General features: G+C 46.0%; 1 protein-coding gene and 2 long non-coding RNA genes across 8 annotated transcripts; 2 read left to right on the plus strand and 1 right to left on the minus strand.

Annotated features, from left to right (window-relative positions):
- Positions 1-6,216: 6,216 nt before the first annotated feature.
- On the minus strand, positions 6,217-53,965 carry LOC101403262 (uncharacterized). Of its 6 annotated transcripts, none has more exons than XM_087424501.1 (9): positions 53,501-53,964; positions 50,660-51,197; positions 50,345-50,577; positions 34,349-34,466; positions 26,990-27,306; positions 26,016-26,231; positions 25,539-25,641; positions 24,970-25,039; positions 13,459-17,102 (listed from the first exon to the last, which is right to left on the minus strand). In XM_087424501.1, exons 3-8 carry the CDS (start codon positions 50,501-50,503, stop codon positions 24,990-24,992), a joined length of 963 nt encoding a protein of 320 aa, XP_087280627.1. In that variant the 5' UTR covers positions 50,504-50,577; positions 50,660-51,197; positions 53,501-53,964; the 3' UTR covers positions 13,459-17,102; positions 24,970-24,989. The 6 variants fall into 6 exon arrangements, 5 of the variants coding, with proteins under 5 accessions (XP_087280627.1, XP_087280626.1, XP_087280628.1 ...); XM_087424502.1 differs by lacking the exon at positions 13,459-17,102 and adding an exon at positions 20,018-20,832; XM_087424503.1 differs by lacking the exon at positions 13,459-17,102 and adding an exon at positions 21,319-24,845.
- Positions 19,976-21,256, plus strand: LOC147912378 (uncharacterized). The gene is made up of 2 exons (XR_015550037.1): positions 19,976-20,040; positions 21,074-21,256. It is a non-coding gene; the product is annotated as an uncharacterized LOC147912378 (long non-coding RNA).
- A 13,793-nt stretch (positions 53,966-67,758) lies between the features above and the next one.
- Positions 67,759-70,093, plus strand: LOC147912379 (uncharacterized). Its single transcript, XR_015550006.1, has 3 exons — positions 67,759-67,969; positions 68,314-68,495; positions 70,045-70,093. It is a non-coding gene; the product is annotated as an uncharacterized LOC147912379 (long non-coding RNA).
- Positions 70,094-71,608: the final 1,515 nt, after the last annotated feature.

The raw sequence follows: 71,608 nt of genomic DNA on the forward strand, positions 1-71,608 counted from the left end.
TGCCGGGGCAGGGTCAGGGGTGGGTGGGGGTGTGGAGGGCGCTAGTGCCCAGGTGGAAAGAAACCGAAACTGAGGGCAGGAAACAGTGTAGCTAGAGCCCCGTGAGGCGCCCCCATCCAGAGGATGAAATGGGGAAATTAATGTCTTGACAGCCACTGATTCACCATCGCTTCCAATTGTAAAAAGGCACAGTGGGAAGGGACCTTATCAGTCACCTGGTTTAGCCACCTGTTGATTCTTAGAATCTGATGGTCCGGCCAAGAGATGATTCATTCTTTTTTTGATACATCCGGTAATAAGAAAGAGACTTTGACCCAAAACAATCACAGATCCCAGTTTTTGCACAACAGCCTCTGGAATGTTTGGAGTAAATGATTTCTTTAAAGTAGGCAGCTTTAAATAAATAAATAAATAAATAAATAAAATTATAAAAAAAGAAAAAAAGGGCCGGCCCCATGGCTTAGCGGTTAAGTGCTCGCGCTCCGCTGCTGGTGGCCCGGGTTCGGATCCTGGGCGCGCACCACTTCTTTCGGCCATGCTGAGGCCAAGTCCCACATACAGCAACTAGAAGGATGTGCAGCTATGACATACAACTATCTACTGGGGCTTTGGGGGAAAAAATAAATAAATAAAATTATAAAGTAGGCAGCTTTAAGATTTTTCATTTGTAAAGATAGTATTTTTGGCAAACGCCAATGAATTTTTGTTATTATTTTATTCTATCTAAGGTAGAGAAATATTTTCTAAATTGTATTTATGCTTTGGTTTTGAAACATTATTTATGTCAAAACTTGTGTATGTGGTATTTAGAGTGTAACTTGAAATATCTCATGGTTTTAATTATTTTTTACTACAAATAGTTTTAAAAAGTTCATATGTTTGTCTTGTTTGGTGACCTGGAACTAGTTGAAATGTAGGTGCTTTATAAACCCTCTTAACTACTGATATTATCTTGCTTTTGTGAAGCATGAAATTGTTCAGTTTATTGACTGATTATGTCACTGGGGAGAAATGAATTTTCACTGTGTTTTACTGCACCTAGTCAGTGAGTTCCACATTAAAATAAATATTTATGCTTTAATGAGAAAAGAGATGGCCTGATGATTTCCCTGTGGGAGTGACAGTAAACAACTCGGGGCTGTGACTCCATCAAAACACTGGACTGACTTTAGGACAAGATAGGCACTTCACCTCCCTGTGCCCGAATTTCCTCAGATGCAAAATAGATTAAGAAAATTGACTTTAACCAAAGTAGAGTGAGAAACAGTATTTGCCTCATGCTTTGAGACTTAGAGAAATGCTGATATATTTAAAAATCCCACGGTATTTACTTATTTATTGAGACTTCTCCATATTGGGGAAAAGGATGCAGAGACTATGGGATGTCTGAAGGCACATGGTAGCCTAGCAGAGGTGGGCCTCTTGTGTGGCAGTGAAAGCAGTATATTTTCTACAGGTCACCTGCTCCACCATAACTCTCAGGAGGAGGAGGAGTCAAGCGTCTCAGGGCCTTGGTCTTCCAGGCGCACGTCTGCTGGCACACTATGAAGAATTCACTATAAATGGCCCTTGAAGTCTAAGCTGGGGGATCTTCCTGCAGAGAGGTTTTATTCCCTTTGCATTCAAAAACGCTGCCCAGGTTACTTTCCTATTATAACCTCCTTTTCAGTACATTAGGCCTCCTCTTAGATGAAGCAAAAAAGATGATAAATACTTTGCCTCATTCATGTTTGCAGGAACAAGTTAGGTTTGTTTGTTTTTGTCTTTTGAGGAGGAGGGGTGTATTTGGTGGTTGTCTGTCACTCTCCCTTTCCAATCGGTCCAGAGAGGCACGTAGGGAGACAGCAGAGGTGGAGGCATCACTGCTAATCCATATCTCCCGTCCTCTAGGCAGGGTCCAGGGGTGTGGGACAAGGAAATTAGACAAGCCTAGCAGTTTAATACAGTCTCACCTCATTCCACGTGGCATTTACAGAGAGGAGGCAGGACCAAACTTCTGTACAGTCAGGTCCATATGGTGGGTCAAGGAGGATGTGAAATTTCAGCACCAGGGAGGGATTCTTTTAGGAGGAGGCATCATTGCACAATATAGAACCACAAGTGTTTACACTATTGGTAGAAAGAATAATAATCATAACAACAGACTCTCAAGGTTCACAAAGCACCTTCACATCATATCTCATGTAACCTTCACATGTAGTCCTAACCATGTAAGGAAGATACTGTTCTCCTTGTATTACAAACGAGGACTCTAGGGGGTGAATTTTAATCAGAATATTTTAAACTATCCTTGGTCTAACATGGTGAATATATTGTGTTATTTTTCTAGGAGAAAGGCGATGTCTATTTTTTTGAAGAACTTGATCGCTACAGAAGTCAAGTGGATTCTCCCAGTATGACTTTGGTGTAAGTGAAAAAATGGCAATGAATTCCTAGTCTTTTCAAACATGTCTGCTATAATTTAGGGAATCTCTCTTGAATACATTTTATTCTAAGTTGGTGACTTGAATTGTCTCCTGAAGGAAGTATGTCTGACCTGCACCATGTTCTCCTTATCATCTCTGTAAAATCAGTTCTGAACTGTGACTATCTGCTTTGCTAATTTCCAGCTGAGAAGTGTGGGGACTTATGCTTGATGACAGTGATTCAGAGTCTTTGGATTCAAATGTGCCGTACGTGTGTGGAAGTTTGCTAGACCTGCTATAACAAAATACCGCAAACAGCGGCTTAAACAACAGAAGTTTATCATCTCACGGTTCTGGATGTTAGTATAAAATCAAGGTGTTGGCAGTGCTGGTGCCTTCTGGTGGCTATGAGGGAAGGATCTGTTCCAGGCCTTTCTCCTTGGTTTGTAGATGGCTGTCTTCATGTTCACGTGGTGTTCTCCCTGTGTGCATGTCTCTGTGTCCACATTTCCGCTTTTTATTGGACACCAGTCATATTGGGTTAGGGCCCACCCTAATGACTTCACTTTAACTTGATTGCTCTGTAAATACCCTCTCTCCAATAATTCTGAGGTACTGGGGTTAGGATTCCAACAAATGAATTTTGGGAGGACACAACTCAACCCATAACACATTCTCTATCTGTATATATACACACTATATAAATACTATAGAGTATGGTTCAGTATTTGATATATTTCTATTAAAGGCATTTTAATACATGGATCTAAATAATCATTGAACCATCATTGCATAACATTTCTAGAAAGTAGTGTTTTTGTCCTGTGTTACTTATGGCCTCATAAAGGTAACTAGCTTGTCTCGCACCAGAAATAATAGAACCACCTCTTATCCTCCCTTCTCCCCACCCCTATTCTCGGATTCACAGAAGTGGTATTCTATTCTGCTCTTCATTTCTCTTGTTGATGGAATCCAAATAAAGCACGGAGTTTAGTGAATAATAATGTATCAATATTGTTCATTAGTTGTGACAATGAACCAACTCTAGTTGGACCATCATCACGTAAGGATTAACAACAGGGGAAACTGGTGGGGTTATATGGGAATTCTGTACCGTCTTTGCAACTTTTCCATAAATCTCAAACTATTCTAAAATAAAAAATTTATGTAAATATTAAAAAACTTTTCATAATATAAAATAGTGTTTGGTATATATTAACCAGTTCATCAATGTTGTATTTAGAATCATCATATAATTGTATTGTTTTTATGCCATTGCTTACACATCTTTTTGTACAGAAGAACAGATTAGATGTGGCCTCAAGAGGACAGTGTTGGGTCATAGAAAGATTTCACAATCCGCCCAAGTTGACAATGGACTTACTTATTTTTCTTCTTACTTTTTAACCACAAGGCCTCTGTTTACTCATCATCCCTTTTAAAAAAAAATCAACGAAAATGTATGCCTCTTCTGCTCTCCTGATTAGTCAGAGATCTGCTTTAACTTACTATTTTTCCTTAACTTACTATTTTTGTGCAGTTTGGCTCTACATAGATCTAACAGACAGAATGAGCTGCAGTTTTCAGAGCACCAAAGGCTCGTGGAAGTTGTGTGGGAGCCGGGGGAGCGTCATGGGGCACATATTCTGTGTTTGTGATTCTCACGTGATGGAGAGAGTGCTGTAGAGTTGAACTCCCCATGGAAAACTAAAAACAGTTTGTAGATTGATGAGGATGCTCATGAAATAAAGATGGCTTTTGATCTTTCAAGGTGGAGACTCTGCTCTATAGTGGTTTATTGGGGGTCAGGGGAAAGGCAAGCAAACCATTGTTCTAGCTTCTGGAACAAATTTCTGGATTAATCAGAATAGAAACTCAACACTTAAAAAATTATCCCTCCAAAGGTAGTCTCCTGTGATTGACATTTTATTTTTAGGAGGCCCCTGGCGTTGGGATTTACAGAGTGCTACTCAAGCACATCAGAGCCATATGAACATTAATTTGCAAAATGCTCGCCTTGGACCTAGAGGCAGCTGAAGACAATTGTTCATGTATTGATGGGCTCAGAAATTCTGAAACACATCATGCTGTCATTAGATGGATGACATTTTCTGCTGATACTGGAGTCCGAGGGCTCTACCCATACTAGGTGAGAATCTCTCATAAACATTAAAAAATAGTTATTTGGATGACAGTGTGTTCCACGTAGCAGCAACCTATAGATTTCTTATTTTTTGCTCAAAGAATAAATCTGTAAAAGCTCCTCTGCTGAATTGGGATCTATGAGCCTTTTAATAGGATTTTTGAAAGGGAGTGGAAAATTTACAGCACCTGGTAAATAGCCTGACATGAAGTTAAGATCAATGGTGTCGTGTTCAGCCACACCATCCAAGTTGAACCTCTGGGCAGGAGTCTTTCTCATTCTCATCTAATAGTGCCAGGAACCAAAAATTCTCCTTCTTAGGTGTAGTGTTCTCTTAATTAGTGGTGGTATAACAAAGTTCCATCGGCCATCTAGGTATTTAATAAATATTATGATGATATGATATGTACCTCAGTCCTTGGGAGAATGATTGGTCCCCTAACCTGGTCCCTTATCCAGTGGTTCTTATCTCAGGGAGAAGCATCACTCCATCCCATCTGTGCAAGTCAGAATCCTGGCAGTTGCCTTGGACTCCTCTCTCTTTTCTCATCTTTGCCCATAATAGATGCAGCACCAGGTCCTGATTTTACTTCTTAACTGTTTCTTGAAACCATCCACTTTTCTCCGTGGTCATCACTCTAACCCAAGCCCTCATGATATCTGCTTAGACCACTGCAGAAGCCACCTCACCACAGGCAGTGTGATCTTTCAGACACGTCTATGAGACCTCCAGTGATTTCCCGCTGGTGTTAGGATAACAACTAAAGGCACTTTCATGGACGATAAGTCCCTGCATTGTCTGCTCCCTGTCTCTCTCTCCAGCCTCACCTGAAAACGTTCTCTTTGCTCCCTGTGTTCCAGCCTCCTGGCCTCCGCTGCATCACACGGAAATTAGTGCCTGTAATTTCCTCCACCTGGAGTCTCTTCCTTGCTGTTTCTGATTACCTTCTCCTCATCCTTTATCCATCAGCTCCAGTGTGATTTCCTCATGACTGCCTTTCCTGATCTCCTGGCCTAGATGTCTCCTCTCTTCTCTGCTGTAATAGACCCATGCTCCACTCCTTCATTGTGCTTTCACCGACTTATCATTAGAAACTCAGCTTTGCTGTTTTTTGATCAGTATATGTCTCCACTACAGAACATAAACTCTGTGAGCAGGGCCCTGCCCACATATGCTCATCATCAACTCCCCAGCACTCGGCACAGTGCTTGGAAAGAGTAGCTGCTCAAGACATTTGTTGAGTGAATGGTGACTATTTTTTATTGATGTTTAGGCAGCGGAAGAACCGCCCGCTGGATACATTCAACTCAAAAAATTTTTTCCAGTGATGAAGTATTGTTGGAAAGAAGGTAAGAGAGTCAGTGCAGTTGTTAAGGTAAAGCAGTGGTTAGAATTACCTTAATTTCAAACACTTGGCTTTTTCACTTTGTGTATTATACTCAACCAACATTTATCCTAGGACAGCTTCCTTCTAACTTCTCACTTCGCTTCTGAACTGTCAGTTGGTGTGCGCTTAGAAATATCAACCACTTTAGTGTTAATCTAATAAGCAAAGTGTAATTAAAGGGCAAATAAGCTACAAAAAGCATAAATCAATGACATTCTTATTCTATTTTGAATTATCAATGATAAGTAAGAATTATCCCTAATTATTTTTCTAGAGAAAGTTAAGCATTAACTTAACTTAGTTGGTTTATCGTAGAAGTTTTGTTCCCAGATAAATTGATTTCCATAACGATGAAAAAGCTAACAGATAACATCAAACATGCCAGTGATTTTAAACTACGTATTTCCTGTGGGTGTGGTGTGCTTTCAACTTGCATATCTAGAAATCCAAAAAGATTTCAGTGAGGGAAGTATTATTATCCTAGTACATTAGCAGCTTTTGTTTCATTTTATGTGATCATTTATTATGTAAAGACTGAGCTAAATACTGTGGCATTTACTCCTTTTATTGCATAATTGGATACAGATCAATTCTAGAAGATACCCTTCTTTAAGCTTTTGAGGTGTGTAAGCTCCAGATTTTATATATATATATTATATTGATATAAAAATTCATCATGTAGAATTTATTCAACAAACAAAAAACATAATATCTATCTTTTTTTCCCCCTAGGTCTTAGATCCAGCTAAACATGGGTTTCTTTCTAAGGAAGAACTGATCAAGTACATGACTGAAGAAGGTGAGAGTGATTTATTACTTATGACAGTGACTTATTTAAGTGATTAATAATTTAACAATTATGCAGGGCCGGCCCCGTGGCTTAGCGGTTAAGTGCGCGCGCTCTGATGCTGGCGGCCCGGGTTCGGATCCCGGGAGCGCCCCGAGGCACCACTTCTCTGTCCAACGCGAGGCCGAGTCCCACGTACAGCAACTAGAAGGATGTGAACCTATGACATACAGCTGTCTACTGGGGCTTTGGGGGGAAAAAACTGAATAAATAAAATCTTTAAAAAAAAAAAAACAATTATGCAAAAATTCTAGGGGATACTTTAAAGTCAATCATTCTGGTTAAAAAGAGTTATTTATTATTCCTATTATTTCGGTTCGGGCATGGTTTCTGTTTTGCAGGGGTAAGAGGACAAAGGGTAGGGTGAGGGGAGATGGACACTGCCCTCAGCACACCGCCTGCCTCCTGACACGGGCCGGTGTGACACTGGAGCCAGTGAAGACGTCAGTGTCCATCCACATTGCATATTGGGAAGATCTAATTCTAATTTTGAAGACGACATACAAGTTAAAATGCAAATTCTAATTTTATTCCTGCACCCTAGTGAATTACCTTGTGCACCCTGCAGGGCACACATCTCACTTTCAAGATGAGGAAAAAGTCTTTTGGAAAAACAATGTAAAATGTAGAATACTCTAAGAATCATTACAGTATTTTTAAAGCAATACACAGCTACTAAAGAGAAATTGGAAAACACCAGTAAGCAAAAAAGAAGAGAAAGTCCAAGAATATGTACCTCTATGTAACTTCTTCAGAATGTCACTATGGAACCCATTGGTTGGGGTTCTTGACGGTAAGGACAGACGCAAGCCTGCTTAACTGAAGCAGAAGGGGATTCACCGGAAGTGACCTTGTCTGAGGACGGGATGTGCATAGAGCCCACAGGAGCCGGGGGCCAGGTTTGGGGCAGACAGGAACCATTCGAGAGGGCCACCCGGGGGCACAGAAGCACAGAGCAAGACAGAGCAACCATCTCATAACTGGCCCAGCCTCTCAAGGGCGCGGCTATAGGAGCTGCCTCACGCTGGCTCAGGTCAGAGTCCTGGGAGAGACAGTGGGGGCTGAGAAGGCCCAGCTCCTAGGTATCCATTGTGGAAGGCAGGAATCATCCAACCCACAGCTACACCCAACTAGGGGAGAAAACACTCCAGTAAGAAGTCAGGGTGCTCTTGGGCAGAAGAAAGAAAGAAACACAACAAATATTTATTAGAGGCTTGTATTACACATGTTGTTATGTAATCTGCACTTTAAATTAATTCATCATGAACTCTCTTTCCCTGTTAATGTATTTCACCTAAAATATAAATTTAAATCACTGAATAGTATCTAATTGATGGGATGTACCTGAATTTACTTAACTAATTCCTTATTCCTGGTCTTTTAAATAATTCTTAATTTTTCTATATTGTAATAAAATGTGCTGAACACCCAGGGAGGTAAATCTTAATTTAATTATTTGCTTAGAATACATTCCTAGACGTGGAACTGTTGGGTCAACTTTAAAGAGCTGGGGATCTACTTTTCAGCTTATTGTTAATCTGTTTTTAGGCTGTCACAGAGAAAGACTGTCCCCATATCTCAAACCCTCATCACCAGATTTTTGTTTTTAATTTTGCCAATTTATAGGCAAAAAATAGTATCTCATTGATTTTTAAAAATTTGCATACCATTGATTACTTGAGCTTTCTAAAGGCCCATGACAATGTGTACTGAAGGATTCAACTAGATGAGCTCCAGGAGGCACCAAACTTGAGCCTCACAAATTATTTCCTGTCAGACAGACATGAAAACCCTCTGGCTGCTGTGAAATAGAGCCCACAAAGCACAATATGACAGACACCTCTTGAGTCTGAATTCAAGAGGTGCACTTTCGTTCTGAACATTTCTCACTTGGAGGAGGCGATGAGTGAGAATGAGCCACTGTCCCACAGAACAGTTAGCAGGAAATGCCACAAATATTACAGCAACGAAGTAGGAACTGGGGAAATAAACAGGCAAATAAGTAGTGAAGAATGCTCACCAAAGGCAGAACGAGGGGCCAACTGGCCATCTGCTCTAGTACCAGCGTCTTGGGATGTGAACATATCTCCTAACGCAGTTCATTTGCTCATTCACTCAACGTTTCTTGAATCACCACTGTGAGCCAGACACTGTTCTGGGCACCGGAGATGCCAAAATGAATATGAGACACAGTCCTTGTCCTCGAGAGCTTTCAGTCTTATGGGAGAGACAAGGAGACAGTCACACCAAGCAACAGTTGTTCAGCAATGGAAGCAAAGTGCTCTGGGATCATTGCAGAGAGCAGCCAGCTCTGCCTGTGGGATTCACAGGGGACTTCATAGAGGAAGTGACAGGATGAACCACAAAGGGATTTTGTGCTCATATGGGCAGTATGGCTGCCATTACTAGGTGGGAGGGAACATTCCAGAATGAGATGGCTTGAGGCTTATGCTAAAATAGTTTTATAACATGACTTAGAGGAAAGAATGGACTTGCTTTTGGATTCCAGCTGTTCCAGGTAGAGGATATGTAACCAGAGAAGAGTCATTTGATGTCAGCACCTCTGTTGTCCAGCTCTAAAATGGCAGGAATCATATCTACCCTGTAGGGTTACTCTCAGCATTAGGGGCACCTGCCCAGGACTCGATTAGTGGTATCTATCGTTACAAAGCACTCAGTAAATATCTGTTGAATGATGAATATAAATATTTTCTCCATATAGTAAATCTTTTAAAATTACATAATGAGGTTGGGTCCAGATACTTGTAGGATTTCTGGGAATAAGGAAGGCTGTTTTCCTATACAAGTGAGCTCAAGGACTTCACGGAAAGGGCATACATGTCATTTTAACTTCATTCATTCAATAAACATTTACTTAGTGATACTGTGTGCTAGAAACTGCTCTAGTAAACAAACAAAGCTCCTGCCATTAAGGAACTTGAATTCTATGTGGGGAGACAGGCAATAAATCAACAGACATATATGTCATGTAGGAAAAAGCATTGTGAAGACAAAACAAGATGAGGAGTAAGAGGGTGATGGGTGCTGTGCTAATGAGAGTGAAACGAGAAGTCCTCTCTTGGGGGTGACATTTGAACAGTGACCTGAAAGAAGTGAGGGAGCATGGGGAAGAGCATGCTCTGCAGAGAGGACATCAAGTACCAAGCATTGGCACCTGAAGGGACAGCAAGGAGGCCACCAAGGCTGTGGTGGCCTGAGTGAAGAGAGAGAAGCAGGAGTTGGGGATGGAGAGGCAGGCGGGGCCCAGAACATGAAGGGCTGGGGGGGTCAGGAAAAGGACTTGGGATATTTGCTAAATGTGCAGAGAAGCCATTGAATGGGGTGGAACCAGTTAGTGGCCTGTCACATGGGAGACGGCGTCTCAGTCCAGGGTGATCATGGGGGATGAGGTGAGAAGTGGTTGGATTTGGGATCCACTTGGAAGGTAGAACCAAAAGGATTTCTTGATGGATTGGAGAAAAAGAGAAACATCACGTTTCTTCACATGAGTGGAGAAAAAGAGAAACATCAAGGAAAACCACAAGGTTTTGGCCAGAGCCATTAGGCGGCATTAGTTAGGATAAGGTTTAGGGGGGTGATGGAGAATGTGGTGGAGGACATAAATGTTTGAGTATTTCCTTTATTTACCAATTTTCAAAATAATGCTTTGGTTTCTTAGCATTCTCTAATAGTGACTAATCAGTTTTTGTTTGTTTGCATTTTAGTATCATAATAAACTTACGAATATTTGGTACTTTTCAATCCATTGTAGTTATTATTCTCATGATGCTCACAGCCTCCCATCTTTGGTTGGTGGAGGCCTCTTCCGGTTGGCTTCTGAGAGCTTCCTGGGTATATGGTATAAGATGTTTTAGGTTCATCTTGTACAATATTTAGTTTCTAATGACATGTTGTCAATCTTTGGTGACCTGAAATCAGGGCCAGCTGTGGGCCTTTTCTAATGTTGGGTTATTAGGCAACAAGCAGAGGAAGAAAAGTTTTGTTTGTGTTAGCGATTTGCAGGTCCTGTTACCCGCTTTTCCACCACAGTTCTAGGCAGTAGTGCACAGACACAAAACTCACTGGTCAAGTGGGGATCAAAGAAGTCTCTAGGACAGTGTATGAGCAGCCTAACAGCTCCTGATTCTAGAAGTTAGATTGGAGAATGCAGCTGGAACCTGAGGCTAAAGGGTGGGCCTTCTGTTTCTCAAATCCAGACAGGCTTCATCTGTGGAGAAAGCAGTGTATGTGGAACCTCTGAATCCATTGTTATAATCAGTGTAACAAGTGACTTTTACATCCCAGTGGCAGGAGGATCTCTTGGTTGACATAATTTCCCATTTTTTGGTAGAACAAAAAATGCAGGAGAGGCAGGTCCAGAATGGATTTTTCAGAAAAGTGGTCAAGAGTGGTGAAGGGAAAGCTCAACACACATCCTTCTCTCTGACCAATCTGCTTCGTCTTCCTCGTAAGGGAAGGACCAGGTAAGCAGTTGGAGAGAGCTCGGATTGTTTATTCTAGTCGCCCACGGTGTAAGGAGAGGAGGATCGCAGGTGGTCCTCTCTGCAGTTAGGAGGGGAGACCAGAGTGAGGATCGTTGTGAACCACTGCTTGGCTCAGAACTCCCTGGTCCCAGGAGCTGGACCCACCCAGGAAAAGGTGGGGACAGGAGGAGTGGCTGTGTGTGGAGTGGGCTGCCACTGGAGGCTGGCAAGACGGTGATTGACAAAGAAGTCACATTCTTGGTCTAAAATCCGTAAACATGGACCTAAGGAGGGAAGGTGGGTTCAGGGCGAGAACAGAGTGAAAAGAGACAGGAGAGGCAGTAGACTGAATACACAGAGCCAGAGACAGTGACCGATTGGCTCAAGGTGTCTTTTGGGGACACTGGAAATAAGAGGGGTGCTTGCTTTGATGGAGAAGGTGGGGACACAAGAGAGAGCCTGTGGGTGGAGCACGACCAAGCTGAAGTTACTTTGGAACTAACTTTGCAAGGCACTGATCACCAGGTTAGGTGATTTTAAAAAAGGACTTGCTACTAAGAAATTTCAGCATGGGCTGGCCCCGTGGCGTAGCGGTTAAGCGTGCGCACTCCACTGCTGGCGGCCCGGGTTCGGATCCCGGGTGCGCACCGATGCACCGCTTCTCCGGCCATGCTGAGGCCGTGTCCCACATACAGCAACTAGAAGGATGTGCAGCTATGACATACAACTATCTACTGGGGCTTTGGGGAAAAAATAAATAAATAAATAAATAAAATAAATTTCAGCAAAAAAAGAATTGAATAAATGGACCCCCATTACTCATTAACATATGGCCAACCTTGCTTTATCTCTTCCGCCTCCACAAACGTTTCCCCTCATCTCCACCCTGACCCCTGCTGGATTATTTCACAACAAATTCCAGACATCCCATCATTTCATCTGTAAGGGCTTTGTGATTATCTTTAACAGATAAGGACCCCCTTCCCTTTTTTCCACACAAACATGAAAGCATTATCCCAACTAAAAAAAATTAACAATGATTCTTTCATATCATCTAATACACAACCATTGTTCAAATTTCCATGATTGTCTCCCAAATGTCTTTTTGGTTTATTCCAATCAGCATCCCAATAAGGTCCATACATTGCATTTGGTTGATGTGTCTTGTAATCTCTAACACCCTGCCCCCCCTTTTGTTCTTGCCATTTATTTGTTGAAAAGCCTGGTCATTGGTTCTGTAGAATTTTCCACATTTTGGATTTGTCTGATTGCATTCCAGTGGTGACATGTCCACTGGAATTGTTTGTCCACTGCATTCCAGTGTTTGACATGTCCCTCTATTCCCTGTATTTCCTGTAGACCAATGGTCCTATCTAGAGGCTGGATCAAATTCAAGATGTTTTATGTTTGTTGTTGCTTTCCTGAAAATCACCTCCATTGGAGGTGGTGTATTCTTATTGCCTTCCCTCGGGACGCAAATAATGTCTGAGTTGTCTCCCTGTTACTCACTTGCTCGGGTTCAGTTGCTCTCAGCCAATATAAAGTTCCCCATCCACCTCTCTCTAATACTTTCCTATAAACATTATTTTACTAGGAGTTGCAAAAAGGTGATTTGAAAAAATTCTATCATTCCTTCTGTGTTTATGTGCTGGAATTCCTCTATTAAGGATAATTTTCCTTCGTGGACTATTTGGGGTTTTTGAAATATAGTTTGTACAGCAAAGGTACAGCAGTTTTCTTGGTTCTTCTTAATTTTTCAAAAGAAATGTTTCTCGATTTCTTTTAAAAACATGCATTTTATTTTTATGGTTGTGTATGTCACAGGTGGGGCTTTCAATTGCCTGTGCCCTCTCAGAAGTGTAAGCTCCCAGGTGGCCTGTGTGGTACCAAAGCTGCACTGGGCACCATTCTTCTTACCTTGTTATTTCCTGGTGATTCACAGTGTTTGCATCAGCAGTGACACTATTTCTGCTATTTCTGTCACAGTGAATCGATCTTTTTTCATGTGGGTGGAAGTGAAGTGTTCGAACTTGACTTGATTTAATAAAGCTGTTGCAAACTGATAACACAGGTTCCAAACATCACAAGGTTATAAGGAAAAGATGATTTACAATAACCATTTATGTAAATGATAACAGTACAGCAAGAATTCAGAGTAATTCTGGACGTAATTCTTCCCCAACTAAACCCATTACATAATCAACTAATATACACGTATATTTTAGTATATTTTGATTTTTAATATACTTAAATTATATATTTAAAATAATGTACATTTTAAAATAAGAAAACTACTCACACAACTTGGATTTGCAACGTGTTATTTCTATATTTCTTCCCTTTTAAATTTGGTCATCAACAACATATTCATTGTCACTGAATTTGGAGTTGTAAGCCAGGTAGAAATTTAGTTAATTTCTGCAGTAATCAGAGTTAACCAGATAATTTCAAAATTCTCTTGATCTAGGGATTGGGAATTCATATGGTATAGGAAATAGAACTATTTTCAAAGAGTTGTAATCTAACTCCAAAGACAGGTTGCATTTCTAAATCCCTGATGGACATTATCTAACATGGCTGAGATCATGGGCTGGGTCCTGAGAGCAAGGAAGCAATTGTGAGGTTGAGTGAGCTGGCATCAGCGCTGACTGCATGGGGAAGTGGAAACCATGGGTCCAAAATGTAGACACTAGGCGCAATCAATAATGGCTGAAAACTGTGCTGGGAGGAAGGTGACCGGGGAGTTATTCCACCAACCGGGTATGGACACCGTGAAACGTACAGGGCACCATGCTGAGGAAGGTCAGCGTAGGGAGTTTCACTGGCTTTGTGTGCTTGCATGTTGCAGAAGTGGAGGTGGAGCCAAAGGTCAAGATGTGGAAAAAGGAATGTGTGCGAGTTCGGGTAACACACTTTATGGTGCCAAGTGGGGGCCCGGCTGTTCCCTGGCCTGGGCTCTCTGAGGCTGCACACCGCCCCCCATCACGGACCTCCTTTAATACAGGCTGCTCTGGATCTTCACAGTTCTTCCTCAAGTTCCCACCCCACCCTGGGCCTTCTGTCCTGATGGGAGGACATGGCCTCTCATTTGACAGAGAACACAGACACCCGTAGGCTTGCACGCTCTCCAGTCTCCCTTGTCAAAGACCAAATGGCACCTTTAAGATTGGGGCCCGGAGTGCAGCTGCAGGGCCCTCACAGAGCAGGGATTGTCCCACAGACTGTCAACTCCTTGGATTTGGCACCGGATTCTGCCTCCACACTGCCCTCTCCTGGTGCTCAGTCCCCCTGAGTTCCCAGGCCTCCGGAGTCTGTCTGCAGCCCTTCAGGCCGGGCTCCTAATGCAGCCATTGTCAGAGCTACACTCAAATTCACAACACTCTTCATCACCAACCCCACCCCAGCCCAGACTCCCTCTATGTGCAGTTGTGCAGTGTGCAGTCCTCTTCATCTCCAAACTTACCTAGGTTTTCACCAGTCCTTCCCTCCTACCCTCCACCCTCGGAAGTCCCTACACCCTCTTCAAAGCCACCCACCTCCTATGCTGTTGCTCCCACTCCTGGCTGCCTCACGACTGACCTTCCTCTACTAGATGTTCCCTTTGTCCCTTTATCTTGATCTTTACCCGTGTGTTTCTCTCTCTCAGGCCATAATCTTATTCAGGTCTACACCTCTTTTAAAAAATACCTCCCTTTCCTTAGATGCGTCCCCCTTTATCTGTGGGCTCTTTCCATCCCTTCACCCCCCGCATTTGGAGAGAGTTCTGCACTCTCTGAGCTCCCATCTGTACCTCCCCTCCCTCTCTCAGGCTGCCCTTTGCCTTCTTCATTCCACTGGAAGTGCTGAGAGGTCACCACCGACATCCCAGTTGCCAATTCCGGTAGCCTCGGTCCAGTCCTTAACCTACTTGAGTTCACTGCAGCATTTGACCTTGTTGGTTACCCTTCCTCGCTGAAATTCTTCCTGCGATTCAAAGACATACTCTTTCCAGATTCTCCCCTTTCTGATGACAACTTCTTACCTCTGACAGGCACCGCTCTCTATTCCCACCTTCAATATGAGTGTCCCCAGGATTCCAGCCTTGGCTCTTCTTCCTTGAATCCTCTCTCCACATGGCCTCATTCATCCCCATGATCCCATCTACCCCTTACAAGCTGAGGACGCCCAGATCTAAACCTCAGGATCCAACATTTCTCTGAGACATCCATCAGCTGAATGTCCTACAAGGCCCTATTCCTTGTCCTGCAAAACCTACTCCTCCTCTCCCTCAAATCTCTCATTTGCCCAACCTAGACCACATGCTTCAGTCACTGAGGACCTGCCTCCGTGTCTCAGGGGTCTGTCCCTTCCACTCTACTCCTATAAACAACATGGTTCCAGCCCTCATCATCTTCTCCCTCGACAACTGCAGTAGTCTCCTAACTCTCTGCCTCTAGGCTCTAACTGGTCTCACCCATTCTTTATCTGCTTCTAGAAGTATCTTTCTAAATAGATCTGGTCATGGCACAGGTCTCAGTATGGGTTTTGCCAAAAGCAGACCTGAGACAAGGATTCTGCTGTAGTTGATCTATTTGGGAGGTGATCCCAGGAAACAGCACTGTGGCGGTAAGGAAGTGAGATGGGAAGGGAAGCTGGCCAGTGAGGGGTGTGCCATCAAGCCAGCTCCCAGTGAGGGTCACTGGAGCTGAGTCCTGCTGGGGAACCAGCAGAGTCACGGTGGAATATGCCCCACATTTGTCCCACCTGAGGGGTGAGAAAGCTGGGGTGTCTACTCCACCTCTCATCAGGCATTGGTTGGGATGGGGGAGAGGTGTCAGCTCTGCAGCAGTTCATGCTCCTCCTGCAGTGCTTGGAGGCAGGGGGCCTGTGACGGCCTCAGACGTGGAAGTCAGGCTGCTGTTAAAATGGGAAGGCCCAGGGGCTGTGGGAGGGGCACAGATAATGTCTGCCTCCTCACCCTCCTGCTTGAAAACCTCCACAGCTCATAGTCAGAGACTATCTTATATTTTTAACACTTCCTTTATAAGGGTTATTATTTGATTTATAAGCAAATTAATTTTATCAATGGATAAAGACATTTATGGAGAAACTGGACTTCAAGGCCATCCATCTCAATATTCTGGGAAAAAATCATGAAACTTAGTAGGTATTATGCTTGCTCCATCACTTCCTAACAAGTCATGTTAACAACTTAAAATTTAAATTTTAGGGCCGGCCCCGTGGCTTAGCGGTTAAGTGCGCGCGCTCCACTGCTGGCGGCCCGGGTTCGGATCCCGGGCGCGCACCGACGCACCGCTTCTCCGGCCATGCTGAGGCCACGTCCCACATACAGCAACTAGAAGGCTGTGCAACTATGACATACAACTATCTACTGGGACTTTGGGGGGGAGGGACTTATAAATTTTAATGTATGTACAGCCTCTACTCTCTTTGTTCAGCAAAAGGATGACTTTTTCTTGCCTTTAAAACTTCCGACTGCAGGGGCTCTCAGTTGGGCTTCAGAGAGGGTAAGATATTGGTGTTATATTTGTTTTCTTCAGCTGTAGGCTGCATCTTATAAACATCATACAGTTGGACATGACCCAATAGATATATATGATTTAGGTCAAAATTTCAAAGTAATGAACCCAAGATAGGAATCTATGACTTTGGTTCTTAATAAAGAATTTCCTTTGATATCCTTAAGTCTCTGTCATTACTAGCGAAAACTCACCCGTGGCTGAAGAGACGTGGTTCTGCTGACAGTGTCTGGCTTGAACGTCCACAGTTAAGGCTGCCACATCCATAGGTAGATTAGAATTGACCTCTCGATGACCTCTGCCCTTGGTCTTTGACCTGGGAATAATAAGAATTTAAAACAGCTGTTGTTATTAGAACTCAACACTGGAAATGCTCATTAAAGAGCCAGTTTGATTTGGTAAACAAAAGGGAGTGTAAGCAGAATAAAATCTTTACTATCTATAAAATTGCAAAAAATTCCAATTTTTAAATATAACTCTATTTTTGCCACAGTGCAATTTGTGTATATATGAATGAAATATTTATCCCTCTTTCCACTTCTTAAGTTGTTTCCATTGATTTGATGGATTTATCCTTTAATCTGGATTCCAACAAGTGTGAAAGAACATCTTGGTCCTTCAAAGAAAAGAAGCCATTGAAATTTGATTTTTTTTTAGCTCGGCATCCTACAGGTTTGAGGAATAAATTATCATGTAATGATACAATGATTTTGAAATCTAATTGTTAATTAGAGGGGTGTAAGGGATGATTGGTGGTTCATCCCCATGGTCAGGGGTATTGTACACATGGACGTGTAAACATGATTCAGGAAGCTGCTTCAGCCCCGTGACATCCCTGAGAACCACAGTGCAGGAGAATCTAGGCACACAGCCATCTGCCTCGATCTCCTGGGTTATATGTAGAACCAGGTGTCTTAAGAGTGGCTTCAGAGCAGCTAACTTTTATCTATTTCTCCTCTTCCTTCTCTCCAGCTTATCTCAAACAGTCTTGACTATCATATTTTAAAGACCAATTATAGTTGATACCAGCTCAGTACAAGGCTGACATAAGGGAAGCCATATTGTAGAGGATGATATCCTCTCTTGTGATGAGGATATGATGTATTTTAAGGTGCAAAATAATCGATGATGTCATACTTTTCCATGTACAACTTGATGAATTTGGACATAAGTATACACTCATGAGACTGTTACCACCATAAGGGCCATAAACATATCCATCACCTCCCAAAGTTTTCTCCCGCCCCCTTTATTATTATTATTATTCTGTGGTGAGAACTCTTAACATAATATCTACTCTATTAGCAAATGGGAGTATGCAATACAGTCTTGTTAGCTGTAGGCACTATGCTGTATCCTAGATCTCCAGAACTTAATTATCTTGATAACTGAAACTTTGTATCCTTTGACCATCAGCTCCCTATTTCTCCATCCCCCCAGCCCCTGGCAGCCACCACTCTAATCTCTGCTTCTGTGAGTTTGACTATTTTAGATTCCACATATAAGTGAGATCATACAGTATTTGTCTTTCTCTGCCACATTTCACTTAGCATAATGTCTTCTAGGTCCATCCATGTTGTCAAAAATGGCAGGAATTCCTTTTTTTCCAAGGCTGAATAATATTCCATTTCTTTATCCATTCATCCATCAATGATATTTAGGTTACTTCTGTATCTTAGCTATTGTGAATTAGCTGCAATGAACATAGGAGTGCAGGTATCTCTTTGAGACCCTGATTTCAATTCCTTTGGATATATACCTGAAATGGGATTGCTGGACCATACACTATTTTTAATTTTGGGAGGAACCTCCATATCGTTTTCCATAATGGCTGTATTAGTTTACATTCCCACAAGGATTCCTTTTCTCTACATCCTCACCATTTGTTATCTTTAGTTTTTTTGATAATTGCCATCCTAACAGATGTGAAGTGATAGCTCATTGTGGCTTTGATCTGCATTCCCTGATGATTAGTGATGCTGAGCACCTTTTCATATACCTGTTGGCCATTTGTCTGTCTTCTTTGGAAAAGTGTCTATTCTGGTCCTTTGCCCCTTTTTTAATTGAATGATTTGGTTTTTTGCTATTGAGCCAACACAAAAAATAAAATAAAATTTCCAGGCATTATGGGTGCTTCCCAGGTGATGCAGATGGTGTTGTATTTACAGTGGTACCAAAAGATCATGTTCTGTGCTTTTCCTTCAGCTTCGACCAGCAGTAGCTACGGCATGGCAGATCATCAGGATCTTCTGGGTTTGGGGGTTTTACAACACAAATAAGATGAGCGATAAGGAATTTTTTATTATTCCAAGGAAATTATTAAGATCATAGTCCATGAATCCAGGATTGATAGGTGGAGGAAGTTAAGATGAGGTTACAGTGATCTGGCATTACTTCTGATCTTGAGGGACAGGTATCTACTGTATGAGTGTTTGAACAAGAATATTGGAGATCAGGAATTTGTGGTGGGTGAATATGTTTTCTGAATTATTTATTTTTGAACATGACCATTTGCATTATATGAACATCTGGGATATGGGAGTAACTTGCTAACGGGGTGGTTGATAATGTCACTACTGATTTAACTTCTAAAGGAGCTATGAACACCAGGTGGTCAATGGATTAAGCAAATGAGTAGTCAGAAAACACAGAAATGGTAAGATTCAGCATTTAGTAAAGGACTGGGGACCGACTGTCCTGAGAGGGAGTGCCAGGACTTGTGCGGTTGAGAGTGACAAGGACAAGAAGAGAATAGAAACACTGAGGGCGTGTTAACAGGATGGAGAAGGAGAAATGATCTCGAGTAGCCTTGAGTTTTGACCTTGAGCTTTCTGTTCTTGATGCAAATCTGCCTGATGACGTCCCAGGACACAGGTCAGATCTATCCCCAGAGGATACAGGGAGGGTAGAAGTACAAAACAGCCAGGATAATTGTCCTAAAAAGGCAGGCTTCCTTTATCATTTGACCTAATTTCATGATTTATTTTTATAGGGTAAGAGGAAAAGGAGGATGATAGTCACGTCTTCACAGAGGAAGCAGTGTGACTGTGGGAACCAGTCCAAACCAAAGCCTGTTTTAAGCATCTTCATCCCTTTAACGAAGTCCAGTGACATATTCAAGAGGCCAGTTACTAGAACTCCATCCCATCCTGCCAATGAGAGGTCTCTGGGAGGACACCTTGGACCAGCCCCACCAGGTCTGCTGGCCTGAGAGACCGCAAGGACTCCGGGCCTGCAGCAGTGCAGGACAACTGGTAAGTCCTTTCAATCTCCCCAAAGCCTTGCAGAGACTTGCACCTAGTCACACAGGTGAATCCCTTCCAGGTGTGCTCACAGGTGGTCTGCACTCCAGGTCCCATGCCCACTCCTGCCGGTCTTCAGATTTGGCAGAGATGAATCTAGGAGCCGGTCTGGGCATTCCACAGCTCCACTGCCAACAACTTCTGGTGACTGGGGAAGGTATCAGGAAGGAGGAAAGGGCAGTGAAGAGCACAGGAGAGAGACTGGTGATAGCACTGATGGCAGACAGACTTGCTAGCGAGGCAGAGAAAGTGAGGGGCCAAGAAGGCCGTCCTAACAGCACATGAAATGGAGCAGGCACCTCAGTGAGGTCTCTTGGCAGCGTCCCTAATGTTTCCTTGCTTTGAGCTCTTGAAACTTTAAAATATAGCATTACTTTTCTTTTATTAAACTCTGCTGCGTGACATAGAAAATATAGACAGGGGTTTCTGAGGTGAGAGGTTGGGTTTCAGGTGAGGAGAGCAAAGAGATCTTCCTTTTTCATGCAGTTCTCTCATTTTCCTTTGCCATGTACGTTATTTATTTGTATTTTAAAGACAGCACAGAGTTATCAAAGTCATAGGATGATTTCAGTTTTTGCCCTCACAGTCACAGTAAAACCTAGTTAGAATGGATTATTCTTGGGGCCAGCCCAGTGGCGTAGTGGTTGGGTTCACATGCTCTATTTTGGTGGCCTGGGGTTTGCTGGTTTGGATCCTGAGTGCAGACCTATGCATGGCTCATCAAGCCATGCTGTGGTGGGCATCCTGTATACAAAATAGAGGAAGATAGGCACAGATGTTAGCTCAAGGTCAATCGTCCTCACAAAAAAAAAAAAAAGATTATTTTTGTGTAATATTCCAATAGATAGCAAAATATTACTTTAAAAGTGCTTTTATATCTGTTTTCAAATAAGGTATCTACTTCTAGATCTCCATTTTTCTGTTTTTTGTTGCATGTTAATTCAGAGTTGCATCTCAAGAAATACCAGATTTCCCTGTTTTTTAGATCTACATGTGTTGGAAATTTGATTCATGAAGATGGACATGCCAGTTGGGGGATCATGCTATTATCAAGAGAGACCTTTTCAGCATCAATAATCTGACAATAACCCTCTGTTTGTTGGGATTTAATTGTCTATTTGAGTGACCAAGCTTTCGGTATTATTAAAATCCTCTTCATGATGACTTACCTTTGTCTGATGGATTTATCAGTTTCTCAGAGTGATGTGTTAAACAATATAGTATCTTTAGTATTTATATTTTCCCTAAAAAATGAGTTATTTTTTCAGTTGAACCTTCTTTCCTGTCTCCTACCATGTGGTAATCATCTGGAATTTTACTTAGAATGTGTTTTAATGTCTTGTTTTAAAACTAATACAATTTCGATACACTGATTTTTTTCTTTTCCTCATGATTCCTGTTATGTTTGTCTGGGTTCACATTTCTTCTTCCCGATGTACATTCCTTACTGCTTCTTTCACTGGAGGCCTGTGGGGGGTCAACTTCAGAGTCTGTCTAGAGTCAGAAAACATCTTTATCTCTTTCTTTCACAGAGAGTTTGGCTAGGTCTTTAATTTTGGTTCTGAGTATTTTTTTTTGCCCTTCCTTGTGAAGTTATTTAATGTTTCTGATCCTCCATGCCTTTAGCTATAAAATGGGAATAAAGCCCTCAAGGATGGTGACTATCACTGAGATAATGCAGCAGAGCTTGCCAATCCCATTGCTTCGCAGATATTAAGTAGTCAACAATGGCAGCTATTATCATTTTTTTTGGTGTGTGAGGAAGATCCTCCCTGAGCTAACACGCATGCTAATCCTCCTCTTTTTGCTGAGGAGGACTGGCCCTGGGCTAACATCTGTGCCCATCTTCCTCCACTGTATGTGGGACGCTGCCACAGCATGGCCTGACAAGTGGTGCCTCAGTGCGTGCCCACGATCCGAACCCAGGCCGCCGAAGCGGAACGCACGCACTTAACCACTACGCCACGGGGCCAGCCCCTATCATCATTTTTATAATCTTCAGAGAGGGCATTCTCAGAGAATGACTGCTTAAGACTGAGGCGGCAAAACTCACACCAAAGAAAATGGATCGGGTGGCCTCAGTGTAACTTCAGTTCTTAGCCTTGGTATCTTCAGCTGTGGTCGACTGCACAGTGTGCAGAGATGACAGTCTATTCCCGCAGATCCCAGGCAGGATGGCACAGCCGGCCTCATTCTGGGGGGCTTTGGGCTGCTTCTTGGGGAGCCTCTGCTAGAACTGTCTGGTTGGATTCAGTGCAGAAAAAAATGAAAAAACGACGGCCTTGCCTTTCCCTCAGATATCCTCCCTGAGTTTTATTCATCTTTACGTCCAAAGCAGACACTGTCTGTAGCCTTGGTATTCCTCTGGGAATTCCTCGGGCTTCCCTCTGCTCCGCAGCAATGGAGGTGAGGAGACCCCTGTCTAGAATTCAGAAGATTCCTTACAGCACTTCTTCTACCCCATGCCCCGTGGTTAGAGTCAATGGAAAACTACAAGAAACCAATCCAGGCAGGACCACTGATGGCCCAGACCCTTCAGGAATGTGGGGTATGGTCCCCCAACCAGGCAAAGCAGAACGACCAGCTGAGGTGCTTGCTGAGGGCAGAGGAGATACGAAGTGGGTAACAGAAGAAGGTAGTTATAAATACCAGCTATGAAAAGGTGACCAACTACAGAAACAGGCATTTGATGGTTACGAGTATTTATTCTGTTGTGAATAAGTCTGAGTGCATGATGTGTGTGTTTGTGTGTATGCTAAATTTATATCAAAGTAAAAAAGACTGGTGAAATAGTCTCTTGCTGCAAATGTGGGCCTCTTCTTGCTCTCAGTTCATTTCTGGCCATTAGAAGCCCAAAGATGCAATCAAGTGTTCTCCTTGGCCATGTGATAATATTGCCACAGGTAGGGTCAGCTCTCAGAAGCCTCACAGGCCTGCAGGAAAAACCCTTAGGACACCTGTGCCTACGTCTTGGCCCTGGACTAGCCCTGGGACCTGGCACTTCTCTCTTTGGAGAGAAAGTAGAGCCTTCCCAGTCTTTCCGTTACCAAATCACTTTCCTGGATGGCTGTGCTATGTCAGGAAGGGCCTGGGCTGCCAGGAACCAGGCTTTATCCTCAGCTGCCGGCTGTCCTCAGAAGGCCTCCCTGACAGAGTCCAGCCTGCTGTGTGTCTGGGTGACACTTGCAACCATCAGAAAGGAGGGGATAACTCACAACTGCCAAGAAGTTCACCTGGCCCATGTCTTACAGGGTGTCTCCAGGAATGATGTTCAGAAGGCCATGTGCTAACCCTCAAGCTCCTGGTCATGGGGTGGATTCGCAGGGTGAGCTCAGGGCAGTGTCTTCACCACCGAGATGAGAAGCATTTCAGAGTTTTAATTGGTGAGGCTATATCCATGCATATCCATGGATCATCAGTTTGGGGGCAGACCCCCCCAACACCCCTCTTATGCCTCACCTTTCAAAGCTCCCAACAGGAATGGTTCACACCCCCACAACATAACCACAGAGCAAGACTGGGGAACAGAACACAGCCATCCCAGGGGCTACACGCTTTATGGGCTTGGGCCCAGCTGCCCCTTTAAGACGAGTCGGTACCACCACCACTGAGTGTGTAAACTGGTGGATTGTCCAAGACGACGGACCTCACAATCACACAGGCCCAGAAGTCACCCTGGACAGCAAAGGAGAGTGTGGGGGTCGCTCACAGGCCAGAATTATGGTCCCTTATGCTGGCAAACCAGAGCTCACCCATGATCCATCAGGCCCAGCCAGGGTAGAGTGGCCATAATAGAGACTCGGGGCCTTCTGGGGATTTTCTGTCCAAAAAAGAATTGTATAAGGAAGTGCAGGGATGCTGGAAATCCTAGTTCACAGGGAGCAGTCATGTTTCTGGAATGAAGCCCAGCTGTAGCCTTAAAAGCTGCGTCACAAATCTTTCCCTCTGATACAAAACAAGCAGGAAAAGGAATTTGGAGTCATGGACGAGAATCCCAGAAGGATTCAAATCTAGGTCAGGGGTGAACACGGAGCCCCTAGAGGGGCCTCAGGAGGGAAAGTCCTGCCTGCCTTTAGTCCATTTGCAAATGACTTTCCTCAGGCCTTGTCCTCTCCACATGCACGTTTTGATCCTTTTACATTGTTTTCCCCACTTAGAGCTGATGCAGTTCCAGAGATTAACTAGAAAACTACAAGTTCCTAAAATTTGGTCAACAGAAACCTCAACAAGAGGAGCATAAAATATTCCCTCTTCCTCCAAAGCTGCAGAAAAGCAGCCAATATCCCGGGGCAGGATTCAGGTGAGACTCTCGTGACTGACTGGAGTGACTGCTCTAGGGGTCCAGTGGGGAGTCCCAGAATGCACACACATCTGTCTTAGGTCCAGCCGTTCACACCCAAGGATGAGCAGCCTGTTTGTCCATCTGAGCCGTGGGAATCCCCTGCCGTGCCCATCCCCGGGGCAGGTAGGGTGCCCTCCCCTTGGAGACATGGTGAAGACAGAATGAGCAGCAGGGGCCTGGCTTCCTGAGGACCTTAGGCTGAGGGCTAAACCCACCCCACAACCCAACAGCCTGGAAGAAGCTACGTCCAGCAGGATGGATGTGCATGGAAGCCAGAGACCTGCTGATGGCACCAGCTCAGCAACTCCTCCTGGAACAGCCCAGCCAACACCACTGTGTCCCATGACCAGGGCCTCCTGCCCACAAATGGCACCCCGCTGGCCCATGGGCTGAACAGATCCCTCTGCTTGTTAATCTGGACAAGATAGACGGGAATGTTTCAGAGAAAGTTCAAGTGAGAAACTCTCAAAACCACAGCCTGCCCAGTCTCCCTCCCCCCAACCCCTCCTCTCTTTCCAGACCCCCAGCCTCTACTCTACCTTGGTCATCAGGTCTCTGCTCAAGGACTTGTCTTGGCTATAGAGCTCCTTAAGTTTTCCAGAGCTCTCCCTGAGGGCAGGGGGAAGAAGGAAGGATAAATTTAGGGATAATGTCAGGGGTCTGAGTGCAAATCCCTTTTCTTTGCAAACCCAAGAGATTCAACCTGCCTGGAGGAGTGTTCTCACTGGGCTCCTCTGAGAGCTAAGATCTCGTGGGACTGGGAGGGGGCTCTCCTGTTGGTCACTGGGGTCTCCATTCCCTAGCTCTACAGAGCAGCTCTGTTTTGACCACTTTGAGTTTCAACTGGGCGTAGAGTTGTATTGCTATAAACACTTGAAAATCTCCAATGTGGCCCAACCCAGTACCTGGCATTTAGGGAAACCAAGTCCTGAAGCAGAACTGGTGCACTGAAGACACCAGGAGGCTTAGAGACCCACTGCCAAGGCCCAGGCCCTGTCCCCAGCATTTGCTGCCTCCCAGGAGTTCCCAGCTGACTGAGGTGTCAATGGCAGACATACGGGAGATCCCCCATCCACCCTGGTCCTCCTATGGAGAGGGGCCTACCCACCAGGAAACTTCCCCCATGTGTTCTTCAGGTGGCTTATGGAGGTTTTCTGCAGAGCAGAGATGGCAGTGCGGGGCGAGGAGAAGTTCTTCAGGATCTTGCACTCCTGGGGAAGGAAAGAGAATGAGGTGTGAGGTGGGGCGCTGGAGCCCCGCTTGCTCTAGCTTCAGTACCCTTCTATTTAAATCTCCCCTCCTGGATGAGACAGATGCTCAGGGAGCCCCAGAAGGGCACATTTAGGACCCAGAGAGTAACACTCACAGGGAGGAGGATTTTAGCTCAACCCAGGGAAGGAGCCAGGGAGGAAGTGAGCATCCTCCCACTGGGACCTGGAGTCAAGGTCACCGGGCCCCTGGCAGGAAGGGCCTAGGGACTGTGCAGGGGCTTAGACCACACACTGCAATCCTGGGAGCTGATAAAGGTGGAGAGGCCGTTCCCAAGGCTCCAGAGAGGGGCTCCACTGGGCCTCCCACAGCACACCTGGGCCACCTGGACCCAGTGCTCCACCACCCTCGCCCTGTCCTGGGCCGTCATGCTCGGGTCCCCGAGGCAGGCAGTGATGACGAGGCTGGCCACCCTTCTGAAGTGGTCGACGGTGGCCTGGACAGTAGGTGCCAGGTGCTCATTGCCGGGCTTGTTCCTCTTGCCCCAGGTGGATCCCAGGCACTGAGAGGGCACCACCTTCCGGTAGAGCTCCTGGGGAACAGGGGGAGTGTCACCCAGCCCTGCCACATGCCAGCTCTGTGTCCACAGCCCCCAAAGTCCCACACAGGGGTCACCGTTTAGAGCTGGAGCTCAGGATGTGGCCCGAGCCTTGTGAGAGTCCCTGGGTTTTCTTTGTCCACCGAGGGCACCCAGCACAGGATGACCCAGGACCCAATACTGGCAGGGAAGGGAGAGGAGCATTTGCACCCAGTCCATCCTGGCTAACTCCAAGCTCCAGACGGTGGCTCAACTCTGCTCATCCCAAGGGGGCATCTTTCACCACCCTGATCCCCCCTCTGGTCCCACTCCCCATTCTGATGCACATTCCCCCGTGGCAGCTACAACCATGGGCCTTGTCTGTCTCCCTTGTAGTGAAGTACACATCAGGTGTCTAATAAATGCTGAGGCTGTTGAGCCTCCTGAGGAGACGGTTGGGCCACCAGGGACCTGGCTGCACACAGTGAGTTCCCCTCACCACTGATGGGCCAGGCCCTGCCCAGCTTTCCATCTCTTCTACCTCATGGAGTCGGCACAGCCACTCTCTGCAGCAGCTCCTGTTAGTGGCCACCTCTACGGCCTGCAAGTGGACAGTTAAGGCTTGGGGGTTCAGAAAGTTGCCCAGGTCGTACGGTTGGTAAGGGGTGGAGCCAGGATCAGGGGCCCAGGTCATAGGAGTCCGGATCAGGTCTGGGGCACTGATGGCAGAGGGAAGGCCTGCTCCACCCCGCCCTGAGAGCCCAGCTGCTCACCACATCCATCATGGTCAACTGCTCTGCCACCAGCTTAGGAGGGAAGGCCGTGAGGTTAGGCTTCTTCTCACGCTCCTTAACCGCCACAGGTGGAGATGGACTTCCCACTAGAAATGATGGTCCAGGTGACTCCAGCTCAGCAGCTCCCACTCCTGCTGGAGCCGATGTTGACCCTTGCTCCAGCTCCAACACTGCTGTTGGAGGGGACACTGACTCCAGCGCTAGAAGGAGTGATGTCAACTGAGCTGGAGCCAGCTTTACCTCCACCACTGCCCACTGCTCTGCTTCTGCCAATGGCTGGAGCTCTGCAGCTGGTGCTGGAGAGAGATAAAGAGAAAGGTTCACCCACACAGCTGACTTTCCATGTGTCCTTCTAAACATAGGAAAGATTCCACGTCCCTTCCAGGACTACCCAGCCTGTAGTCCGCCTTACCCTCTGGCTCTGCCTCAGTGGCCTCCAGAAGCTCACACTGGACAAGGGAAAGAGGGTCACGGCAGCTCAGCTCCGAACCAGGCAAGGTGACCTGCATGTACATCCCCTTTAGCTTGAAAAAGGGACAGCCTCAGTCTGGTCCCGCCCTAGTTCTGGTCCAACCCCGTCATCTCAAGGTGCTGAGTGTGGAGACCCTCTGCTCCTGTTCTCATCTCAGAGCAGCACTGGATGGTGTTGGTGGCCTCGTGCATCTGCCCCTTGTCTAGTGAGTTGGTGGAGTTGAAACCATTGGGCAGCTCCTCTACGACCTCCTCAGTGGAGTTCTGCAAAGACTGCCCAGGAGCTGGGCCAGAAGGAATCAGGGGCTGCCTGCACACTGCCACTGGGGCCAACCCCCAACAGAAAGTCTGCTCCTCAGTTCAGGCACAGAGGGGCATCCCTGCAAAGAACTGTGGTCAAGGAGGGAAGGAGATGAAACCTCTATGGCTCGGTAACATAAGAGTAGAGGAGCTCACCCTCTCATGCTGCCAGCCATGACCTGGGGTATGAACGTGACAGACGCACCAGGCTTCTGACACCTAACAACCAGCTCCTGCCTAGGAATGACCCGCCCCTCATGCCCTGCCTTCCCCCGTCTACACACACACACACACACACACACACACATACACACACAAACTAACCACGAGGGGCAAAGGGTGTGGGGCTGATCAGCTGGGATCACAGCTGTGTCCTGGCCTGCACTAGCCTTTCCTGGGCTGCCCGCGTTACCTTTCGCTGCCTCCTGCCAAATGGCCAGAGCTGTCGGGGATGAGGGCTGAGCCAATGTCGAGAATGATAAAAAAGACTCTCTTTTTGGGCTTTTCTAAGCCCAGATCGTCTGAAAGTTGGGACACAACAACAAAACATCTTTATCTGTTGACCGTTTTGTCAAGTGAGCTGCATGAGGGGCTGTGGGTGCCTGATTACCAGAGTTCTGAGATCTGTTGAGGTCTATGACCAAGGAAGTGAGGTCATTTTTCAAGATTCCATTACCTGGGCCCCTTCCCTCAATCAGACGTGCCCAGAGCTGCCCCCTGCCCCTGGGCTGCTCACCCTCCTCCCCCATGTCATCTCTTGAACTGTACACAATGAGCCCACACAGCCCTAGCCACAGCTCCCTGGAAACCTCACTGGGGTCCTAGCTTTCAGGAGACAGAGATGAATGCAGACCTCCTTTTTCTTAGCAGTTCTGCATCCTGGGAAAGTCACTGTGCCTCTCAGGTCCTCCCCAGTCTCCAAATTTGCACAATGGGGATCAGGCTAGAATCTACTTCCTAGGGACGTCAGCCGGTGTATACAAGATAATATCTATTACCTCTGTGGGCTGATGTCACATGTCTAAGGCACAAACTTAGAGATGGAAGAATAACAAGGAGGGGTGACATGTAGCACAGAACACCACTCAAAACAGGCCTGGGTTCCAGGAATGTGATATTGGGACAGTCACTTCCAACTTGGCTTCATTGTCAGGTCAGCATCATGAGGGGGGTGAAACTAATGGAAACTCAGATATTGCTATCCTGTGGCATAAAACCATTCAATTGTTTCCTGTTTTATGGAGAATGAGACCCAAGTGCCTCATCTTGGCCTATGAGGTGGGCAGCCTCCACAGTGGTACCCAGTAAGCCCCACCAATGGCATACACCTCCCCGTGGAACCACTAAGTGGTTAGTAACTGGCTTCTGAACATAATAACAGCCAAAGTGATGGGATGTCTTCTCTAAATTTGAAATAAAAATGTCTCTTACTTCCTCTTACTCTCTCTCTCATGTTCCACCTCTCTCTCTCTCTCTCTCTGTCGAATCCCTGGAACTGAGGAGGTCAGATACTGGTGTATTAGGGCTGCCCAATGTGGAGGCCTATAAAGGAGAGAAGCAAGGGAGTGTCCAGGCCAACAGACAGAAAGGAACTCAGGCTCTCAGTCCAAACTGAACCCTGAAGGCTGAGAGTGAACTTGGGGGCCAGTCCTCCCCCAGTCGAGCCTCAGTTGAGGCCACAGCCCCAACCTGTTAAACTCATTGAGGCAGAGGCGCCCAGCTAAAACGTGCCTGATTGCTGATCCACACAAATTGTGAGATAGTCAACATTTGTAGTTTTGAAATGCAAAGTTAGGGGCAATGAAGTCAGAGAGGGAAAGGTAACTGACACAGCCTACCAGGCCCTGGCCCTACCTTCCCCCCATCTTCTGTTTTTTCCTCCCAGGCTCCCTCCAGCCACACTGGCCACGTTTCTAACCTCCTCTGGCCAAACTCACTTCTGCCTGTGAGACTCAGGACCAGTGGTGCCATCTCCCTGAAACATTGCTCCCAGACTCGTGCAGGGCTGGCTCCCTCTTGTCATTCTTGTCCCAGCAAATGTCACTCCAGTGAGGGCTTTCAGACTCTCCTACCCAGTGACGTCCAGCCCTCCCTCACAGCCCCCTGCTGTGTTTCTCTACAGCACTTGCTCTTTTCTTTCTCATGTCTTTCCTTTTGTCCATTTCCCCTCTAGAGTGTGAGCTCCTGGCAGGCAGGGACCACTTGGTCATTTTCATCCTGCACTTCGGCCCACCAGTGCACCTGGCACAGGGTGAGTGCTCATTGCATAGCTGCTGGATGAGTACATGGGAAGATCTTGCACCCCTCCCCCTGCTTCTGTCCAACTTTGATTGTGGAGATGAACACTAGTAATAGGAGGTACAAGTTGTTTCTGAGGCAGGGGGACAGCCAGAAAGACCTCTGGTTGACTCTTCGCTGCTCCAGGAGGTCAAGTAAAGTTCAGTGGACACCGTGTAAATTCCAGGTTTACAGCAGAAGGACTTGATGTATATATATTATGTAATGGTTACCAAAATAAGTTTAGTTAACATCCATTACCAAACAGAAATAAAGGCGTTTTTCCTGGTGATGAGAAGTTTTAGGATCTACTCTCTTAGCAACTTCAAATAACCAAATAGCAGTGTTAACTTACACAGTGCTGTATATCAAGTATATCTCAATCCAACTGAAAAAAAATAAAAACAAAAACTCACTGGTAACCACTGACACAAGAGGCTGCCCGCCCCCTCGTGGCCAACACTAGCACTGCAGCCCTGGCCCAAACTCCACCAAACAGAAAGGAACCTTTCTTCAGGTGTCCTCAAGGCAGAGGCTCTCCAGGGTCCCAGGGGTGAAGGAGCAGGACCTGTAGGCTTCAAGGGAGTGGGAGGAACCTCGGGAGCCTATCTTTCGCCCCCTCTTCCTGTCCTATCCCAGGGTGTCCTCTTCAATCATGAGGCATCCTAACCTCAGCCAGGACAATGATTCCCCCCTACCTCCACATGAGGACCCTGAGGGTCCAACAGGGATTAGTCTTCTCCCTGGACTCGACTTGGTGTCCAGTGCTCTGGCATCTTCTTCCTTATCCCAAGTTCTCATCCACCCAAGCCCCCAAGCCTCCTCAGTTCTAAAGGATCTCCAGGGGCTGGAAAGCATTTGCTCAGGGTTTCAGAGCACAGTAGGTCATTGACAGAGAACCCAGTCCAACAGACACGTTGCGAGTGCATGGAACCCTTGGAGGCATCCGCTGGATGCACTCCACTTTATACAGGAGGACCCTCACTGAGGTCTTCTCTTCTGTTCCCAAGGGGAGGATGGGCTCATCACAGTTCTGGGTGCCCACAGAGGTGGACTGCAGGACCCCAGTCCTGTGCTCCCCAGGCTGGGCCAGGGATGGGTCTGGAACAGGTAGAAACCTAGGAACCTTAGGGATTCCTCTGCCCATCTCTGCGCCCCTGGACACGTATCTAGGAGAATGGATGCTATGGCCCCATGGGAGAGCTGCCTCCAACCTCTCTCCCTCCTGCCTCTTGTCAGTTCCCCGGGGTCGGCTCTTTCTTGACTGCACCTCCATGGCCCCTACATGAGAAGTCAGTTTGAGTGGGTGTGCCTGTGCACATGTGATGATGAGGAGAGGAAAATGATCCCATGTGGAGAGGGGTGGGCAGCAACCCCCTAGCATCTTAATGCCTCTCATTGCCAAAGGAAACCTGAGGGAAGGGACGGAGACTTGGCCAAGGAAGCTGGAGCTCTGTCTAGTCTTCGGGACCCTGACTACCTCCTGTGGTCTGGGCCAGTACTTGCCTCTTTCTGGGCCAGTTTCCCAACTGTACAGTGAGGGGTAAGATGTGCAACAGCACAAGCATGTGCTCGGCCAGGACAAGTCATCAGCCCCATCGATACATTAAGTATGTTTTAAGTGTATTGAAGACATTAATACTGCTGTGTAATCATCACCATGATCCATCTTCAGAACTCTTGTCATCTGCAAAACTGAAACTCTATACCCATTCATGAATTACTCCCCACTCCTCCTCCTCCCAGCCCCTGCAAACACCATTCTACTGTGTCTCTCTGAATCTGGCAATTTCAGATTCTGTGAGGCGATTCCCTCACAGAAGGGAAATCACAGGGGGTTGTATTTTTGTGACTGACATTTCATTCAGAGTAATAACCTGAAGGTTCATCCACGGTGTGCCATATCTCAGAATTTCCTTCCTTTTTAAGGATGAATAATATGCCATTGTATGTATATTCCACATTTTGCATATCCATATATCCCTGGACAGACACCATAACCTGGCCCAAAACCAAGCTCAAAATAAAATGGGGCCCCAGTCAGATTTTTATCAACAGCCCCCCAGAGACTACCACTACCTTCTTAAGCCACGTCCCATATGATATTTACTAAGGATCTAGTCTTGGGCCATGAGTTGTCTTTCAGAAACTCCATTTTTCCTCCTTGAGCAAGTTTCAACTGGTTTGAGCCAGTAAGACCACAAGATGGCCAGCGGGACTCAAACTGCGACTGCACAAGTGACTGGAGGATGACCTGGGGGGCCAAGAACTCCCCTGCCGATCATGTTAAGGACACCGCCTTTTGAACATGGGATGTATGACAGAACATGAAAATCTTCTGTGCTTGCACAAAATGCCAAGGACTGCCCCCAAACTTCCCGCATCTGCTCCTTTGCCCTTAAAAAGCCCTTTTCAACAGCCCATTGGGGAGAAAGATTTAACCTTTGTCTCCTGTCTCCCTGCTGGCCAACCTCATAATAAAGCTTTTTCCCTTCTACAAGAGCCAGTATCCTGTGTTTACAAGGCGCATGGGGCAGTGAGCCCTTGCTCAGTTACAATACTTGGGTGGCTTCCATGTTTTAGCTATTATGAATAATGATGTTATGAACATGGTGTTGAAATATGTCTTCGAGAACATGCTTTCAATTCTTTAGGGGGGTATATACCCAGAAGTGAAGTTGCTGGGTCCTATATAATTCTATTTTTAATTTTTTTTAGGAACTGTTACACTGATTTCTACAGCAACTATATATTTTATATTCCCACCACAGTGCACAAGGGTTCCAATTTCTCCACATCTTTGCCAACATTGGTTCTATTCTTTACCTTTTTCTCTTTTTGATAGATGCCATCCTAATGAATGTGAGGTGGTATCTCACTGTGTTTCTGATTTGCACGGCCCTAATGATTAGTGATGTTGAGCATCTTGTCATATGCTTATTGGTCATGTGCAGATCTTCTCTAAGGAACTGTCTATTCAAGTACTTTGTTCATTTTTGATTTGGGTTATTTGTTTTTGTTGTTGAGTTTAGGAGTTCTCTATCTATCCTGGATATTAAGCCCTTGTCAGATACCTGGTTTGCAAGTATGGTCTTCTATCCTGTGGGTTGTGCTTTTACTCTGTTGATAATGTCTTTTGAGGCACAAAAGTTTTTAATGTTCATGAAGTCCAGCGTGTATATTTTTTTATTTTATTGCCTGCTCCTTGAGTGTCATATCCATGAAATCAGTGCCAAATGCTATTTTGTAAAGTTTTGTCTTATGTTTTCTTCTAAAGGTATTATAGTTTTAGCTCTTACATCTAGGTCTTTGATTCACTGGGAATTAAGTTTTGTATATGGTGTTAGTTAAGGGTCCAAGGTGATTCTTTTGCATGTAGATACACACTTTTTCCAGCACAACTTGTTGAAAAGACTTTTCCCCATTGAATAATCTTGGTGCCCTTGTCAAACATCATTTGATGACATGGGTGAGGGTTAATTTATGGGCTCTCAATTCTGTTTCCATTGGTCAGTATGTCTGTCTTTATGCCATGACAATGCTGTCTTGATATTATAGATTTGTAGTAGTTTTAAATCAGGAAGAATAAGTCCTCCAACTTAGTACCTCCTTTCAAGACTGTTTTGGCTATCTGGGCTTACTTGAGATTCCATAAGAACTTTAGGATGAGTTTTTTTCTATTTCAGCACAAAATGTCTTTGGCATTTTGATAAGGACTGCACTGAAATTGCTGCTCTATTTGGATAATGTTGACATCTTCACAATAAGGAGTCTTCCAATCTGTGATCACGGGATGTCTTTCATTTCTAGTAGTGCTGGGTGGTTGTTCAGGTGGCAGGGGCAGCACTCTCCCATGTAGTTGTGCAGAAACCCACTACTCCTCCACACTGTGCTTTCACCATTTCCTTAAAACCCATCGACAGTCAACAGAAGGGAAAATGCATGCAAGATGCAGGTGGGAAGTTTTCAAGGACTAGGTGTGGAGAGAGCACAAATTTCTTCCACTCTTCTCTATTGGCAAGAACTACGGACTGAACCAGCAGATCCCAACAAATGGGAAATGTGGACTAACCAAGGGCTAGAGACTTAGCTTCCTAATGGAACCATTTGCTAACTCAAGCTGACCTGCTAGGCCCCTGACTGGCACCGTGGACCAACCAACGGCTAAGACTGACGCTCTGTTAGAGCATCCTGTCAGTCTAGACTGACCCATTAACCCTGGACTGGAAAGCCAGTTAGATTGGGAGCTCAACACAAAGACAGCGGACCTTGGATCCAAGAGGAACTTACCCACAGCCCTCGGAAATAGCAAAAAATACGAACTCAAAGGTTTCAGGGTACCAATGCCCGTGTTTCTCACCCCTGAAGACATCGGAAGTCTCCTTCGGATCCCACTGCTGCCACCAAACTGTTACAACACAAAATTCAATTGAGTAAATTTCAAACATCATATTGGCATTATTTGACAATTCATGAATCAAGCAGCATCCAACCTAGCAGAGAGAAAGGAGCTCTGAGGAGCTGTACAAGATGAAAGACTTTTAGAGGCAGAAGGGAGCAGGAACAAGGAAAGTTATACTAGGCAAAAAAGCAGGTTGGTTACTGCAAGGCTACCCTCCTTTAGGGGATGGCCGGGGTCTGTCAGGCAGATGAGCTACCTAGTGCTCATCAGGCAATTCCCAATTGGCTGGTTTAAGATTCCGTTCCTCGGAGGGCCAAAAGTCTAATTAAGTCTCAGCTTGTTGATGTGGGGTTTAGCCTAAGCGGCTCTCCATTTGGGCCTGGTGTCTTGTTTTAAACACATGACTTCTGCTGGTCCCTTCTTTCCCCAGTTCACCCTGGCTGTCCCTTCACTGACCATTGTTGGTCACACAGCCACTGCACCTGCCTCCAGTCCTTCCCCTTCAACACCGTAATCTCACACACAGCTCCTCCTGACACTATCATGACATCTCCCACCACATGTCCCATATACCTTCCACACTGCCAGCAAGATGCTTCAGAAACACCACCACCGTTTATGTCCAATGGGCTGAGAGGGCTGCCTGCGCACTGGGAATCAGGAGTTGCAGGGTCTGTCAGTTGGCCTCCAATCACCTATTGTACCCCAGCTGAAGGGCTTACCCTGCGGAGAGACTCAGTTGTAGCCAACTCCATCGAACAACATCATCTTTGCCCCAGGCTTCCTTCAAAATGCTCCACCCACTTTCTGCCCCAAATGCTCCTTGAGGGGTCATTTTGGGGTAGCCTTCGAGGCCACCTTGGTGATCTTGTGCCCAGGCCCAAACAGCTCTTGGCCCACAAACACTTTAACCATGAAACTTTAACCTGAAATCATATAGCACAGGTAACCAGTGAATGGGTGCAAATTACTGGTTTTACCTCCAAGACCCCTAATGAATATTTCACACCAGGGGCATCCACTTTTGGGTTTTACTGTGGGCTGATATCACAAGGCTCTCACCCAGTGAGCTTCCCTCTTCCCCAGCCCTCTGAGCAGCTTTCTCCAGGCTATATTCTGCAATGCATCACTGTCTGTCTCTCAGCCTGCTTCCCTCAGGTTGCAGGTCCCCTGAGTTTCCTGCCCTGACTGGCTACCACCACCCCACAGAGACACTGTCAGTCCTATAGCACTGGGTGTTCAGTTCTACTAGGATTGACTGACCGGACTGGGCACAGGTGTGGTGGCCCTACCCACACAAAATCAGGTAACTGAGGCAACCAAGAAGTATCAAAAACCTTAACCCAACATGGACAACAACTCCATAAGACCTTATCCTAGCCCTTGTGCAACAGTCTCATGAGTCTCTTGCCTAAATGGTTTTAGAAAATGGCCTGGTCCTAGACTGTCTATATCAGCCAAGGAAGGAGGGGTTTGTGCCTTTCCTAGAACCACTTGCTGAATGTACATCAACTCACAAGTTCAAACCTACCTCCACCAGATGGCCCAAGAGGTTAAAATATTGCATAATATTACCCAAATCTTTGAATAGATACCCAAGGCCACCGAGATCACTGATCTGTTTTCATGGCTGGTCTTTCCAAATTGGGGACAATGGCTATGGATGGATTTTAGACTGTTGCTTGTATAATTATAGGACTTGTTACTATAGCCCTCATCAGATGTTTACTCTCTTGGCTACAATGTACTGCACCCCTAATAATTCCATTAATTACCCTTATTAAACATCTCAACTAACTTTAAACTAACTAAATTAAAATTAATGAATACCCTAATTGGTTTAAAAATTTTAAAATTTTAATGGAGGAAAATCTGCTTAACATAAGAATGCACTGTTTTAAGCATTTTAAAGTATACAGTTCAGTGGCTTTTAGTACAATGATTATGTTGTGTGGCTTATCACTACTATCTAATTCCAGAACATTTTCAACACCCCATACTCATTCACACTCTATTTTCTCCTAACCCAAGCCCGTGGAAACAACTCATCTGTTTTCTACCCCTATGGATTTGCCTATTCTGGACATTTCATTCAAATGGCATCATGTTATCTGTTGCCTTTGTGGCTTCAGTGAGCACACGTGTTTCAGAGTTCACCCATGGCCTGGCATGTAGCAGTACTTAATTCCTTTTTACGGCTCTATAATATCCTATATTATGAATAGGGCACATTTGGTTTATGCAGTCATAACTGGATAGAAATTTGGGTTTGTTCCACTTTTGGACCATTGGGAACAATGTTGCTTTGAATGTCCATGGGAAAGTTTGCTCTTTTGGACATATCTACCATGGGCCTCTCCAGGTCAATGGTAATTCTAGGTTTAAGATTTTAAAAAATGCCAAGCTGTTTTCTGCAGTGGCTGCATCATTTTACTTTCCCACCACTAATGTATGAGGGTTTCCCTTTCTCCACATCTTTACCAACACTTGTTATTTTCCATTATGTTGAATATAGCCTTCATTTTGAGTGTGAAATAGTATCACACTGTGCTTTGAATTTGCATTTTCCTAATAATTAAGGATACTGAGCATCTATCTTGTGCTTATTGGCCATCTGTGTATCTCCTGGAGACATGTCTATTCCAGTTGGTTACCCATTTTCATTGACTTCTTTGTCTTTTATTGTTGAGTTCTAAGAGATCTTTATATATTCTCAATATTAGAGCCTGCTCAGTTATATAAGTTGCAAATAGTAGGAGACTTCAACACCCCACTTTTAACAATGGATAGAATATCCAGACAGAAAACCAGGAAACAGCGGACAGGAAAACATTAAATACTAAATGGACCTATCAGACACACAGAGAACATTGTACCGAATAGCAACAGAATGCACACTATTCTCAAGGGCACAGAGAATATTTTCCAGAATGGATCATGTGTTAGGTCACAAAACAAGTCTTAACAAAATTAAGAAGACTGAAGTCATACCAAGTATCTTTTCCAAACACAATAGCATCAAACTAGAAATCAACAACAGAAGGAAAACTGGAACATTCATAATATGTGGAAGTTCAACAATAAACTCTTAAACAGCCATTAGATCAAAGACGAAATCAAAGGAGAAATTAGAAAATAGCTCAAGATAAACAAAAAGAAAAAAATAAACACCAACACTTATGGGATGCAGCAAAAGTAGTACTAAGAGGAAAGTTTATAGTGATAAATTTGTACATTATAAGAGAAGAAAGATGTCAAAGAACCAACCTGACTTATAACAGCATTAGAAAAAGAAAATGTGAAACCCAAAGTTAGCAGAAGGCTGGAAGTCACCAAAATGAGAGCAGAAAAAAATGAAATAGAAAGACAATATGAAAAATCAATAAAAGTAAGATCTTATTTTTTGAAAAAATAAAATTGACAAACCCTTAGATAGAATATCTAGGAAAAAAAAGAGAGATGACTCAAAGTAAATCAGAAATGAAAGAGGAGGCATTACAACTGATGCTTCAGAAAGAAAAAGATCAGAAGAGACTATTCTGAACTACTGTACACTCATAAATTGGATAACCTAGCCAAAATAGATAAATTCCTAGAAACAACCTACAAAGGCTAAAGCATGAAGAAATAGAAATCTTGAACAGACCAATAAAAAATAAGGAGACAGAATCAGTAATCAAAAACCTCCCAACAAGGAGAGTAAAGTGAATGCCCAACTTCACCACAGACCCCTGAGCCAGCCTGCCCTAGCACCAGGCTGACTCCTGTGGACCTAGGTGGCGCCCTGTAGGCTTTTGCAAATCCAGGCCCCTGGCTCACTGCGGAGCATGCCAGCTCTGGCGGCCCCAAGCAGCATCCTTGACACCAGGCTCCCACCAGGCTCCTGGGAACCCAGGCTCCCATCTCAGCCTAGGGGCTGCCATCTTCAGCAGCCCAAGGTGGCTCCTGTGACCCCAAGTGGTGTCCTTGGCACCAGGCTCCTGGTGGGCTCTGGTGAATCCAGACCCTGGCTCACCCAAGTTCCTGCCTACTCCAGGCAGCCACAGGCAGCACGCACAGCCACAGGCAGCTTCCGTTACAGGGTGCACAGTGGGCTCTCACAAACCCAGGACCCCAGGTCACTCTAGCATTTACTGGCTCCAACAACCCCAGGTAGATTCCATGGCTCCAGGCTCCCCGGGGGCTACTAGGAACACAGGCCCATGGCTCACCACACCACCTGCCAGTTCCAGCAGCCGTAGACAGCTCTCATGGAACCAGGCTCCTGGCAGGCTCCCACAACACCAGGCCCCCAGCTCACCCAGGTGCTTGCTGACTCAGGCGGCCCCAGGCAGCTCCCATGGCACCAGGCACCAGTAGACTCCCATGAACCCAGGCTTCCATCTTGACCCAGCGCCTGCTGGATCCTGCAGCCTCAGGCAGCTCCTGTGGCCCCAGACTCTGAGCAGGCTCCCAGGAATCCAGACTTCTGGCCTACCCCAGCACAAGCTGCTCTCATGGCACCAGGGTCCTGGCAGGCTCCTGGTAGGCTCCCGTGAACCAAGGCTCTCAGCTCACCCTAGCACTGGCCGACTCCCATGGCCCTGGATGACTCCTGTGGCCCCAGGCTGTCAATCAGGACCTGCCAACCCAGGCTCCAGTGGGGCTACTCATGAACTCCGGGTCCCCACTGTGCCCAGGGCCAGACACAATACCATAGACCCAAGCTTTCCACTCACCCCAGTACCAGGCTGCCCAAGGACTCCAGCAGCAAGCCTATGCCTGGACACCACCAGATGGCCTACCTAGGTCCCCTAGATGGGTTGACTGTGAAGGCTTTGGTTTGCTAAGGCCAGTCTGTAAAGACTGGAAGAGGTGCCTACTTCCTCAAATTTGCAGACACCAGTGGAAGGCCACAAGGATCATGAATAATCAAAGGCACATGACACTACCAAAGAGAAAGAGTAAAACTCCAACAACAGACCAAGAAATGGAGATACAGGAACTATGTGACAAAGACTTCAGAACAACTCTCTTTAAGAAATTCATAAAACTATAAGGAAACACAGATAGACTACTAAATGAAATAAGGAAATAGTGCATGAACAAGTGAGAAGTTAAACACAGAAACAGAAATCATTAAGGAAAAACAAACAGAAATCCTAGAGTTGAAGAACACAATCACTGAACTGAAGAATTCAACAGAGAGCTTCGAAATCAGATTCAACCATGTACAAGAAATAATTAGTGAACTAGAAGATGTGTCATCTGAAATCATCCAGTCAAAGGAGCAAAAAGAAAAAATGAATGGATAGGAATGGCGAAAGGCAGTGTGAATTATGGGATACCAAGAAAAGAAATAGATATGCATTATTAAAGTACCAGAGGAGAAGACAGAGAGAAAGGAAAAGAAAGCTTACTTAAAAAAAATAATGGCTGACAACTTCCCAAATCTGGGAAGAGATTTAGAATCCAAGGTCCTGAAGCTAATACGTCACCCTAAAATTTCAAACTAAAACTTTCTTCTCCAAGACACATTATAACAAAACTGTCTAAACTCAAAAAAAGGATCAAACAACATGATCAAGTTCAACATATGTAAATCAATGAATGTGATAGACCACATTAATAGAATGAAAGAGAAAAGTCATAAAATAATCTCAATCGATGCAGAAAAAGCAGTTGACAAAATTCAACACCCCTTGATGATAAAAACGCTCAATAAATTGGTTACAGAAGGAACACACCTTAATATAATAAAGGGTTTACATGACATCCCCACAGCTAACATCATATTGAACAGTGACAGGTTGAAAGCTTTCTTGTTAAGACAAAGAACAAGACAAGGGTGTCCACTCTCAACACCACTCTTCAACATACTGTTGCAAGTCTTAACCAGAGGCATTTGGCCATAGAAAGAAATAAAATGCATCCAAATTGGAAATGAAGAAACAAAGTGGTCTCTGTTTGCAGATGATATGATCTTATGTAGAGAAAACCCTATAGACTTCCCCCCTAAACTGTCAGAACTAATAAACAAATTCAATCAAGTTGCAGGAGACAAAATCAATATACAGAAATCTATTGCATTTCTGTATACTAACAATGAACTATCTAAAAAAGATATAAAGAAAACAATCCTATTTACAATAGCATCAAAAACAGTAAAATACTTACGAATAAATTTAACCAAGAAGGTGAAAGATCTAGACACTGACAACTATAAGACATTGATGAAAGAAATCGAAGACACAAAGAAATGGAAAGATATCTTACGTTTATGGATCAGAAGAACTAATATTGTTAAAATGTCCATGCTACCCAATGCCATCTCAAGATTCAATGCAATTCCTACTAAAATTCCCATGGCATTTCTCACAGAAATAGGACAAACAGTCCTAACATTCATATGGATCCACAAAAGACCTCAAATAACCAAAGAAACCCTGAGGAAGAAAAACAAAGCTGGAGGCATCACAATTCCTGATTTCAAATTTTATTACAAAGCTATAGTAATAAAAATGGTATGGTACAGGTATAAAAACAGACACATAGACCAAGAGAACAGAATCAAGAGCCCAGAAATAAAACCACACACATACACTTTGCTAACAGTTGGTGAGTGAGCTAAGTAGATTCAATAGGGAAAGGATAGTTGGAAAAACTGGATAACCACACGCAGAAAAATGATATTGGACGCCTATTTATAACACTCTAAAAAATTATCTCAAAATGAATCAAAGACTTAAATGTAAGGCCCCAACTATAAAACAACTAGAAGAAAATATAGGGAAAAAAGCCCCAGGAAACTGGTGTTGACAATGATTTTTTTTGGATATAACATCAAAAGTGCAAGCAACAAATGCAAAACTTAACAAGTGGGATGACATCAATCTAAAAAGCTTCTGCACAGCAAAAGAAACAATCGGCAAACTAAAGGTGTTAATATCCACAATATATAAGAAACTCTTACAACTCAACAGCCAAGAAACCAACAAAACAATATGAAAATGGTCAAAGGACTTGAATAGATACTTTTCCAAAGACGACATAAAAATGGCCAACAGGTACATGAGAAGATGCTCGTAGTCACTCATCATCAGGGAAATGAAATCAAAACTACAATGAGATATCACCTCACACCTGCTAGAATGGTTATTCTCAAAAAGACAACAGACAAGTGTCGGCGAGGCTCTGTAGAAAAGGGAACCCTGTGCGCTGCTGGTGTGAATGTAAATTGCTACAGTCACTATGGAAAAAATATGGAATTTTCTCAAAAAAAAAACAAAAATAGAAATACTACATGAACGAACAATTCCACTTCTGGTTGTATATCCAAAGGAATTGAAATCACTATCTTGAAGAGATATCTGCATCCCCACGTTCATTTCAGCATTATTCACAAACTGAGGACATGGAAACAATCCATGTGTCCATCAATGGATAAACAGATAAAGAAAATGTGATATATAGATATACATGAAATATATAATGGAATATTATTCAACCATGCAAGAGAATGAAATCCTGCATTTTGCGACAACATGAATGGACCTTGAGGCATTACGCTAAGTGATATAAGTCAGAAAGAGAAAGACAAATACTATATATTCTCACTCATATGTGGAATCTAAAAAAGCCCAACTCAAAGAAATAGAGACTAGAGAATGGTGTTTGCCAGGGTCTCGCGGGTGGGGGAAAGGGGGAAAGATGGGTCAAAGTGCACAAACTTCTAGCTATAAGATGAATAAGTTCTGGGGATCTAATATACACCATGGTGATCATAATTAACAATACTATATTATATACTTGAAAGTTGTTAAGAGAGTAAATCTTGAAAGTGATCACTAGAAAAAACAAGTTAATTATGTGAGGGAATGGAGGTGCTAACTCACCTTATTGTGGCAATCCTTCCACAATATATACATGTATCAGATCATCATCTTGTACACCTTAAACTTACATATGTTATATGCCACTAATATTTCAAGAAACCTAAAAAAAAATCTCTCAACAAATCTCTCAAAAAACCCAGGACCAGATGACTGCACTGGTGAATTCTACCAAACATATAAAGAAGTATTAAAAACAAGCCTTCTTACACTCTGTCAAATATTGAAAAAGAGGGAACACTTCCAAACTCATTTTATGAGGCCAGCATCATCTTGATACCAACACCAGACAAAGACACTAAAAGAAAATAAAATTACAGACCATTACCCCTGATGAACATAGATGCAAAAATCCTCAACAAAATACTAGCAAACTGAATTCAACAGTGTATTAAAAGAATTATACACTATGACCAAGTGAAATTTATTCCTGGTTTACAAGGGTAGTTCAACATACAGAAATCGATCAACGTAACATGCTACGTCAACAAAATGAAGGGGAAAAACCACACGATCGTCTCAATTGATGCAGAAAAAGCATTTGACAAAATTCACCACCCTTTCATGATAAAACACTCAACAAACTAGGAACAGGAGGAAAGTGCCCCAACATAATAAAATCCATATATGAAAAACACACAGCAAACATAAGACTCAATGATGGAAGACTGAAAGCTTTTTCTCTAAGACCAGGAACAATGCAAGGATGCCCACTTTCACCACTTATATTCAACACAGTACTGGAAGTTCAAGCCAGAACCATTAGGCAATAAAAATAAATAAATAAAAGGCATCCAAACTGGAAAGAAAGAAGTAAAATGGTCTCTGTTTGCAGATGATATCATCTCATATGTAGGAAATCCAAAACACTCCACAAAAATGCTGTTAGGTCCAACAAATTAATTCAGCAAAGTAGCAGGACACACACAAAAATCAGTTGCATTTCTATACACGAACCATGAACTCTCTGAAAAGGAAATTACAAAAACAGTTCCATTTAGAATAGTATCAGCAAGAATAAAACGCTTAGGAATTAACCTAACCAAGGAGGTGAAAGACTTGCACAATAAAAACCACAAAACAGGGGATGGCCCGGTGGTGTAGCGGTTAAGTTCATGCACTCTGCTTCCACGGCCAGGGGTTCGCCGGTCCGGATCCTGTGTGCAGACCTACTCACTGCTCATCAAGCCATGCTGAGGTGGCGACCCACCTAGAAGAACTAGAAGGACCTACAACTAAGATATACAACTATGTACTGGGTCTTTGGGAAGAAAAAGAGGAAGACTGGCAACAGATGTTAGCTCAGGGCCAATCTTCCTAAAAAAAAAAAACAACTACAAAACATTTCAGAAAGAAATTAAAGAAGACATTCATAAATGGACACACACCCCATGTTCATGGATTGGAAGGCTTACTGTTGTTCAAGTGTCAATACTACCCAAAGCAATCTACAGATTCAACGTAATTACTATCAAAATCCTAATGATGTTTTTTGCAGAAATAGAAAAACCCATCCTAAAATTCAGATGGAATCTGAAGGGACTCAGAATAGCCAAAATAATCCCGAAAAAGAAGAACAAAACTGGAGGACTCACACTTCCTGATTTCAAAACTTACTACAAAGCTACAGTAGTCAACAGTATGGTAATGGCATAAAGACAGACATAGAGACCAATGGCATAGAATAGCGAACCCAGAAACAAACCCTCACATATATAGTCAAGTGATTTTTGACTAGGGTGCCAAGACAATGCAATGGAGAAAGGTTTCTTTTCAACAAATGGTGCTGGGAAAACTGGATATCCACATGCAAAAGATTGAAGTTGGACCCTCATCCAACACCATATACAAAAGTTAACTCAAAATGGATCAAAGACATAAATGTAAGACCTAAAACAAGAAAACTCTTAGAAGAAAACATAGGACAAGATCGTCATGACACGGGACTTGGCAATGATTTCTTGGATATGACACCAAAGGCACAGGTAACGAAAGAAAAACAAATAGACAAACTGGACTTCATGAAAATTTAAAAAATTGGTACATCAAGAGGCACTGTCCACAGAGCAAAAAAGCAACCCGAGTGGGAGAAAATATTTGCAAATCATATTTCTGACAAGAGGCTGATATCTAGATTATATAGAGAACTCCTAAAACTAAACAACCAAAAAACAAGTCAATTCAAAAATGGGCAAAGGACTTGAATAGATATTGCTCCAAAGAAGACTTACGAGTGGCATATAAGCACACGAAAAGATGCTCAACACCATTAGTCACTAGGAAAATGCAAATCAAAACCATAATGAGACAGCACCTTACATGCATTACGATGACTGCTATTGAAAAGACAGAAAACAACAAGTGTTGGTGAGGATGTGGAGAAATTGGAACCCTTGTACACTGTTGATAGGAATGTAAAATGGTGCAACCACTATGGCAAACAGTATGGATGTTTCTCAAAAACTGAACATAGGATTACCATTTGACCCAGCAATTCCACTTCTGGGTATATACACAAAAGATCTGAGAGCAGGGTCGCAAAGAGATATCTGTACACCCATGTTCATAGCAGCATTGTTCACAATAGCTAAAATGTGGAAGCAATCCAAGTATGCATTGACCTATGGTATGTATGGATACACAAAATGTAGTATATCCATACAATGGAATATTATTCAGCCTTAAAAAGGAAGCAAACTCTGCAATATGCTACAACATGGATGAACCTTGAGGACATTATGCTAAGAGAAACAAGCCAGCCACAACAAGACAAATACTGTATGATTCCACTTATATGAGGAACTTATAGTAGTCAAAATCATAGAGACGGAAAGTGGAATGGTGGCTGCCAAGGGCTGGGGAGAGGGGAGAAGGGAAAGTTATTGTTTAATAGGTACAGAGTTTCAGATTTATAAGAGTTATGGGGATGAATGGTGGTGATAACTGCACAACCATATAAATGTATTTAACGCCACTGAAGTCTACATTTAAAAATGGTTAAGATGGCACACTTTTTGTTATGTGTATTTTAACTCAATATAAAAAAAGGAAAAAAAAAAAAGAAATGAGCTATCAAGCCACAAAAAGACATAGCAGACCCTTAAATACACACTGCTAAGTGAGAGAAGCCAAGCGGAAAAGGCGACATACTCTGTTCCATAGTTTTCATATATTCCAATTACACGACATTCTAGAAAAGGCAAAACTATAGAAAGAGTATAAAGATCAGTGTTGCCAGGAGTTGGGAGGCAAGGGATGAAGAGGCAGAGCACAGGGATTTTAGGGCAATCCAACTCTTCTGTAGGATACTGTCACAGTGGATGCATGAGATTATGCATTTGTCGAAACCCAAGTACATGACAGCGAGACAGGGAACCTTAATGTAAACTACGGACTTAGTTACTAACACTGTAGCAGTATCAGTTCCTCACTTGTGAGGAATGAGCCGCACTAACACAGGTGGTCATGCAAGATGTTAACAGTAGGGGAAACTGCCGGGGAGGAAGGAGAAATGCTCTGCACTACCTGCTGAATTTCTCTGTCCGTCAAAAACTTTCCTAAAAAACAATCTATTAATTAAAAAGTAACCAATGGAAGGTAGGGAGTGGGTAGAAATATGGACGGAACAAGAATATCAGAATATTGATAAATATTGAAGCTGGGTAATAGGCACATGGGGGCTATTACACTTTTCTGTTTAATTTGTGTATGTTCAAGGTTTTCCACAATAAAACATATTTAAAGCTCCAGATTAAATCTAGAGTATATGTACAAGGAATTAAAGAATGAGAAGAAAATAGATGTTTTTGAAGCAAGAACTCAAGGGGCACCCTGAGGGAACGTGCAATCACACTGGATAGAGAGTGAACGTCCTGGTTCCACCAGGAAGGTTCGGAGCTCAGTGAGCAAGGCGGGTGACGGCACAGTGCGGGAAGTGACAGATAACGCACGTGGAAAAATGTTGCCCTCGCTGGTCACAGGAATGCCAACATTGGGGCCTGACGGCACTGCCCCAGGATTTACAACGTTGTGACACCCACAGTTAGAGCGGGCTCAGGGACAGAGCACCACGTCCTGTGAGAATGCCAATCAGCACCGGCTTTCTGGAGGGCAAACCTCCCGAACCCTGGAACCTGCAGGCCACTGGCCCGGCTGCTCTGTTGTACGGAATCTGTCCAAACACAAAGGGATTGGGTAAAGATAATGGACTGAATAAACATGTGCAGAGCCCCTTTGACATAAAATCCCTGAAAAATGACTCAAAGATTCCTCATTGATGAACAAATTCATAACAGCCCTGGGAACCATCAAGAGAGCCGACATCTTGAGAAAGACATAAAAGAGAGACAGCAGCTGGTGACCGGGGATCCCAGTGGGGAGCTCCAGGTGGGCCGTGGAGACCAAGCCAGGGCCCCCTCTCTCCCTCCCACTCCTCTCCCTGCCGCTCACCTAACACCTCCGGCATCCCCCTCCACTCCCAGCCACTGCCCAACTCATGCTCCAGGAATACAGCAGCAGAGGCGCCCTTTCCACCAGCACCTCTGTCCTCTTGCTCTCGGTCCCTCCCCAGGCAGTGGAGCCCTGCCCTGCACCTCCTCAGGGCCGAGCACACTCCTCCTGTCCCTCAGGCTCCTCTTCTCCACCCGGTCCTATCTGCAGCACAGAAACCTGCTAGCCCATCTCCACCTTACAAACAAAACTCTCCCCTGGACCCATGCTCCCTTTTGGCTACTGTCCACTTTCCTGACTCCCCTTCACGGCTAAACCTCTTAAGTAAAGTGCCTCATCCCTACTGCCCTCCCATGGCCCCCCTTCCCCCACTCTAGACCCAGCTCCATTCCCACCCTGTCAAGGAGACTGAGGTCACCAGTGATCCCATGTGGCCGAGTCCAGCCATCCTTTCTCCACTCTGATCAGAGCTGTATCCAACCCAGCTGAGCACCCCTCCTTTCTGCAATACCCTTTTCCCCTCGTGGCTCCTGCGACTCCATGCTCCACCATTTCAGTCCCCTTTCCTGGACCCTCTTCAGCTGCACCTCTGCAAACACTGCCTGCTCCTAGGCTGGGCCCGGGGCCCTTCCACAGCTACAGTGTCTCAAGGAAACCTCATTCAATTCCATGGTTTTAAACATCTCTGACCTCATTCCGACTCTGCAGACACACAGATGAACCTTTAAGAGGTTAGGTGCTGGCTCTCCAGCATCAGCACCTAAGGAGCATCTCAAACTCGATTCCCCTCAAAATTTTACTGTCATATGAGTTCCAAAAAAACAACAATTATTTCCAAAAAGGAGGAAAATCTGGATATAATAAATAGTGGTGAACAAAGTAACCAATAAAACATATACTTACATCCATGGTTGCTTGATGGGGACAATAAGAACGCAGAACTAAGATCAGACAGTCTCCAGCTGGGGAGTGGAAGGTGAGGAGTGGGGACTGTAGAACACAGGAACTAATCACCTCTAAGCATTTATAGAAAGGAAGGTGGAAATGGTTGTTCTTAAAAGGTGAAAGACACCCACTAGAAGAATAGAAAAATAACGAGAAAGCCTAACAAACTAAAAATTAAATTAATAGTAGGCCCAAATTCCAATTTATCAATAATAATTGTAAATGGATTAAATTGTTCTATAAAAAGATAAAGGCTCTCAAATTGAGTTAAAATATAGTTATAAAATGAAGGGATATAAGGTTGAAAATAAGGAGATAAAGAAATAAGATTTTAAATGGGACAAAAAGGGGTTTTCTGTGTTGATAACTGTCAGGAACACTTATGCACCTAACAATACAGTCTTGAGACATAAAGCAAAACTGGACAAACAAGAAGACACAGGCACCTCCAGAACCACAGGGAGATGGATCTTCGCTCTCTTAGAAATCCACGGGTCAAGTGATACAGTAAGTTAGGAAACAGATCTGCTGACAAACACAAAAAAGCTAGATCTAGCCTCAGCCCGAGGGACAACAATGTAAGCAACTAGTGGGGAGGATACATTCTCCTCAAACCACAATGAAACAATCACTGCAATGGACTGTGCGCTAAGCCACAATGAAATCTCTAAAGAGTCCGAAAAACAGAAGTCTGTAAGTGACTATATTACTGGACCTTAAAGCAATAAAAGTAAAAAATAATTACAAACAAATTGGCTCCCCTCCCCAACCTATCCACTTGAAAATCTGTCCACACCCTTCTAAATCTCTCAGGTCAAAGAGGGAATCTAGACAGACAGGACAAACTCTTTAGAAATGAACAGCAATGAGAGCAGCATGAGACAAATCCATGGCCTGGGGACAAAGGGACAGAAGAAGGGACACAGCCTCCACTGCAGGTATCAGGGAATATCACCTGTACACGAAGAAGCTGAGCACTTCCCTCCAGGAGCCAGACCACCACCACAGTAAAACCAACGACAGTAGAATGAAGTGAGGATTCACGAAGCAGGAACAACAACATAGACCTCAGCAATGGAGTCAAGGGCTGGCTGTCTGGAAAGACCTGTAACAGTGAGAAACCTTGCCCAGTCTGACCAAGAGGTACAGACAAAGGCACCAAACTGTACCATCAGGTACGAGAAACTACAGAAACAGCTTTAATGTGATAGGAGAACATAGCAGATAACTCTGACCAGGACATCAGCGGTCCTCAACTGGAGCTGTCCTTCCGCCAGGATGCATCTGGAAACACGCGGGATGGGTTTTGTTTCTTGCTTTGTGTTGTCTTAATGGTTGTTGCCCTGGGGGTCCTGAACAGCCTGTCACATAGAGCCGTTTCCCAACTGAAGTGTTACTGACATCTGGGAAGACAAGCACTGATCCAGATTAAATGAACAATGTGGTAGGGAAATGTTCTCCATGGATGTATAACAAGGAAAAGATGGTACCCTCAATATGTAAGGAATATCGAGAAACCAATGTTTACAAGGACTAAATTGTAAAAGCGGGAAAATCAGAAACACAGCCAATAAACACACCAAAAATATATCCAACCTATTCGTACAGGTGGAGAAATATGTATGTAAAGCACAGGGAACAGTCGAGGAGATTACACACCAAATTTTACTACCGACAAGGAAGAAAAGCTGGGAGGTAGGTGAGAAATAGGAGTTTTTACCACTTCTTAGCTTATGTATTTCTGTAGTGTTTTCACTTTCACAAAAGAGAATATATTCTACTCAGACACGTTTAAAATTTTAAAGAAATTATTAAAATGTTCAAAATGACTTCAGTTCAAGGATATTCATTAAAACATGAATGGAAAGAACCTCCCCATGACTTGCAGTCTTATTAGAAAAGTCTCCTATAACTCCTACAACTTTTCTAATAGTTTACTATGTCGATTTTATTTCACACTTAGATCCTAACTCATCTGAATTTACGTTACATTGAAGTTACTTTGTGTGAGGGACGCAACAGAAGCTGACCTGCTCCTGTTCAAGTGGAAAACACACCAACTGTCCAGGCCCCGTTCATTGGGTAGGTCTGGCTTTCCCAGCTGACCTGCAATGCCTCCTTTCCCACCTGCTAAACCCTGACAGCTACCGCTGCCTCTCGAATGCCCTAGAGCGAGCGGGGTAAGCTCTGCAAACTGGGCTCCCTGTCTGCGAGGGACGGCTTCCAGCAGAGCCTTCTCCCAGGACAGCAGCAGGCATGCTGCACACAGAAGTGCTCAGGGGCCGTCTGCTGCGGAGCAGGAAACCCCTCATGATAAGCAGGCAGTGGGGGAGCCCTGAGCCCCGGGACTGACCTTGGCTGGGGGCAGCAGGCTGCTCAGGCAGGGAGCCCCCTCCCTTCAGCTCGCCCAGCTCCTCCTGCAGCATATGCACCTGGCTGTTGGCAGCTGCCCCTCTTCAGCTCGCCGTTCTATCCACCTGCTCCCGCAGGCGTCACCCGTGCTCCTGTTCCCCCGGGAACAGAAGCAGTAGGAGTGCAGCGAGTCGAGGAGTTCTTGGGTCCCCAGCACTGACAGGATGACCCCGCTGAGGGAAGTGGGGCTGGTGTCGCTGTGCTCACCCTGCAGAGCTTCTGCGGCTGGCTTCGGGGTGACATCTTTGAAGGGTGGAGGGGCTCTGGGATGGCTTCTGAGGCATCATTGTGAATGATGAACTTGGGGGCTCTGGGCCAAGCCCTCGTCAGGCCCCAGGCTGGTCCCGCTGCAGCTGGGCTCCACATCTCTCTTCAGCCTCCTTTGCTCCACAGGCTTTCAGGGGACAGATGGCCTCTCTCGAGTGTGCTTGGAGGAGAAACTGTAAGAAGGAAGCCAGCCAATGAATCTGCACACCCCCCAGATCCCGGGGGTAAAGTCACCCACGGAAATGCCACTCTTACCTAGCAGGCCCCGGTGGAGATCGCCAGCATCTACAGCAGACGTGTTTGTGTCTCCCTGGCTGCCTGACGCTGTGGAGGCCACTGTCTCCTGGAGTTCCTTCCAGAGACTGTGCCCGCTCCTGACTGGTGGCATCCTGGGCGGCGCTGGGTGTGAGTTCACCCTGCAGAGTGGCTCGCTTCAGCTTGTCGGACTCTGGCTGGGCCCTCAGGTTTTCCCTCGAGGACCACGATGAACCTGCAGCTCTTTTCCCATCTCCTTTGCTAGCAAGTTCCCTCAGGCCCCCCGCGGCCTTCCTGGTGTCCTTTTTCTTGGGGTGCCCAGGGCCTCCAGCTCCCCCTCTTCTCAGTCAGGTGGAAGATGGAGGGCATGGCCGTGGGCTTGAGCACGTAGTACCGATTCTCCAGCCTTTCTGAGAAGTTTTTTTGGTGAAATGTTCACTACGGAGAAAAGAATGCTTGGCGGCAGAGAGGTGTTCAATTATCCCTGTGAACAGCTTTTAACCACTGGATCAGACATTTTGAGTCCTTTATGGGGAACCTGCAGGATAAATGACAAAGTAATTAGAAAGAAATAATTAAATGCCTCCCCCTAAAACGAACAACTATAAAAGCAAAACAAGTTTTTGCACTCACAGCTGTATCGACTTTGCCCATTTAAACATTTAGTAAAGATTTAAAGAACCCCTTCTGGGGCCAGCCCCATGGCGTAGCGGTTAAGTGCGCCCGCTCCGCTGCTGGCAGCCCAGGTTCGGATCCCCGGTAGGCAACGACACACTGCTTGTCAGGCCATGCTGTGGCGGCATCCCACGTTAAAGTAGAGGATAAAGGAGCACGGATGTTAGCTCACAGCCAGTTTGCCCCAGCAAAAAGAGGAGGATTGGCATGGATGTTAGCTCAGGGCTGATCTCCCTCACAAAATAAAGAACCCCTTTTGCTTACAAGTTATTACTGGAATAGAAAGATGAAAGACCCACTGTCTACCTTAAGGAGCTCACCGTCTGTAGGGCAGAGAAGGAAGGAAGGTGAGGACCTCCTCCCAGGCGGTGGTAAGTGCCCTGTCGGGACACAGACACTCGGGCAGATAGCACAGGATGGCATCAAGACAACAGGAAAGGCTTCAGGAAGCCTCGGAAATAGTTCCTAGAAGCTCATGGCTGCCCAACCCTCCTGCTGTCCCTGGGATGCAGGACTTTGGGCGCTAAAATGGGGAGGGTTGGTCCCCCTATTTCAAGGCCAGGCCAGGTGCCAGCCAGCAAGAGCCTCCCAGGCACTCAGCAGGGCTACTGGCCCCAGCTCTGCTCAAGCAGCGGAGGATGCGGGACCACCGCCAAGAGGAGGTCAGCCCCAAGAGCTGTGGATCTGTGTTCCTCCTGTCCTTCCACTATCAGGAGGAAAGCTGCTCCCTGTACAAAGCAACCAGCCCCTGCAAAATACTGACCAAGACACTTCATAATCTTTTCTCCTCATTAAGGTAAAATCTCTATTTAGACCAAACTGTGCACATGGTGGGGTGGGGAGTCTCTCCCAAGGGCTGTCTGCTCCACCTGAGGTCATCTAGCCCCCCTGAGGCAGCTGTGGACCAGACCAGGTGGATAATAGCTCCTCGGGGAGTTCCAAGCAACATGACCTTCTAACCTTTCTCAATGCTTTGTGACTAGTTACCAAAGGACCCCCACCTCCTTTGCCCCCAGACCACGTCAGACCATGACACATGCCAAGAGCAACCTTCTCTGCAGTGCTTTGCCTCATTCTCAAAAACAGTACAAAACTTTTGAGACAGGCTCTGAAGGAAACCGTCAAGAAAGCATGGTGGCTGACCTCTGAAACAAGCTCATGTTACTAATTATCTAGATAGATTGTAACAACTTCCGACTTAGAACAAACCACTGTAAACTTTCAATAAGTACAGACAACAGTGGCATTCAGGTCTTTCAAACTTCAACAACAACCTGCAACATGAAACAAAAGGATCTGCCAGGAGGTTTTCAAAGTAGAATGTCTTCAGTGCACTGTTCTGGGACCTCCAGTGCAGAGTCCGCAGGAAAGGACTCCTGAACTGGCTGAATTCCAGAAGCCCTCATGAAGGGAGCCAGGCCATGGGGAAGGCAAACCCCTCACCCCGCTGTGGGAGCCCAAGGAGGAGGTGGAGAGAGGAGCCCCTTCCCTGAGTCCCCAGGGTAAGCCTCCCCATCAGGAGTGGGCTGTGCCCTGCTCCACTCAGGATGCTGTCAGATGCAGAGTCCCAGTCCACAGGGTCAGTCTCCCCGTGAGAAGCGGGCGGTGACCTGCTCTGCCCAGGATGCTGTCAGAAGCCTCTCTAGGACTCACCTCCACCTCAAAGCCACCTTTCCCTGCACTGCCAGGACCCTTCTAGCAACAGAGCGTCTGGGAGGCGTGTCCATCTAGCAGGTACAAGCTGCGTTTGCTCAGCCGCATTCCTGATCATTTCTGATTGCAGAGATCAAGGCAGGCTCCCTGCCATCAAAAGAGCAGCAAAGTCACAGCAAATGCAAGATAGTGACCTAAGGAAGAGTGTTTCCAGAATACCCTGTTTCTCGACATTGTTGGCCCCAGCCCGAATCAGTGGAGAGCAGGGTGGCCACGGGGTGGGGGTGAGAGGGTGGTGGAGGCCATAAGGTGGGCGCCGGTGGCCGTGGGGTGGCCGCGGTGGCCCGAGGTGCCCGGAGCAGAGACGGTGGCACAGACCAAGGCCACAGGGCGCCCACTCACCCCCCGGACCACCCCCGCTGACTCACCCCCCGGACCGGCCCCGAGCACAAACTGCCGCCTGCCTCGGGCTGGACCACGTGGGGGGCCGACCGGGCGGCGGCGGCCGGTTACCTGTGGAAGGAGACGGCGGTTTCTCCTGTTGCCCGGCGGTGGGAGCAGTTCGCGGCCGCGCAGAGATCACCATCCCGGGCCTCACGCTGTCGCGCCGCCATGCTCCGGCCCCCTCCTCGCCGCCCCCGAGCGGGACCGCTAGAGGGCAGAAGTTCGGGGCGACACTCTGTGGGACGTGGGAGATGGTCCCCGCGGTCCGCAGGACAGCAAGATGGCGGCGCGCGCCCGCCCGTCCTTAAGCAAGATGGCCACGTCCGGGGGCCTGGGCAAAAGGCCAGCTGCCGTTGCCGTCCTGGGGTCGTGCTGCCCAAACCCGTCTATTCTGCTGCCCCGATGGGTCGCTGCTGCGGTGTTCGGAGCGAACGACCCAGACGGCGGGGTCAGCCGAGAGCGCGAGCGGCCCTCCTCGCGGGGCCCCACCGTACGCCAAGATGGCGACAGACGCACTTCCGGCCCCGCCCGCGTCTCTCGGCCGATTGGCCCCAGCGGCTGCCCGTCGCGTGGCGCTCATTCTCCGGGGCAGCGGGAAGAGGGATGCGGGTGAGGGCGCGCCTGCGCCTGGCGGCGTGGGAGGCTGCGCTCGCCTGAGCCCTCGGCCGCCGGGACTGGCCGGCGCGGTTTGGGGCGGGGCCGCGGGGCGGAGCGGGGCCTCGGGCGGAGCAGGCGGGGGCGGCGCCCGTGGTGAGAACGGGGTGTCTGACAGCCCGGTCCCTGCGGGTCTGGGGGTTCTTGCCGTCCGCCCCCGGCTCTCGGGCGCCGGCCTGACAGGCCCAACGGCCGCTGGGGCGGGAGGGGCGGGAGGGGCAGGAGGGGCGGGTGGGGCGGTGCTGGGCGGGGCGGGGGCGGCATGGGCAGCTGGGCGTCGGGGAGGGGAGGGGCGGTTCTGACAGGCCCACGGCCGCCGCGGCGGGATGGGCAGCTGGGCGTCGGGGAGGGGAGGGGAGGGGAGGGGCGGCGCCCTGACAGGCCCACGGCCCCCGGGGCGGGAGGGGCAGTGGGGCGACGGGGAGGGGCGCCGGGGGGGCAGGGGCGCTGGTTCTTGGGAGGCTTTTTTCTTCCCCGCCAGGAGTTAAGAAGTGGAAGGTGTGTAGCTCCTGTGAGGTTATGTTGTAGGCTGGAGGGGAGGAACCTACCCCCACGCTCACAACACACGCATGTTTTTGTTATTATTATTTCAGTGACTGATAGATCATTCAAGCTTCTTTTTCTGTGGTGGAAAAGAGAATCCATCTCTGGAGGCTTAACTTCTTGGGGTCCTAATACACTGTGTTGGGGGGGCGGGGTGGGGTGTTGGTGCTTTGGCCAATCCTAGCATGCTTCTGCTCCAGAGGGGACAGTTCCTTAATTTTTGCTGGCAAGATATTTTGGATTTTTGCAAGTTGCCTTGAAAGCATTTGTACAGGGGCTCTCTTTTTCCCACAGCAATTTTAGTTCCCTCATTCCTTGTAAGGAGTGATTTGCTTTTAAATATCCCTGTATCTGTAAAGGAAGACTTTCATTTGGTTTAATTCCACTTGTCATCGTGGATGGCATTGTTTTTGCTTCCTTTTTCTTTTCCTGGCAGCTGCAACATAAGTTTACTGAAATCTCAGTTTGGGAACTGTACGGTAGACACGTAGGCAATATTTCAATGGCTTGTGGCGTCTGGTCACTTAAATGTGTTGGGTGGCTGGAGGAAACAGTGGCCCTGACTTCCAAAGGAGCATGTTCAGCAGCTGTGTTTCTGGTGAAGTTTGTTTAAAAAAGAAAGAATCAGACAGTGTGGTACTGTTTACTGGGGGCACGGGGTTGGGGGAGGAGTAGAATTATTTACTTCTCCATCTGTTCTCAGGTTATTACCGCTTACATACCTACGACCATTCCCAGGAGAGACTTGGTTAAGGTAGAAAACACAGTGTAATGTCAGTCATATTACCTTACATGTGAAAGTCATCATGTTAAAGTTAGGAGAAGGCGCGTGATGCCTGGTAATGGGACACTGAAGGCTGCTTCAAAGTAGAAAAGGTGTTGGCATTTGAAGGCCTCAGTTGATGCTGATAAAAACATGTATGCTATTTTTAGGATGTGGTGGGGAGTTTTCTTTCTAACATGATGCTGTGCATCCTTTTAGGGCTGATTAATGGACCAGCCTCCCCTGGGCCCTGGTGTTCTTACAGATTCGGCCTTCCTTGCCCAAGTGTTAGGCAGTTCCTGGTTGTTTTTATAGTCATCCGTTCATTAAGCTACATTTCTTATTGAGTGCAAGGTTTGCGTCACTCGTTGTTCTAGACCCTGGGGCCAGAGAAGTGGACAAAACACAAAAAGCATGCCCTGGGTGACGTTCTGGATGTGACAATGGTCTGGCTCATGTGGGAGAGTGATGTGTGCCAGGCTGGAGGGGGGTGGAGTTGTAGCCAGGAGGGCCAGCAAAGGTCTCATCGCAGAGGTAGGTTTTGAACAAGGCCCAAAGCAGTGCGGGAGGAAGGGCAAGTGGCCTGCTCTGGGAGCAGCAAGGAGGCCAGTGTGGCCAGGGTACAGCTGGTGAGGGCAGCAGGAGCTGAAGGCAGAGTGGTGACTTGAGCCCAATCGTGGGGCCTTGTTGGTCATAGTGAGGTCTCAGGCGTTTATTTATTCTGAATGAGATGGTGACCCTTGGAAGGTTTTGAGAGGAGGAGTAACATGGCCGGACATATGTTTAGCAGACTCGATCTGGCTTTTCAGTTGAGAATATACCACAGAGGAGCTGGGGCAGAAGCAAGGAGACCAGTTAGGAGGCTGTTGCAACAAGGCAGGCAAGAGGCCTGGGAGGCATAGGTCAGGGTGGGGAGAGGAGGTTGAATTCTGGGTGTGTTTGGATGTCGAGACAGTAGGACCATGTACAGATGGGAAGTGGTGAGGGGTGGGGCTGGGGTGGTAGGAGTTGAAGTTGGTGCTGAGTTTATGGCCTGAGCTAAGAAATAAGAGACTCAGCTGGGGAGACTGGGGGAGTCCTGCTTGGTGGGGAGCTGTTGGGAGTTCGGTTTTGGCTGAGTTGACTGTGAGATTTATATTTTGTCTGTGACTCTTTTCCACGAGAGGAGAGCAGAGAATGACCACCTTGAATCCGTCATGTGAAGTCCCTCTGCCCCTCCCAGGCTCTTTCCTGGCACAGAGATCCTACGGGAAGGCCTTGGAGTGGAGGTTCCGCTGTGCAAACTTTCTTGGGTGTTCTAGCCTGTCAGCACTGCCCTTCCCTGGGTTTGTCACCTTGAAAAGATTTACTCACTTAGTTGAGCCTCAGGTTTTCAAAAGTTAAAATTTATATAATCAGTAGATCTTGAAAAACAGTATAAAATATTTCCAAAGAGGCAAGAAATAGGTAAATTTCAGAAAAAAAGAAAATATACTAGTATTACATTGAATGTGTTAAAAATTCTTCTTTCCCTTTCTGCCTCCCCTGAGCGTGTGTAGTCCTGTTCTGTTCTGTTCTTTGGGGTGGGGTGTTTTCAAATGGAATTCCTGGGCTTACAGTTGAACAGCAAAAGTGTTAAGTGTGACTAATTGTTTATAAAACAGTGTCTTTCCATGGAAATAATAATTAATATTATTTTCTGAAAGTAATAAATACATGTGGCTTTTCTTGTTGAACTAGAAAAATGCTTTACAACTTTCTTCCCTCCTTTCATGTAAACCGTGGGTTTGTGAGAATTTGCTGGATTCTTCAAACACTGGGTTGTGCCATTTACAAGATCACTGTGGTCCAAAGCAACATGATTGGGAGCAGAGGCCTGGGGTCAGGGTCTCTAAGCTAAGCCCTCCTTGAGTCTGCACAGGGAAGTACTTGAGGGCCCATACGTTCTTCCTGGGTGTCCTCCCTGTTCATACCCACCACAGAAGGAGCCTTTCTGCTGAGAGAAGCTACAGAGCCCTGGAAAGCTGGGAAGGCACCTGCACAGGGGGTGGGGGTTGCTGCCCTTCCTGAGGTTGTTCTGTGCTCCCCTTGGGCCTGTGTCTACATGTAGGGTGGAGTTTTGCACCCACACTGTAGGTGCCTGCAGAGTGTAATTTGTGCACATTGGGAAAGTCTGTGAAAGTCAGGAGTTCTATCTGGAGTAGGGTGTATGAATTCGGGGTTCATTTGGGTCACAACGTTAAACTGCATCCTGCTGAGAGTCTCCTCACTTGTGAGAGTGGAGGCTGAGAGAGGGATCCCTTCTCTTACTCCCCAGGCAGAGGAGGGTGTGTGAGCTCCCAGAGTCCATTCCTGTGGCTGCTCAGGTGTCTCTACCCTCCTGCACCAGGGACTGACCCACTCCGGGGCTTCCGTCTCCACAAGGAGAAACTGGAATGTGTTTAACTTTCTGAATGTGGCTTTCTTTCTGTCCTGTGGGAAGCAGGCTGCATATCTGTGCTGATTCCAATATTTGTGCTTCTTTCCTTTGGATTCCTGTATCGATTGAACAGTGCAGCCCTGTGCTGCACTGTTTCCCTGGTTTCCCTTAGCACTTTGTAATTTTATTCCCTGTATGAGAAATAACATTTTGAGTTTCTTGGGCTTAAAAATGTGAATTGATGGAGAGAACAGGGGGAGGGCGTGAGCCACTAGTGGCTAGTGTAGGTATTGAAGAAGAAATGCTCATGCGTCTAACCAAGAAATATTAAATCAGAAATCCTATAATGATGCCCTTGCCTTTGGATACAAGAATCTCCATGTAACGTAGGTCAGATTCTTCTAGGATTTGGCATCAGGGAAGGAATTAAATAATACCTCTACCAGGTCTTATGAAAGTATAAAACTGTAAAACCCTATGACTTTCAATTTGTTATCTGTAAAATGAGGATATTACTATCTTATGATCCTCAATAGCTGAAGCCTTCTCACTGTGACCCTAGGAAGAGAGACTGTTCGCCTGTTTGTCTTAGGTCGTTCTTCAGGCAAGTGTGGTTTGAGCGGGCAGATCCCCTGCCATGTGAATGTTTAGGATGTCATGACCGGTGTATGTACAAGTGGTGGAAAAGACTGGAGTTTCATGGCTTTTTTTTGTTTCCTCAGCTTTGTCTGTTTAGTTATCAGACTGTCCCTTGTGGAGAAGTCTAAGGAAGAAGGGGCAGTTGAGCTCTTGAGAATGCAACCACAGGTGAGTAGGAGCTTGCTCTTACTCCTGAATTGATAGTTCTGTTACCAGCAGATGGGTAGGTTTCTCCTGTTGGCCTGGATCTTCTAAGTGCACCCATGAAATATTGGTGTGTTATGTTTCACTAGGATTCTGGGAGGCTTATGGCAGGTCCCAGACTGATAAATAAGTAATCTCCTTCCTGCATTTACACTGACTTAGTCAATTCTCCATTAAGGATGTCCTTGCTGAGAAGAGAGTGAATAATTGTTTTCTTTTTCCTTTTTTTCTCATCCAGCCCATAGCTTTGGTGGAGAAATAACTCATTAACTATGTTAGTGGCTACAGTGGCCTTAGGCATGTAGTTAACACAGGTGTAGAGATGAGGAAGAGTAAAGGTTCAATTGCAGTAGGGGGCAGATAGTTCATCAAGTGAGTTCAGTCAATCCAGTGCCACAGGGGCTGGGGTGGAGGCTGTGCAGCATTGAGGTGGTGGGCTGAAGAGAGCATTGGACCAGAGAGAGCAAAGACGGTTCATTTATTTATTTTCACCAATGTTAAATTTATTAAAGTTTTATTAAAAAAATACTTGAACATTTTTTTTTGTGTGTGTGAGGAAGATCAGCCCTGAGCTAACATTTGTACTAATCGTACTAATCCTCCTCTTTTTGTTGAGGAAGACCGGCTCTGAGCTAACATCTATTGTCAATCCTCCTCCTCTTATTCCCCAAAGCCCCAGCAGATAGTTGTATGTCATAGTTGCACATCCTTCTAGTTGCTGTATGTGGGACGTGGCCTCACCATGGCCAGAGAAGCTGTGCGTCGGTGCGCGCCCGGATCCGAACCCAGGCTGCCAGTAGCGGAGTGCGCACACTTAACCACTAAGCCACGGGGCTGGCCCTTGAACATTTTTATAGCTTAAAAAAAGAATAACTAAAATTTTCCTTACCTCCCATCCCAAAACCCAGTTTGTCTCTTTGTAATTAACTTTTGATCAGATTTGAAAACTGAACCCAATACATGGAGAGTATTTTCTTAATTTTTGTGGTGTGTTGAGGAGAAGGAGTGTAGAAGACGGAGTAAACATCAGATTCCGTGGCCATTTTGGGGGGACTGGAGTGACCGTATACAGTTGAGAGGCTTCTGTTACCCGTTAGCAGATGGATAGGATTAAACTACAAGAGAGACAATGGTAACTGATGCTTGGAGGTCGCAGAGAAAATTGACAATGGAAACCTCACTGTAGGATGGGTCAGGCTAGGGCCATCTTTCTGTATAGAATGATCAGGGGCCCTTGGATTGCGTTTCTGGACCATCAGTCCTTCTACCTCGTAGTGAACACAGGAAATGTGTAGAGATAAGAGAGAGAGGCTGCACCTGCCGATCAATGATCTCTGTTAAGTCTTTTCAGTTCTGCAGAGTGGTCGGCATTGCTTCGTCATTCTCCACCTTTAAATAATAATACACCGATTACTTATGTGTATTGAGTGTTTGTTTAAAGGAGGTACTTTGCAAATTGGCTCATTGGATCTGTCAACATTTGTAACAGGTTGTTAAACTATTTCACAAAGGAGAAATATAAGGTTCATGAAGGGGAAATGTTTACTTATAATCACAGTTATAGGTCACAGGCAATGGGTATTGCTTGCTTTGTGATGAGTCTGTAATTTACTTGAAATTGTTAAGAAGGAGAATCTAGTTATGTATTCTCCAGATGAAAACTAATAATAATATACTATATTATGTATACCAGTCTGGAAGTGAGATTTACCATGTTTTGGGGAAATGTCTGGGTTATTTCACACTGCACATCATGCGATATTCCTTTATAGAAGCTAATGTGTATTAAGGGCGTGTACATACTGTATATATCTTTGTGATGATGCATGAAAATCACAGGCCAGATCAGGACAGGGAAGAATTTGGCTGGAACCCCAAACAGGGTTTGAGCTTTCTAGACCTACAGCCTAGACCTTTCCCCTGCACTATCATGTCAGCTCTCCACCCTGGACCTTGATAGAGATGCCCCTGTCTGAACCAGAATGTCCATAACGTTTTAGGAATCAGTGACCTTCAAGCGTGCGGTTGTGTACTTCCCCCAGGAAGAGTGGGCCTTGGTGGACACATCCCAGAGGAAGCTGTACAGAGATGTGATGCTGGAGAACACTGTCAACACTGGTTTATTTATTCAACAAGTATCCAGAACAGTGTCCACATATCACCCTCCCCTCCCAGCCTCATTCATGTTCTTTGATAGCACTTACAACTACGTGAAGGTAATCTGTTTATTTATCAATTTACAGACATGTACTCTGTCCCTCCACTAGAATATAGTCTTCCTGACCACAGCTTCATGTCTTTGTTGCTGCTCTATCTCCAGGACTCAGAACGGTGCTGGAAACTCAATGGATTTTTTTTTTTTTTGGTGGGGAAGATCAGCCCTGAGCTAACATCCATGCCAGTCCTCCTCATTTTGCTGAGGAAGACTAGCCCTGAGCTAACATCCATGCCCGTCTTCCTCTACTTTATGTGGGATGCCGCCACAACATGGCCTGACAAGTGGTGCGTCGGTGTGCGCCTGGGATCTGAACCCGGGCTGCCAGCAGTGGAGCGTGCGTAGCTGACTGCTATGCCACCGGGCCGGTCCCAGTGGATTTTTTTTAAATAACAATAAGATTAAATATTTCTTAAGTAATTATGCTGTTGTAAGCGCTAAGCCTGCAGTTTGAGACCACGGTAGAAAAAATAGCAAGCAACATAAACTTAGATTGTTCTGGTGGAGCTTCTGTTTATTGGAATGCTTTTTAAACTATATATATATTTTTTTTTGCTGAGGAAGATTAGCTCTAAGCTAACATCTGTTGCCAGTCTTCCTCTGTTTTGTATGTGAGTTGCCACCACAACATGGCCACTGATGAGTGGTGTAGGTCCATGCCAGGAAACTGAACCTAGGCCCCCAAAGCAGAATGTATTGAACTTAACCACTGGGCCACAGGGCCAACCTTGAAAATAAAATTTTATATGAAGAAACATTGACTAGAAACATTTAATTCCTCCCTTGTTGAAAACACTGAGCATCTTGGCTCTGTGAGCTTGCTCGTGCACTGCCACAACAAGAGTTCCTCAGTGCTTTGGGTGTTCTTCCTGCTCTGCTCAAGGATCTACAAGGTTTTTTTCAATACTTGCTTTGTTGTTCGTTGGTATCCTGTCCTGGACTTGAAGAATATGTATATACTAACAAAGAGTTCAAAATTCGTGTACCTTTTCTCCATGAACAGGGTGGCAGTTCTGCAAATCAGATGTAATTTCCCACTGCAGCAAGAAGAGGAGTTGTGGAGGGAAGAAAGAGGATTCCTACAAGGCCTGAGGCTGGGTAAGCTCCAGGCATGTGTGTTCACTCTGAGGAGAAGTCTGCTCAGTGAGGGAACAGGACCTTGGTAATGCCAACTGCAGCTTTTCTTAAATCGATGGTCTTTTCAGAAAAGTATGAGAAGCCAATGGGGAAAAAATTCTCAGTGGTGTCATTATTCCTAACATTTATGAATTTCTCTTTATTTAAAGTTTATGTCCTCACTGGAGTAAAAGTTTCATGATGTGAACTTTGCCCTCGTCTCTTCCCTTTGATGATTTCTTCTCTCATAACCTTACCAAAATCCCATCTTAATTTTCTCTTCAATCTTGAAAACATTTTGTAATTGGCAGTGCCCTAAGACATGATTATACTCACTGGTGAATTCCTCCATTTCACATTCTTTCCCTGTGTAAGGGTCAGTATTTGAAACATACTCCCAATTGCCTTGTGTGCTTTACAACATTTTGGTTCCCTAATGCCTCTCTAGAAGTTTATTTTTTTCAATTACTTCAGGCAAGAAAAGTGACCTTAAAAACCAGGAAATGATATCTGTACCAGATATCTGCAAGAATATCTTGCACATGCCAGTGTGCTATCTGGCCATGAGACTAATCAAAAAAAAAAAATTCTGGATCCAACTGATTGGATATGTGTGTGAAGCCATAGCATACATAAAAGTATGGAAATCATAAGTGTGTAGCTTAATGAGGTATCCAAAGGGGACACACCTGGTAACCAGAACCTACAAGAAATAGAAAAGACTCTCCAGGACCCCCTCGTGAACCCATCCCAAGTCACTGCCCTCTTCCCCAAGAGTAACAGATATTCTCACTTCTTTATTAGATCTTTATTTTTGCTTGTTTTTGAACTTTATTTAAATGAAATCATAGAGAATGTACATTTTTATGTCAGGCTTCTTTCATTATGTTTGTGAATTTTAAACATTTATGAATGTGGCTGTAGTTCATTTTTATTTCTGTACAGTATACCATTATAAAAAGGGTAACCTGTTTTATTTATCCTTTCTGTTATTGATGCACATCTGGGTTGTTTCAAGTTTAGAGAATTAGCAAATAATGCTGCTCTGAACATTCTTTTGCAATGGTGATCATATATAGGCATTTCTATTGGGTATTTCCCTGAGAGAATTTTGAGGTCATACAGTATGTGTAAATCCATCTTAAGGAGATCCTAACACAGTTTTTGAAAGTGGTTGTACCAATTGACACCCTCTTCAGTGTATGAAGTCCCAGCTACTCTCTATCCTCACTAACACTTGGTATTGTCGGTTGTTTTTATTTTAGTCATTGTGTATTGGTGTCACATCATGGTTTTAATTTGCATTTTCCTAATGAGTAATAACGATGTGCACATTTTCAAATACTTGTTGGCCATTTGGTTATCTTTTTTGTGAAATACCCAGTCAAATCTTTTGCCCAGTTTTCCTGGTAGATTGTCTGTCTTTTTTCTTAATAATTTATGGGAGTTAGTCCTAGATGAGGCTTTTTCCAGGAAAAATACAGGAAGTGTTTATTCCCATTGTGCTCTTCCCTTCTTACTCTCTTGAAGGTGTCTTTTGATGAAGAGAAGTTCTTAATTGTAATAAGGTCTAATTTATTAATTTTCATCTTTATGTTTAGTGTACCATGTGACCTATCTAAGAAATCTTTGCCTGCCCCAAAGTCATGAAAATATTCTCATGTGTTATCAACTACAAATGTCGTTTTAAACGTTGACATTTGGATGTAAACTCCACCTGGAATTGACTTTTGTTTATGGTGTGAGGTAGGAGTCAAGATGCATTTCTTCCCATATGGATAACCAGTGCCCCTGGGCTATTTACTGAGGAGACACTCTTCTCCCCATGCTTGGCCTGCCTCTTCTGTCACATACAGATGTCCGTATGTGGGGGTCTCAGGAGGACTCTCTAGTCTTTCTACTTCTCCTCGGGGCTGTCCTTGCTCTCGGACAACACATTGCCCTGATGAGGGGGCTTTATGCTGGGGCTTCATGTCTGGAGTGGAAGCCCTCCAAGCTTGTTCTCCTTCAAGACTGTCTTGACTATATGTGGCCACTTGGATTTCTATGGACATTTTGAAACTGGATAGTCAATGTCCACAAGATATCTGCTGAGATACTTTATTGTAATTGTATGAATCTAGAGATCAGTTAGGGGAGAAGTGACATCTTAACAACACATAGCAAAAGAAACAAAAACACTACAAAAAAACCCAAACTGAACCAAACCAAAACATCACAATAAAAAAGAAATCATAAACTGGGAAGAAATATTTGCCATTCATATCACAAGAGGGCTTATTTCCCCGTTATGTAAAAAGTTCCTGGAAATTGGTAAGAAAAAGAATACACGTTCAGTAGAAAAATTGGCAAAAGACGTGAACCCACAGTTCACAGAAAAAGATATATAAATATGTGAAAATATGTTCAGGCTCAGTCATACTATGACAAAATTGTCAAATTCAGAATGAAAGTTGAGGGGAGAATGGAAAATGATTCCGTCCTCTCCAGGCTCTGCAGGCCCACTGAGTGCGGCACCCTGAGGACCCGCCTGACTGCACTGGGGGTGCCCACGGGGGCTCCAGAATATGTGGGGCACTCACAGGCTGCATTTGGGAGATCACAAAGAACTCACTTCATGAGCAGAACAGCTGGTGCGTATGCCAGACACAAGGCAGGGCTCAGGTGCACTCACTGTCCTGGGGCCTGCATGTGGCTGCTGGTGAGCGCTGGGTCCTCCACAGGAGACCTGGCTGCTCCTGGTCCATGTCCACCAGCATCTGCCTGTGTTAGGAGGCCTGTGCACCTGTGCCTGCTCGAGCCTGCCCACTCCGACACCCCATCCAGTGTCGATGGATCCTGACAACATGTCCTGCTGTGCACGTGCTTATGAAGTTCTGTATTCAACTCCTTTTTGTATAATTGGGAAACTGAGACCCAGAAAGAGGCAGGGACTGGCCCAGGGCACAGTATGTGGGCAGAGTCAAGAAGAAAAGTGGGAAAAATGACTTGCTAGGCCAAGACCCAACTCCTCCAATCATGTTTACTGTGGAAATGAGAACCCTTAAGATCCTGGTGAACCCTACCCAACCCCTCCCAATTTGGGCCATTTTTCTCTCTGCATCCCCACAAGCACACAGGCAAGCACAAATAGAAGCCAGCTTCACAGTTGAGGCTCATTGGAGGGTGGATAAGACGAGCAGACACCCTGTAAGTGACAAGGGAAAGAGGAGAAAGAGGTTGGAAGCAGCTCTGCAATGGAGTAGGGGCATCCAGTCTCCTGGCAACGTGTCCAGAGGTCCATAGCACGAGGGTGATCCTCAAATTTCCCACAGTCCTGCCTGGGCAGGGGCCATCTCCATAGTAGTCTCCAGAGGACAGAGACTGGGGTCCTGTAGTCCACCACGCTGGGCTCCTGGAACTGGGCCGAGCACACTCCATCCCCCAGTATAGACAGGGATGACAGGAGAGAAGGTCTGTTTCCTTCTCCGTAAATTGGGCCCTTGCAGTGGCTGACCCCAAGGGTTCTGCATGCTTGGAAGGTCTGTAGACCTTGGTTCTCTACCAATGACCTACTGTGCTCTGAGGACATGGGTAAATGCTTTCCACTCCCTGAAGGTCCTTCAGGGCAGAGAGGAGTTTGGGGAATGAAGACTTGCAGTAGGGCAGAATGAGGCAGAGACAGGGACTGAGAGTCGAGGGTCCAGGAACAAGACCACTCATAGTTGAATCCTCAGGGTCCTCATTTGGAAGTAGGGGGAATTATTGCCCAGGCTGAGCACTAGACACCACAAAGGGGAGAGGCAAACGGGGCAAGAGTGTCCTCTGAGATCCCTTCCACAGCCCTGAAACCCTGCAGGTCCTGCTCCTTTACCCCTGGGACTCAGAGAGCCTCTGCCTTGAGGTCACCTGAAGAAAGGTTACCACCTGATTCTGCAGTGCTAGTGCTGGCCACCAGGGGGCAGGCAGCCTCCTCTTTCAGTGGTGCCTGCTGAGGTTTGCTGCACCTACTGGAGCAGGAAGAGTCAGGCAGAGGTCATTCTGGCCATGCCCCTGCCTCAGAAACAGCATGCATCTCCTATTATTAGTGGTCATGTCTACAGAATGAGCTGGTGAGACGCAGGAAGAAGAGCTCCAAGATCTCCTCTTTTATTTATTTAGAGATTATGCTCTGAGAACTCATCCTGTGCCAGATGCCTTGGAGGGTTCCGGTTCAGTGCTGAAAATGGCCAGGTGATCTCTGTCTTCCAGGAGCTTTCAGTCTGGAGGAGAGAAGGACAAAAGCATAGGGGCAAGACATATGAAAGAAGAGAGGAAGTGCTACTCAAAACAAAGTGTTGTGATAGAGGGGTTGGCAGTCACTGGGTAGGAGGGTCGGAAAGGCCTCACTGGGGTGATGTTTACTGGGACCAGAATGACAAGAGGGAGCCAGCCCTCTGCTAGTCTGGGAGCAGTGTGTCAGGGAGAAGGCACCACTAGTGTGGTGATTCTCATGGAGAAATGAGTTTGACCAGAGGAGGTGTGGCTGGAGGGAGCCTGGGAGGAGAGAGGAGCAAAGGGAGGAGGGCAGGGCCAGATCTTGGGGCCTAGCAGACTGTTAGTTATCCCTTTCTTTCTGAAAACATTGCCCCAATACCTTGCATCTTAAAACTACAGATGTTTTACATCCCACAAGTTTTGTGGATGAGGAATCCAGGCACAGATTAGCTTGGTTCCTCTGCTCAAAATGTTTCACATGCTGGGGCTGCAGCCTCAACTGAGGCTTGACTGGCAGAAGATTTGCTCCCAAGTTCACTCAGTGGATTCATGTTGTAGATTGGACTCAGAGCGTGAGTTCCTTTCAGTCTTGGGTTGGCCACTGCCTCGGTTCTCTCCTATGTGGGCCTCTACATAGGGCAGCTCAGAACGTCTGTGCTTTTTCCCCGGTTCAGGGATATGACAGAGATAGAGACAGAGAAACACAGAGACACAGAGAAAGGCGGAACACAAGAGAGGGTGAGACTTTCTGTCTTTAAAACTCAGACATGGCACCCATTCACACTGGCTGTATTCTATTGGTCAGAAGCCAGTCACTCACCACTCAGGGGTAACAAAGGGATGTGGAAGGGATGTGTATACCATGGGCGGAGTCACTGGGTACCACTGTGGAGGCTGCCCACCTCATGGGCCGAGATGGGGCATTTGGTCTCATTCTAAATATAACAGGAAACAATTGAAAGGTTTTAATCCAGAGGACAACAGTGTCTGAGTTTCATTTATTAACCCCCTCATGGTTCTGACATTCAAAGGAGGCCAAGTTGAAAGTGCCTGTTCCAATGTCACATTCCTGGAACCTAGGCCTGTTTTGAGTGGTGTTCCATGCTACATCCCACCCTTTCTGGTAATTCTTCCATCTCTAAGTTTGTGATTTAGATACATGTGACACCAGGCCACAGGTGTTATAGATATTATCTTATATAAAACTGATGATGTCCCTAGGAAGTAGATTCTATCCTGATCCCCATTGTGCAGGTTGGGAGACTGGGGAAGACCTGAGAGGCACAGTGAGTTTTCCAGGACAGAGAACTGGTACGGAGGTCTGAATTCAGCTCTGTCTCATCAAAGGTAGGATCTTCATTACACTTCCAGGGAGCTGTGGCTAGGTCTTTCCTGGCTCATTGTGTACAGTTAAGGAGATGACATGGGGAGGAGGGTGAGCAGTAACAGCCTGGGGTGGGAGGGAGGTGGCTTTGGGTAAATCTGTTTGAATGAAGGGATCAGGTAATGGAATCTTGAAAAAGTGACCTCACTTCCTTGATGATGGGCCCCAACAGAACTTAGAACTCTGGTCACCATGTTCCCACAGCCCCCTATCCAGTTCACTTTACCAGAGACATTCCAGAGAACAAGATATTCTGCTATTGTGTCTCAACTTTCAGAGGCTCTAGGCTAAGGAAAGCGCAGAATCAGAGACTTTTCTGTTGCTGTAGACATTGGCTCAGCCCTCATCCCTGATGCCGCTGGCCGTTTGGCAGGAGGCACCCAAAGGTAACACAGGGCAACCCAGTGCAGGCCAGTGCAGGGTGGGCCACAACTGTGATCCAATCTGAGCAGCCCCACACACCCAGCCCCTCATCGTGTGTGTGTTGAGGGGGGAAGGCAGGGGATGAGGGGCATGTCCTTCCTCGGCAGGAGCAGGTTGTTAGGTGTTGGAAGCCTGGGGGGGTCTGTCGTGTTCATACCCCAAGTCATGCCTGGCAGCATGAGAAAGTGAGCTCCTCTACTCATGTGTGATCTGAGCCCTGGAGGTTTCGTCTCGTTCCCTTCCTGACCAGAGTTCTTTGCAGATTCCCCTCTCTACTGGCACTCAGAAAAATAATTTCTCTTGGCAGTTTCCCCAGCGGCAATGTCCAGTCAGTCTCCTGATTCCTCCTGGCCTGGTTCCAGGACATTCTTTGGAGAACTCCACTCAAGACATCATCAAGGAACTGGCAGATGGGCTCAACTACTACAACTCCCTAGACAAGGGGCAGGTGCACCAGGCCACCAACACCATCCTCAGTACTGATCTGAGGTGAGAGTGGGTGCAGAGAGGTCTCCACAGCCAAGAACCCAAGATGATCAGGTTGGGCCCAGAACCCAGATTCAAACCTGGGTCCTTCCCAGGGCTTTCCCACTTGAGCATCCACAGGCGGGCTCCCGAAGGAATCCGGACCTCCACACACAACCCACCCAGTATGTGGTGGAGTAGGAATACTCTCTTCACAAATTTGTTGGACTAGTAGAGAAAGTATTTAATGTCGTTTTCACTTTTCAGGAGGCCATGAGTATCTTAGCATTTTGTACTGTTTCGTTTTAACTGCCCAGCTAGGCCTCCTGCAGAGCACTCAACTCCACTGTCCTTGCAGACTTTCTCCAAGCCTTCCAGATTGTCACCCTTGACAGGGTGACTTGTACACCAAGGAGGGGGTGGGATTACTTGATTCTATACGTTTCTCTGCAACTTGTGATCACACAGAACACATCAAATCATTGTAGCCCTGTCAAGTCAGGGGCTGTGGCTTTATGTGGCTTCATAATATCCCTTAAAGGAGATCATTTACCACAGTGATTCAGCTTTTCAACGTTGTTGGACCTTCACATGATTCAGTTGTGTTTCCATTTCAGTAGCAGTGCAGGGAACATCTTAAGTGTGTCCTCATAGACTGTGTTAGTTTGCAGGTTCTGCCATAACATAGGATTACCAATTGAGTGGAAGGCCCCTGATGCCTACTGGCCTGGTCCTGGGCTCTGCCTTTGAAGAGCTCCACTCAGGACATTCTCAAGGTGCTGGTTGATGGGTTCAACTCGGTCTACTTATACAAGGGGCACATGCATCAGGTGACCAATGGGGGCCAATAGTGGTCTGGGGTAAGTGTGGGCGCAGAGGGTCCTCCATAACCAGGGCCCTGAGATGACTGGGGTGGACCCAGAACCCAGACAGGAATCCGGTGACTCCCCTGGGGTCCTCCCAGGAATGTGGTTTCCCCAGAGCCTTCTCCTCCATGTCAGGAGCAGACCAGGGCTCAGGTAGTTGAGAGGGAGTGCCATGCAGCCCATGCTATGGGCACTTCTCAGTTCTGACCTGTGTGATCTTCAGCAGCCACTTGAAATCCCTAACCCTCTGTTTCCCAATATCTATAGTGGAGAGGTTTGTTAATGACTCACTGGGATAATGCTCTTAATACAGGCTATTAACACAGGGAGGTGCTATTGTTTCTCAGTTAATACAAAGCCTTGAAGGTACCAGTTGTTTATCATTCCTGCCAAAGTCAAATGATGCTTTTAAATCCTAGAACCTTTTTCTGTGTGGGCACTCATGTCCCTCCTCTTGCCCAAGTTCTTGAATGGATGGGAGTTGCTGGTCTGAGCTCCAGATCCTGATCCTCCTGGTGGCTCATGGTGATTCCACTGATGATATATCCCTCCTTGTCTACCCAGTGTGAAAAGGAGTCAATCCTGTTCCTTGATGAGGCCAGCAGGATGCTGACCCCCAAGGCGGGCACAATGGAGGAGGTAGTAGAGTCCCTGGTACCAGCCTTCCCAGGTAAAAACATCTCCTGCATCTACACTTTCCCATGCAGGTACCAGGCCTTCATCACCACCCAAGTCCTGGACCAGCTGTCCCACAGGTGAGTGCCACCCCCTCCACAGCACAGTGGGGAATCTCCTGCCTGCTGTGTGTCTGGGGAATGTCAACACATCTCTGAGCTTCACTTTGCTCTTTTGAAAAGTGAGGTGGTAAGAAGATGAACCTCATAGGGTTAATTTAGGAAATCATGGTGTCCGCCATGGCAGGTGCTTACCTGGTGCCTGGCTCAGCAGAAAGGGCTGTGGGACCTGCTGTGGTTGTTCGTGGTGATTATTTCTCTCTCCCCCATGAAAAGTAGTCTGCCTCACCCATCACTGGGATGTGGCCTCTCTGAGTTTGAAAAACACGTGGGGAGCACCCTGTCAAGGAGTTTGAGATTCCATCCAGCTGGTCCTGGCCCTTGTCCTTGGTGTAGCCATTAGGGAGCTCTGGGCAGCAGAGGGGCCCAGGCCAACTCAGGTATCTGCAGTGGTTCCCGTTGGAGTTCATTCATTCAACAACATATATTAAGCACCTACTACATGCAAGACTTTTTGAGACACTTGGCATAACTCAATGAATGAAGCAGACACCATCCCTGGGCCTCAGTTCTAGTCTGAGAGTCAGAGAGTCACAGTAGACACCATTCGCAGGTCCTGTCCACAATACATTCCCTGGGATTCCCTCATAGTCTTTCTACATCTGAATGCATCTTCCCATATTCCGACCAGGATTACAGACCACAGGACCAACTAAAAATGTGAGTGGTGTTTGGGTCCAGACGGAGGGTCTCCTGTCTCTACTGAACAGGGTCAGGGGAGAGTAAGTGGGCTGTGGCTTGGGTGAGCTTGGCAGAACCTCACATCTAACTCATCTTTTGATATCCATGAGAGGGCTGAGGTCTGGTGGCTTCCACTCCAGGAGGATAGGAGTCCGAGAGAGCTGTGGATGGGGTCCCAGAACTAGAAGGGAGGCTGGGATGAGTTGTACCCAAGAGGCCCATCTGCACCAAGAGGCCCATCCCCGCCACAGTCCATCTCGATCTCCCTCCCGTTCTCCACATCCACTCCTTGTGCCCACCACCACCAGGCCCAGTACAGGAGGTGTGTGAGCAACCTGCTCACAAATATGCTTCAGTCCTCAGTCCAGTTGCCCAGGTGTGTGGAGGGCTGGATGGGCTGTGTCCAGGACCATTGGGAGAAGAGTGTCAGTGGGAAGAAGAGACTCACACAGATTGCATTCAACCTATTGGATGAGCAGGCCTGCCACTGTCAGACCACCACACAGGGGTCAGGGCTGGGAAGGGGGTCTCCCCTGGATAGGAAGGGGCAGGCATACGGCTCTAGACCCAAACAGTGGTGCCTTGGGAGGGCAGTGTGGAAGGAAAGGCCAGGCCTCTGACTCTGCAGCCCTACCGCCTCCCCCTAGAACCATCTCTTCTGTGGTGAGAACCTGGCTGAAACAGGTGCAGGATTTCTGTGAGCCCCTGCACTTTCCCTATTTCAAGCTGGCCTGTGTATGTGTCAGTTTGCTTGGCTCAGAGCTGGAGGGCCATGCTGACCATCTCCAGGTTCAGC

The sequence above is a fragment of the Ceratotherium simum genome, chromosome 36, assembly GCF_057802395.1.
Source record: "Ceratotherium simum simum isolate JZ-2026a chromosome 36, ASM5780239v1, whole genome shotgun sequence".
Classification (NCBI taxonomy): Eukaryota; Metazoa; Chordata; class Mammalia; order Perissodactyla; family Rhinocerotidae; genus Ceratotherium; species Ceratotherium simum.

Excerpts from the sequence above, each read along its gene's own strand:
- LOC101403262 (XM_087424500.1), bottom strand. The coding sequence starts at position 50,503 with ATGTGGAGCCCAGCTGCAGCGGGACCAGCCTGGGGCCTGACGAGGGCT. Across the intron at positions 34,467-50,344 it reads AGCCGCAGAAGCTCTGCAGG|TTTGGTGGCAGCAGTGGGAT; the intron begins GTGAGCACAGCG and ends GTGTTGTAACAG. Across the intron at positions 27,307-34,348 it reads GCTATTTCCGAGGGCTGTGG|CACCAGCTGCAGAGCTCCAG; the intron begins GTAAGTTCCTCT and ends ATCTCTCTCCAG.